Here is a 72,089-nt window from a genome sequence, read left to right as displayed (position 1 = left end):
ACAAAACCCGGTATCATCATAGATGTGGTGGGCTCCTACTTCTATGAAAAAAAATCATGACAGAAAATGGGCTTTTCATCCTGGGCGGGCCGGAGACGCAGCTGCATGACATTCTTTGGGCCGTCCATGACGGAAAATACCATGGTAGAAGCGAGGGCGAGGAAAATTTCGGGGGTTCCCGGTTATGGTGGGAGGTCGGGGCCGAGCGATGCGCGCTTCTCTCGTACACGTACGGGCGTGTGTGCGAGGCGTTGGCTCTAACTAAACCCGAGCGAGGCGTTGGGCTCTAACTGAACCCGAGCGATTGCACTGCAGGCTACACGTTACTGAACCCGAGCGATCGATCGATGGCTGTTAACTGAACCTGATCGAGCGATTCCTTCGCTACTGCTGCTAACTGAAGCCGATCGATGCTGCCTCTAGATGAACAGTGAGTGTTGCGGGGGGGGGGGGGGGGGGGGGGGGGGGGGGGGGGGGGGGGGGGGGTTGGATGAATAGTTCCCGGTGGGGGTGGATGAACAGGACCCCGTGGTGTTGCCTCTAGATGAATAGGACCCCGATCGATCGAGCCGGGTGGGGCTGGATGAACAGGACCCCGTGGAGGGCTGGATGAACAGGACCACCCCGTCGAGGGCTGGATGAACAGTAGATGGTGGAGGGCAGGATGAACAGTAGCCTGTGGAGGGGTGGTTGAACAGGAGCCCGTGGAGAGGGCTGGTTGAACAGTAGCCGGTGGAGTAGCGCGCGGTGGAGGCTGGATGAACATGAGCCCGTGGATGAACAGTCGTAGGTGGAGGCTGGAGGAGGTGGACGGTGGATGAACAGTAGCTCGTGGAGGCTGGAGGGGGTCGACGGTGGAGATGAACAATATCCCGTGGAGTCCCGTTTTGCAGTACGCCACACCCCTCCCGATGAACAAGACCCCCATTTCGACCGTAGCGCTCCAATACAAGTACGTTTCCTCCGTTTTGCGGTATGCCACACCCCTCCCGATGAACAGGACCCCCGTTTCGACCGTAGGAGGTCCGCTCCCTCCATTTTGCGGTATGCCCGACCCCTCCCGATCAACAAGACCCCGTTCCGAATGTAGGACGTCCATTTCGTCCGTTGTGTGGTACGCCAGGCCTCGTTTCCATCGCCTGTTCCGTCCAAGCCCTCCCGATGAACACGACCACACATTCCGTTCCGACCCAACCGGTTGGCTCCCATGCGCTCCGTTGCCTCCCGATGAACACGACGCATTCCGTTGCCTCCCCATGAACACGAGCATTCCGTTGCCTCCCCATGAACACGACGCATTCCGTTGCCTCCCCATGAACACGACGACGACGCTATTTCTCCGTTCTGACCCAGCCATGTACACGAGCCCTGGCCATGCGTATGCGCGAGTAGGCGTTCGAGACCCCGCCCGTATGTACACATACGTGGCCGTATTTTATTTCTTGCACCCTGGCCGATGTACGTACGTGTACATGCTACGTGCGCGCCTCTACTACGACATGTGCGCACCTCTACATCGACCAGTATGTACGTACACATTCGCAACCGGAATGACAATGCTACGGACGCTTCGACTAGGTGGGTCCCGACTGTCAGGCACTTCCTTGCCTGCGAAGATGTAGCTGGTGGGTCCCAGCAGTCAGTGGGCGAATCGTTTTTTTTGCCCGGAGGCACTTCCTTGCGTGCGAAGATGTAGCTGGTGGGTCCCAGCAGTCAAGGGGAATTTTTTTTCACGAAATACAGTGGCCCGTCCAGTGGGTCCCAGCTGTCAGGTGGAGGAATCATTATTTTCCGCATAATAAGGAGGCACTTCCTTGCTGCGGCCATGGACACAGCTGTCAGCCTCTCCACATACAGTCCACTTCAGATGCATGTCGGTCGTTGACCACGCTGACCACGCCACGCCGAGAGCACCAGGGCGGTGGACGACGGCGAGGCCTAGGAAGGGAATGACACGGAGGCGTGGAAGACTCGGCCGTTGTTTTTGTTTCCCACGTGGAGGGGAGTACGACTGTACGAGGGTTTACTGGTTCGTCTACCGTCGCCGGAGAATAACAGCAGGTGTGGGTGAGTAGAGGGATGGCTAGGCCAGCGATGGGAGTATGGTGGGGTGGTGAGGCCTGCGCGGCAGCACAGCCGGCCGCGGGGAGGAGGGAGCAGGCAGTCCCGCCGGCGCTTGTTTGAGTGGCTGGAGCAGGAAGAGCAGAGATTGAAGAAGCACGACGGCTGTTGGATGGACATCCAACAGTATAAAGGCCATCTCTGGAAAGCCTCAAATATGTGGAAAACAGCATACAACCCATCTGCCATTATTTCTAATAATTTACAGCCCATTTCCTAATTCTTAAGGTTTTTAGGGAGCCCATATTCTTTTTGTTAGCATTACAGCCCATATTGTGGCAACGGTTAAAAAACTATACGAAATTTTGCATCTTTTGGTGCGGTCCGAACTGTTTTTAATCCCGAAATTTCGATTCACATTCAAACTGATTTTGAAAATAAATGTATATCAATATAAAATCCAACAAATTCTCCACGCACAAAAAATTAATGTAATTTAAAATCTTGAAATGAAAAAAAGATATTTGAAACTAATTGCCGGTTTGATGTGTTTTAAAAATGTACAACCCATTTCTCATTACTGATGGGCCATTTTCTCGGCCAACCGAATGAAATCTCTCCTCATCTTGAAAGATTTGCAGCCCAACGGGCCTGACAAAGCGACTTAGTTGGCAAATCACAAAAAAACTGGGCTGTGGCCGTGGACCCAGCTGTCAGCCTCACCACGTATAGTACTCTTCTGATGGAAGTCGTTCCTTGACCATGTTGACCACGCCGCACGGAGAGCACCATGGCGGTGGACGACGGCGAGGCCTAGGAAGGGGACGCCACGGCAGTGGAAGCCCGAGCGGAGAGGACTACGAGGGTTCACTGGTTCGGCTGCGGTGTGAGGCTGCCGTCGCCGTAGGTCCTTGTCAGCGGTCGGAATAGTAGGGGGCGGTGAGGCCTCTGCAGCAGCACAGCGGGCCACGGGAGGCAGGAGCATGCGGCACGACCGGCGCTGCTTTGGCGGCTAGAGCAAGAACACCAGAGGTTGAAGAAGCACTACAGCCGTTGGATGGACATCGTACGGTCACTGGAGCTAGAATCGTTCATATTGACTAAGTTGACAAAGCCCTTCGTCCCTGTCAACTTAGTAGGCTCACAAGTCAGCCTCCCTGCAAGGTGGGTCCCAGCTAGTCGGGGGAGTATTCATTTTTTTGAGCGTAATAAGGGGGCACTTCCGGTGGGTCCGAGCTGATTGCGGGGGGGGGGACGTTTTTTTTTTGCAAAATACGGTGGCCCGTACGGTGGGTCCCAGCAGTCAGGGGGAAACGATTTTTTCGCAAAATACTGGTGGCCCGTCAGGTGGTTCCCCGCTGTCAGGTGGAGGAATAATTATTTTGCACGTAATAAGGAGGCGCTTCCTTGCTGCGGCCGTGGACCCAGCTGTCAGCCTCTCCACATACAGTGCATGTCCGATGGAAGCCGTTCCTTGACCACGTTGACCACGCCGCGCCGAGAGCACCAGGGCGGTGGACGACGGCGAGGCCTAGGAAGGGGATGACGCGGAGCCGCGGAAGACGTGGCAGTGGATGCCCACGCGTAGAGGAGTACGAGGGTTCACTGGTTCACTGCGGTGTGAGTCTATCATCACCGCGGAATAATAGGGGGTGTGGGCGAGTAGAGGGATGGCCTGGCCAGCAATGGGAGTACTAGGGGGCGGTGAGGCCTCCGCCGCATCGCAGCCGGCCACAGGAGGCAGGAGCACGAGGCACGACCGGCGCTGGTTTGGGCGGCTGGAGCAAGAAGACCCGAGGTTGAAGAAGCACTACAGCCGTTGGATGGACATCGTACGGTCACTGGAGCTAGAATCGTGCATATTAACTAAGTTGACAAAGCCCTCCATCCCCGTCAACTTAGTAGGCCCACAAGTCAGCCTGCCACTAAGGTGGGTCCCAGCTAGTAGGGGGTATTCATTTTTTTGTGCGTAATAAGGAGGCACTTCCGATAGGTCCGAGCTGGCAGCAGGGGGAACGTTTTTTTCGCGAAATATGGTGGCCCGTCGGGTGGGTCCCAGCAGTCAGGGGCAAATGTTTATTTTGCGATATACTGGTGGGCGTCCGGTGGGTCCCTGCTGTGAGGTGGAGGAATAATTATTTTCCGCGTAATAAGGAGGCACTTCCTTGCGGCTGCCGTGGACCCAGCTGTCAGCCTCTCCACGTATAGTATTCTTCCGATGGAATTCGGTCGTTGACCACATTGACCACGCCACGCCGACAGCACCACGGCGGTGGACGATGGCGTGGCTTAGTAAGGGGACGATGCGGAGCCGGGGAAGACGCGGCAGTGGATGCGCACGCGGAGAGGAGTACGAGGGCTCACTGGTTCGGCTGCGCTGCCGTCGCCGCAGAATAACAGGGGGTGTGGGTGAGTGGAGTGGAGGGATGGCCTGGTCAGCGATGGGAGTAGTATGGGGGCAGTGAGGCCTCCGCGGTAGCACAGCCGGCCACGGGAGGCAGGAGCAGGCGGCACGACCGGCGCTGTTTTGGGCGGCTGGAGCAAGAAGACCAGAGGTTGAAGAAGCACTATGGCCGTTGGATGGACATCGTACGGTCAGTGAGCTAGAATCGTGCATATTGACTAAGTTGACAAAGCCCTTCGTCCCTGTCAACTTAGTAGGCCCACTATACTGGTACCCAGCTAGCAGGGGGAGTATTCATTTTTTTGTGTGTAATAAGGAGGCACTTCCTTGCATGCGAAGATATAGCTGGTGGGTCCGAGCTGTCAGCGGTGCTAACATTTTTTTCGCAAAATACAGAGGCCGTTTCGGTGGGTCCCAGATGTCAGGTGGAGGAAATCATTATTTTGCGCGTAATAAGGAGGCATTTCCTTGCGTGCGGCCTTGGACCCAGCTGTCAGCCTCTCCACGTACAGTCCGCTTCAGATGCATGTCGGTCGTTGACCATGCTGACCACACCACGCCGAGAGCACCAGGGCGGTGGACGACGGCGAGGCCTAGGAAGGGAACGACACGGAGGCTGGGAAGACTCGGCCATTGTTTTTGTTTCCCACACGGAGGGGAGTACGACTGTACGAGGGTTTACTGGTTCGTCTGCCGTCGCCGTAGAATAACAGCAGGTGTGGGTGAGTAGAGGGATGGCTAGGCCAGCGACGGGAGTATGGTGGGGCGGTGAGGCCTGCGCGGCAGCACAGCCGGCCGCGGGGAGGAGGGAGCAGGCAGTTCCGCCGGCGCTTGTTTGAGCGGCTAGAGTAGGAAGAGCAGAGATTGAAGAAGCACGACGGTCGTTGGATGGACATCAAACAAGATATAGGCCATCTGTGGAAAGCCTCAAATATGTGGAAAACAGCATATAGCCCATCTGCCATTATTTCAAATAATTTACAGCCCATTTGCTAATTCTTACGGGTTTTTATGGAGCCCATATTCTTTACGTTAGCATTACAACCCATATTGTGGCCACGGTTAAAAAATTATACGAAATTTTGCATATGTCGGTGCGGTCTGAACTGTTTTTAATCCCAAAATTTCGAGTCATATTCAGACTGATTTTAAAAATAAACGTATATCAATATAAAATCCAATAAATTGTCCACGCATAAAAATTAATGCAATTTAAAATCTCGAAATGAGAAAAAGATATTTGAAAATAATTGCCGGTTTGATGTGTTTTAAAAATGTACAGCCCATTTCTCATTACTGATAGGCCATTTTCTCGGCCAGCCGAATGAAGTTCTCCTCGTCTTGAAAGATTTGCAGCCCAGCAGGCCTGATAAAGCGACTTACTTGACAAATCACAAAATAACTGGGCTAGCCATTTTCAGAAAGAAAAAAAATACTACTGGGCTGGTCTGTGTTTAACATAAAAGAAAAGGCTGTCTAGACAGGCCAGAGTGTCCCGCACAGCCCAGATGACACCCTGCTTCCGTCTCAAAAACAAATTAGATAAATGCCACTCCAATTATGGTGATTCATAAAAATGCCACTGCAATTTCCAAACTTTGAAAAATGCCATTGCAATTTTTGCAAACTTTGAAAAACGCCACTGCAGTTTGCAAACTTTGAAAAACGCCACTCCAGACTTCGAAAGATGCCACTAGAAATGGCATGAAATGGCATTTTTCAAAGTTCGAAAATTGCAGTGGCATTTCTCGGATACACCAGATTTGGAGTGGCATTTATCAAATTAACCCAAAACAAAAATAACTAGGCGAGCTGCTGGGTCCCTGGTGTCAGCCGCTCATTGTGCAATTCTCTTGTTTATTGACTACATTGACAATGGTGTGGGACCCGGATGTCAGAAATCCACTAGGAGGAGCCATTTTTTTATTGGCTTGAAATAAGAGGCACTTGCTTGCGTACTGCCATGACCTTGGTGGGTCCATGCTGTCATCCTCTCCACGTACAATACCAGTTAGTCGTGCTTCAAAACTGATCGGCACGCCATTAAAAAAACAAAGGTCGATAACTAATGCAGCACCTCGGGCCAACGCGGCCAGTTCGCACTTTGCACGAGAAATTACACACCATGCTTCGTTGACATGTGGTCCCGTTCCAACATATCAGTGAGACGACGGCGAGTAGTAGGAGTATTTCCGAACGGACGTGTAGGCCGGGGCGCCTCTTCATGAACCGTGGCAAACTCGCAACCGTCCACCGACTCTTCGCCTTTCCCTCTCTAGTTGGAACTGCTGTCGCACGCTCTTCCTCTCCCTCCTCCATTTTCCTTCAGCCCTTCACCTTCTCTTCTGCCATTGTTCGATCGTCTTCTCCATGGAGGGAACAGGCTGGAAACGACCCCGTTATTCTTGCCCTGATCTGAAAGATGACGTGGTGGAGGAACTCATTGATCGGTGCGACGTCATCACCTCGGTTAGCATGGCAGGTTTGTTCAAGCCCATTCTCGACTCAACTAATAACATCATTACAAAGAACCCAAGAGTCAAGGAGCGGTTTGATCTCCCCTATCTTCTTCGCCGTGACCCTGATGACTGGCGCCGGCACGACAGAGGCCTCGCCCTGTGCCAGTTGATGCCGCTTGATAATGATACGTATGATGTTAAGATGCCATCGCTTGAGGGCAAGGCTTGGGCGGGCGCAAATGGAGATTGGGTTGTTTAGATTGGGTCCAACTGCGAGTGGGAACTTGTGAATGTGTACACTCGTCACCGGGTTCCACTTCCAAAAATCTCAGCACACTGCCCAGAGGTTGAGCACACCGGTAATGTACGCATGTTCAAATATGATCATGGTGATTGTCTTCTACGGAAGATAGCAATTTGTCGAGTTCCCAACCGCTCTTGGAATTACAACAACTATCAAGTTGTTGCTATCTTTGACAAGCTTGTTGCCGTCCTTCGTGGTTCGACTAGATGGATATTGCTCAAAAATCAGTTTCTGTACACGGATGAGTACTGTGATGCAATTCAATACGAGGGCCTTGTGTTTGCTGCCACCACTCGTGGCACTGTTTCTGCATGGCATCCTAATAGTTTCGGTACGTTTGCCTTCCACCGTAATTATAACTATTTCATCCACATGCATGCGGGTTAGCAAGTGTCCCTTTACTAATTAACCTTCTTCTTGTGTTTCCAAGGTCCTGTGAACATCCCACCACCTATACTTGAAAATTTTTATAACCAAGGGGGAGATGCCGATGGTGATGATCACGAGAATGAGGACGAGCAGCGCCCATATACTCTGTGGCGCCTGGCAACTAATTCCGATGGATCACCTCTTCTTGTGTGTATACAGCCCACTGATGATGTTACCGCTAAGGAAGCAGGTGTCTCCCATGGTCGCACTCTACGGACCTATTCCAACACCCGTTGCATGGTATTCGAGATGGATACTAGTGTGCTAGCGCCAACTCCTTCTCCCTGGCATAGAATTGATAGTATTGGAGAAAACTCGCTCTTCCTTGGACAAAAATATCCGATGATGGTGAAAGGCGATCCAACTGCTGTTGACACATTTATGAGAAGCAACTGTGTCTATACCTCGGACATTTGGGTGGTTCCCTACCCTAGTACTGATATAGTAGGCCGCTTCAGCCTGGATGATCGGTCATGCGTGTGTCTCCAGATCGACAACGAATGGCCCGTCCCAGAGAATCACTTGTGGTTCAAAGCAAGCGTTTCCAATGCCGCGGAATGGTTGAGTTGAAGTTCATTTCATGGCTTGTTATTTGTTGCGTGGTGAAAACTTTAGTATTTATAATGTATCCTCATTGTCGATGTGGGTTGATGACATGTTGTATGTAATAAAATGATATGCGTGTGATAAACTTACTAAATTTATGAATGGCTTTCGAGTCGCTTCTTTGAGTGAGTGGTGCCACGAGGCAATTTTTTTTTCCGAATACATAATTGTACGTGCACTGCAACAGGTTATCGGATGAGGCCAATCAACAATAGTAGTACACTATTTGTACTAGCTTCACATGCTTCGCGCGTCGGGCGGGTGTTTTTACTGTAGCCATATGTTAATGTGTTCGCTTTACGTAACCAGCACCTCGAATCCTCGATACTCGTACTATATAGTAGGAGTAAGTAGTAGGAGTAGTAGGGTGGCATAGGCCAGAACAAGCATTCACGTCCAGGAGTACGGCACACGCCACCACCACGACATCCATCTGACACCATATTATTTCTTAGAGTCCGTGCTAGAGCAATCTCTTCAACCTCGTCATTTCTCTAACTTCAGCCATCGCGCGGCGGGCGAGGTGGGGGTTTGCCGATAGTCGGTTTCCTTAACTGCGGTCTCACTTGTAAGGCCAACTCCAACACACGACCCCAAACGCACCTCCGTTTTGCACGAACTCCAACGATAATTTTGACTAGAAAAGCAAGACCAAAGAAAACAAGAACCACAAGAATACATTTTACTACTCCTGTAAGTTGGATTAGTGCCTTCTCGATGCATTCATTGTTGATCTGCGGAGCCTCGATCTTGCGTGCTTCTTTCTTCTTCGAGTGTAAAGAAGTAGACATTGCTTCCTCGCATCTAGTCTCATGTCTAGCCTCTATTCTAGTAGGAGTATCAACAAGTGCACTAATCTCATCCGAGAGCAGAACCGAAGATTTGGTCGGGTTCTTCCTCCTTTTGCCGACACGTGGGACATCCAGCATCCAGGTTGTGTCATGAAAGAAAATAGAGTGGTAGTTGAAGCCACGAGATCTGCATCTTGGGTTAAACTGTAAATAGAATCTTACTACTCTTGAGTAACTCCAAAAGCGTCCACCGAAGATCTTTATTGGATTTATTTTTCATCACCAGCACGTCGAGGTGAAAGATGTGCAGGTTTAGTGGGTCCTCTTGCGTTTTCACTGACATGTGGGGCCGCATGTGAGTAAACAGACGATGGGCTCCGCGCGTCCGCTGGCTGGCTGAGAAGGGAGATAGAGGAGGGCTGAGCACGGACTGTAGGAAATTTTTTCTACGTACCTCGATGTAGGCTCGATATAGTGGGGTGGCATGGGCCATAACTAGCATTCATGTCTAGCAGTACAACACAGGCCACCCACACGAGTCCCATCGGACACCAAATTTCTTGGAGTCCGTGCTACAGCCATCTCTTCTCCCTCCTGTTTTCTCAGCCATCGCGCGGTGGGTGGGGTGGGGGTTTGCTGATAGTCGGTTTGCTCAACTGCGGTCCCACTTGTAAGTGAAAATGCAACACCGCACGCATTCCCGCTTGAGCGATGTGCTGGACCAACCGTGTGGGGGTGCGACGTGAACACGGCAGGCTTTTCCTTTTGAACTCGTAACTTGTAAAATTTGGTTCTGCTCCATGGCGCGACCGATAGATAGAAAATAACGATTTTGCCTAGAGTAATGAGAAGTTTGGTTCTGGCGCCGTTCATGCATGGAGTACGTACGAAAATTCTGAAGTTGATGCGAAAGGTAAGATAATTACTGCAGTATCATATACTACTACATGGATTTGACAGGAAGATAAAAATACATACAGATCCATCAACGTTCAACGACATCCTCACGCCCTAGTGCGCTGGGTCACCAACCAACGTGTGAGGAGCAGCAGCGTTGGCGGCGAGCTCAACGTGCTTCTGAACAGTGCCATCCAAGGTTGCCCTGCGCTCCAAGAAGGCCAGCGTCCTATCGTCCTCCTCTTGCATGTGGTAGTCCTTGTGGACGATTTGCACGTAGACGTGGGTGATTATGTCGATGGTGTCTTGCTGCGCCAGGCGCTGCGCGGCGAGCGCGACCTCAAGGTGGACATTCTCCGGCGCGACGGCGGGCAGTCGCAGGGCCACCAGTGTGTCGAAGAGGTTGTTACCATAGTGGCCGTTGAGGGTGGCGGGCATCGCAGAGCCTGGGCGCGTCGGCTAGACGCTTACGTCAAAGTCATCCGCAAGCTTCTTGACGATGGTGAACTTGTTGAGGAAACCGACGAGGACCTCGTCGAACAAGGAGACGAAGCTGTCGTCCAAGCGGCCCCTCGCCCTGGCGGCCTCGAGCAATACTACCTGGAGACGTTCCTCGGTACCGGGCCGCAGGCCGGCATCGTGGACCATCTGGCACAGCCGGCTGATGCTCGCGCTCATCGCCTCCATGGGTCCAGCGTAGCTTCTAGTCAACTGATCTTGCGATTCGAGTGATCACTCAGCCCTAGGTTAGCGTGCATAGGATTTTGTACTACACCTCGGCCCTCTACTGCACCTGCCTTTGGTTGTATGATAGGTGGGCCAGCCACCCCCTGGGGCCACGTGTCGTTCACCGAAAGGCAGTTCCTCACAGTGAATATCCGTTGGTCAAATTATTACGTGCTGCTCCTCATAGTGAAGTGACAAGACCCTGCGCTGGAGATGACACCTGAGTACAGGCGCCGTGTTCGGCATACCATAGTCAGCCTCACCATCTGCAGTCACTATCATCATGGATGTAGAGCTAGCCTGCTTACAACTAGCCCTGTTCAACATAATTTCCCGTGCGTAGATGCTCGTGCATTGCACGGAACACCAAGATTGGGGGTGGACGGCTCCGACAGCGGCCATCGCGCCAGATTTTTCCACGGCCTTCTACTCCTAGATGTGGTGGGGAGGAGATGAGGCTGATTGTGAGAGACAAGGAGTTGTTTGTAAATAGGGAACAAGTGCAGGCATCTTTTTGCAAAAATGGAGAAGCTTGGTTTGTATGCCTCAGATCTAGATCCGACGGCTATTGGTGAAAGATGGGAGGCACAACATCATCACCAACTCAGGACCTGTTTGATTCGCAAGATTTTGAAAACGCAGGAATAGGACACAGCAATATTACAAGTTTGAAACTGATATTACAAATGTTAGGAGTAATGCTGCACCTACGAAGAGGGAATTACTAGGAAGTTTACGTAAGAACTTTCGTTACTTTAGGTGGATGCAGCATTATCGTACAAACTAAAATCCACTGCCCTGACAAGTCACTAATGGGCAAATAAGTTTTCGAGTCTCTGGCCACTTGATGTTTCAAAAACAAATTTAGCTTCTGCAAAGAAATGAGCTCCACCATGTACCCGCGCGGGTGTGGCTGGGCACGAAGCGTGAGTACGTGCACGGTGCACCTATTCTCTTCTTGTATATGTACACCACCTACGTGGGGTTGTGTGAGAGAGATACAAACCTAGAGAGATATAGTGTGTGGGTTCTTGAGAGTTTTTTTGTGGGGGGAGGGGGTCAATCAAAATATTTAACATATGCAATGTGTGTGAAATAGAGTCCTGGATATAACATATATATAGAGGGGCCGATCCACGAGAAGAGAGTGGAGGTACCATCAGCTTGAGGTGTCCATAGAATCGAAGAGAGGGATGATGTGTGTGTGTGCGTGCGCGATCAATAAAGAGTGCCATCAAATTTGTGTGTGCCCACGTCAAAGATATAGAGTGGCTGGCCTACTGGAACGTGAGATGGGACATGTGCAGTTTGTCTCTGTGGCATGGATACCTAACTGCAACGCTTGACTATCGGTGTGTGGTGGGGGAAGAGGGAGGCCCAATTAACTATAGAGGTACAATGGCTGGTATATGTGTGGAGGAGGAGAGAGGCCTGCCTCATGTATTAAGGAGATCGATCTGCCTCATGTATTAAGGGAGATCGATCGGCATCCATGCATATGTGCAGGAGATGAATAAGGTTGGGAGAGAGAAAGAGCTAGAGTGTTGGAGGGGGTGGTAGTGGAGTTGCTTCTAACAAATGGTGGGATAGGCTTGCTAGACAAACGGAGGGCACGCCGGCAATATCAATAAGATGGGAGATGGCTTCTTGTTGTCTGTGCACGTGCGTGTGAGAGACGGGTCAGGAGGCATGCACGAATGATGAGGGGGGACGATGTGGCTGTGGTAAGCAGACGTAACTACATAGGAAGATCAATCACTCTTTGTAAGAGAAAGGAGAGACATAACTTGTGAGGTACGTCGATCGATGGGGGGTAGCTAAAGTCGATCTAGGTATATGTTGGGAGATCGATCGATATACATGCATGTGTTTGTTAGAAGAAAATGTGGCACGAGGAGAAGGATAGTAAGAGAGGGATGCATGTAGGAGGTGGTACGAGAGGCATACTATATCGAGGGGGAGGAGTGTGCGAGTACGAGAACGATGAAAAGAGTGGTGGGAGTGAGGCATGGACGGTGACAAGAGAAGAGGGGAAGCTTGTGTTTGTGCTAGGCACACCGGGCTAGAGAGGCATATCGATCGATGTGTGCCATAAAGAAGGAGTTGGGGGCCTACACACACCGTGGGTGAATGACCTAAAGTGAAAAGAAGAATTTGCGCGATGGAGCTAGAGAATGCTGAGGGAGGGTGAGAGGGATGTGGGAGTGTGCATGCACAAGAGAAAGCTAGTGCTAGCTACAAAGATAAGAGGGTTGTGTGGGTGTAAAAGACGAATAGAGATCATATATACTTCATTATAAAAAGCGAATTCGGATATTTGAAGAATTTACCAGTATTTCAAACCGATGGATGTGTGAATATATATAACGGTGATACACATGGTGTGGTTATGAACATGGTATACTACATTTAATATATTTTATCTCTACTCTTATAAAAAACGGAGTTGTTGATGATGGTGTGCCCGCCATCCTGCATTATAGGCCGTCTGATTTATATCTGGCGGATAGCAAGGAAACTATGATGATTGTAGATTCTTATTGAAATAGAGAAACGAATTCAAATTTAGTTCGAATTGCAGCGGTAGTATAGAGATTTGGAATGCACTAAAATGTTGGTATGAGTAGGTTACATGCATTATACAGCAAGCGAAAAAATTTAATCGGACATAACATGGATTCATACTCCCTCCTTCCATCTATATAGGGCGTAATGAGATTTTTAAGACCGCCTTTGACTATTGACAAGATTAATAGAACATGACATGCACAATGTGAAAATTATATCATTGAAAGAACCTTTCACAGATGAATTTAACGGTGTGCTTTGTGTAAGTTGCATGTCATATATCATTGCTCTAATATTTGGTCAAAGTTAGCATCAAAAAACGCATTAGGCCCTATATAGATGGAAGGAGGGAGTAGCTTTGAATAGCATTTGTATAGTAAAACGGGGCAAGACTCTCTCTTTGTGTGGTGTGAATAGTTTTATTTTTTTGTTTTCTTTTTGGTTGAGGGAAGTGCGAATTGATTTGGTGCGTACAAGTACAATATTACTACACGTTACGCTTGTCCCTAAAATTTAACCCGCGTCTTGTTATATCCCGAAAATTCAGATATCGTGCTCCCAAAACTGGTGCCTTCACAACCCGCACCTTGCTATCCCGAAATTACAACGCGCACGAAAACTCCGTCCAGCTGCCAAATCCCGACACGGGAAATCCCCCTTCTAACCGTGAGCCGAAAGGGCCGCTAGTTCAAATCGGTGGGGGTACTTTTGTAACACACCCTACATTTTGGACAAGCGCGTTCCTAAGTCATGCTTCACCCCCTCCCATCGCCCCCTTTTCGCCATTCGAAATCCTAGGCCGCCATATCCTCTCTGCTCTAGCCGCGAAACCCCACCCCCCTCCGTTCGCCACATCACCGCTGCCCAGCTGAAGCCTCTTCCCCGACGACGTCGTCCACCACAACAGCTCGACGTCCCTCATCCACCTCCCCGGATGAGGATCCGTCGTCCATATCGCTGTCTCGCCAGTTCAGCCGCCCCGTCCTCCACCTCCAAGGAGCTGCTCCGACAATCACCTCGTCTATCGCAGCTGCTCCATCCCCACAGCGCCGCCTGAACCTGCTCCACCGGAACCGCAACATCCTCACCGACTCCTCGGACGAAGCCGAGGCCTACTCGGCACCACTAAAGAGGTTGTACACTCATCGCATCGCACCTTCTCCTTAACTCGACCTCCCGGCGCCGACGGTGCTCCATCCCGCACCCCCATGGAGCGGCTACCATGAAGCCGGCGCCGCGGGTGACATCTCCACGGCGGCTCTCCTCCAGTGCGAGGCCCCTTCGGCGGCGGCGTCCATACCAGTCGGATCTGCTGCTGCTGCTCCGGCTCTCGCTTGATCGCTCGCTCGCCCAGCTGCTGCTGCTGCTGCTCTCCCCCTCGCTCGTGCGGCTGCTCTGCTCCGATTAAGCCACACTTCAGTCAACTGAATCGACTTTTGGGTCAGTCGATTTTCAGGGGTTGAGGGGGCTCACTGGAGTTAAGGAAGAACCACCCGCAGTAGGGACGGGGGCTCGCCGGAGAGGTACCCCACTATCTATCTTAGGGTTCAGGGTAGGGGTGGGGGAGGCGGGGGGCCTAGAGGGCTGGCCGCGGCGGCGGTGGCGAGTTGTTTTGGGGCGGCGCTGGGGCCAGCGGTTCGGCCGGTGGTGGTTGGCGGCTCAGGGGTGTGCAGGTTGAAGATGAACTGCAGGCCCTCCCTAAACTACATGTCAAGTGCCTCTCTGCTACCATTGCGTTCAGTTTCGACAGTAGCATTCAGATTCAAGAGTAAATTTCAGTTTCGACAGTTAAGTTTAGAGTCAACAGTTTTTACCTCATCTGTTGTAGTCAGGTGGTTTTTGGTGATGTTAATTTTACATCCATTTTACATCATCTATTGGAGATGCTATTAGAATCCCACTTGAGATTGACGATGTCTGTCTTGTGCTGCTTCAGCCTTGACGTCTTACGGCTCACCGGAGCTGCTCCAACGACAGAACGATCCATCACAACAGAGCAGTGCCCTGGACGCCGTCTACAGATTCCTCAGATCTTCCTCCACACCTCCGACAGCCACCTCTGCCTCAACTTCTTCAGTGACCAACCCAATGATGCTGAGGTCGACACGGCTACGGCAAAGAGGTTGTATGCTTGTTGCATCACTTATTACTATACATTCACTTCGATCCATTAGGGCTATTTTGGTTCAACGGGAAAACATCGATCCACTGGTTGTTACCATCACTCTAAATTTCTGCATGCTCTCCTTACATAATCTCACCATATTTTTTCGTATGCATGTCAGATATTGTACACAGTCATGCTGAACATGTAGAGAAAAAGAGAAGAGTTTTGCGCGGCAATACAATGTCATGCAGACATCGCTCCATGGTGGGTTCAATGGCAAACCCTCCCCAGCCGTCTCCAGATTGTAATCCAGAGGAAGATATCTGTTCTGAGGCGGATTCGCACGCCGCTGACCACTCCTATTTACCCCCAAGGTGTTTGCTCTACCTTGGCATGATGATGTTAGTCATATCATGCATATGTTGCCTTGCAGTGCCTACTTTTGACATCATATATGTCATCAGCTTAGTTTAGACATGTTCTGTAATGCCACCTGTTTAGTTTCTATATCATATATGGGAATTATGCAGTCTCATGTCTTTTAGCCAGCCATAATATATGTGAAATGTGCAATGCCATCCTGTTTAACCAGGCATCTTATATTTGAATGATATCTTGCCCATCCTTTTCTTCATTACATTTCCATTTGTCGACAATGTCTGTACATTAAACTACTCTTCCTGTGAATCATCCATTTGGGTGGGAGATGGAAAAATCTGGAGTGAAAACAAGGCCTTCAGAGCAGACAATGCTACCTGTCGAAGCAGATCTCTTGTTGGGTCCCGATATCTCCTCAGAGATGGATTCAGAGACAGATGACCAGTCCTATGCCCCCACTGAGGTGTATGCTCTAACTTGGCATGGTTATACTACTCATATGATGCATATGGTGTCTTGCCTTGCATAGTTTAGACATCATATACACAATATTCAACACCATGTTCTTAGTTCAGACATCATATTGAATGCCCTCTGTTTAGCATATAAATCACATATGTGAATTAAGTGATGCGATCCTGATTACTTAGATAACATGTAGGTGAATTATGTCATGTGATCCTGTTTAGTTATTCATCATATCTTTGAATTATGTTATGCTATGCTATCCAGTTTAGATAGACATCATATATGTGAAATTATGTCATGCTATCCGTTTTAGTTAAACAATATACATGTCAACTATTTCATGCCCTCTTTTTTCCACACTATCTATTGCATGTGTCTCTCATACAATGTCTGTACATTCAACTATGTTTCCTGTCTACCAGCCATTTGAATTGGAGCGGGTGATGCCAGTATCTAGCAGACTAGAAACACAATCTTCAAATAAAACAGTGCTACCTCTTGGTGGAGATAGAACCCCGGTTGTACATGCACAAGAGCCAGCCCTACCACACATAACCCAATCTCTCGCAGATTGTACCCCTACTACGATGGACAGAGAACCAGCTTCACCCAATCTAACCCCAACCCCATCCGATAGTAACCCAGTTCCCAAACAAGAGCAGTTAGTAAGGCAGCTCCAGTGCCCAAAGGTCCAGTACTATCATGGCGAACCCCAACTCCACCAGTTAGTACGCCTATTCCTGTGGAGGAAGCACAACCAGCTAGTCGTAGTTTAGCATCTATCGCATTTGATGTTGTTAAATCGTATGTGCGTATCTTCCCATCTTGGAAATATTATACTAAAGATGAAGGAAAATGCCAGTTGCAGGTGTTTGTCTAGGAGTTATGTGTAAGTAAAGTTATTCATGGCAATTACTTTGCTTCGTCCCATACATCCTACCTCCATGATGGTTATAATACAACAAATTTTCCCATTTTTCTCTATAGAGAAGAACCGATTTGGAAACTCAGGATGAGGTAACATGTGCTAATACCTCTGCTATCTTCATGAATTCTTGGTGGCAGTATCGGAATTACCTGAAGAAAACGTACTTCACCGGCAAAGAAACTCATCAAATTCCCTTACGTTCTCCTAAGACACATTTACTGGATGATGACTGGGAACGCCTTGTTCTGTACTGGTCCCGAACCAAGAATGTGGTAAGGTCTATGAGCTCATTTTCTATTTTTAATTATTATATTCTTGCGTCTTACTATACTCTGTTCATGTAGAACAAGTGCCTAAACCTGAAGAACAACTGTTCTAATTTAAGATTCCATTGCTACCATAGGACATATATATATGTTTGTTTGATGCTTTTATTATGTACTAGTACTTGGCAATAGAAGACTTGGTAGTTTAGTCCTGTCCACCTTACTAATGAACTGGTTCACCGAAATGAGTTTCATATACTAGTACATGCTAAACTCGTTATGTGTCTGCTTGTATCTTCTTTTAGAATGCTGATAGAATATTGGGGAAGAGTGCCTTATTAAGCAACGGTAAAGGAAGTAATGTAGATAAGGTTCAGGATAGTGACACTTCCTGTCTTGGTTTAGTGTTGGAGTTACTGGCCACTACCGCTTGCACAAGCTATTCAAACTCACTGTCTGAATCAGTTCGGTTTCTTGAGTCTCAACTACAAGCTAAAAGACATCGTTCAGCTGTGCTGCGACAAGAAGCGGAAGGACTGCGGAAGTCCCTGGAGCATTCAGATGCATACTTTCTGGTGTAACAGCAAGCGTTGGAGGATTTTAGCGCCAAACAGGACAAAGCTAATCAGCTTGCTAAGCTTATTGCCAGCATGGTGGATACCCAGGATAACGTTTCTTGAGCTCTTCTGAAGTTGTTTCAGTTATGCTCTTGTTTTGCTGCCACGTTTATTTGCACTGGTGGCCAATTTTGACGGCCAGTGTATATGATATGCTGCTTTGTTCCCTATATTTGCACTGGTGGCGAACTTTGATGCCTAGTGGATGTAATATGTGTAATAGACGTGATAGCCTAGTGTTAGTTGCTTGCTTATTTATTTCCTTGTTTTCTTGTTTATTTGTTTGCTTGTAGTCATTGCAGTTCTTTTTCCGTAGTTAACTAGTGGCTGCAATAACCTATTTTTTAAAACTAGGCCACAATAACCATGGGCTAATATTCACTATAGTGACACTGGGCCTCCTACGGGCTGTAGAAACAGTGGGCCTTCTACGGGCCGTAGAAACTGTAGGCCTTCTACGGGTCATAGAAACAATGGGCCTTCTACGGGTCGTATCATCAATGGGCCATATACGGGCCGTATGATCGATTGGCCAAACATGGGCCAATAATAGGCCGCATTATGGCCGTAAACGGGCTAGAGTTGGAATCATCCGTTCATGGGCCGACCGTAACGGGCCATCGATAATAGGTCGTATTTGATGACGCTATGAAAATGGCCCAACTGTAACCACGGGCTGAATTTGGCCCACAAGCAGAAAATGACAGTAACGGGCCGTAAGTAAACGAATGCTAGAAATGAGCCCAAGAATAAATGGGCTCTGAGAAGGCCGAAAGATAACATGGGCTAGAAACGGCCCAACGGAATAACGGGCCGTTAATGGGTATAAAGTGATACACTGTTCATTATGGGCCAGTTTCACCACGGGCCGTTAATAGGCCAAGAGTTACATAGGGCCTCATATGGGCCGAAAGACGTCATGGGCCATACATGGGCCAGAAGTGAAAACGGGCTGGAATCATATTGGATGGCCCAGATGACGCTACTGGGCCTAATTCGGATAGGGCGTAACGGGCCTTGGGTTAGCGGGCTGTAAATGGGCTATATGCGAACAGGCCGTTAATAGGCTTTCCATCGGCCGACCCGCCACCTTTTGACCAAGTCAAACGGGCTGGCCTTTTCACAGGAATGGGCCTCTGTTGGGCCATGCCACGTGTCGACGTATCATAGGCGCCTATCTGACCCACTGACGCGCTGACACGTGTTTCGTCCGGCCAATAAGAATTTTACACGTGGAAATTTCCCTTTGGTCGGGGCTGTTAATGGGTTATCGGATCCAAAACCCGACCCGATAGCTTAACGGTGTTCCGTTACGGTGGATGCCACGTGTCAGTCCCCCTTGAAAAAAGCACTTCTGTGACGCGCGATTTATCGTCATGGAAGTGGACACTTCCGTGATGATAATTTTGGTAATGTCATGGAACACTTCTACGACAGCACATGTATGACTATCTTGATTCTGTCATAAATTTGTCATGGATGTACATGCATGACAAAAAAGCGACCTACTGTGACAAACACGTATCATCATGGAAGTGTATTTTTTTTGTAGTGACATAACCCCCTTCATTATATTCTATTCCACCCGTAGTGCTATATCCATGGCTCACGCTCATGTATGCTACCTCTTTTAGCACTGTGTTGTTTTTCCCCGAAGAGGAAGGGATGATGCAGCAAAGTAGCATAAGTATTTCCCTCAGTTTTTGAGAACCAAGGTATCAATCCAGTAGGAGGCTATGTGCGAGTCCCTCACACCTGCACAAAACAAATAAATCCTCGCAACCAACGCAAATAGGGGTTGTCAATCCCTATAGGGCCACTTACGAGAGTGAGATCTGATAGATATGATAAGATAATATTTTTGGTATTTTTATGATAAAGATGCAAAGTAAAATAAAGGCAAAGTAAATAACTAAGTAGTAGGAGATTTATATGATAAAGATAGACCCAGGAGCCATAGGTTTCACTAGTGGCTTCTCTCGAGAGCATAAGTATTCTATGGTGGGTGAACAAATTACTGTTGAGCAATTGACAGAATTGAGCATCGTTATGAGAATATCTAGGTTGGATTATGTTTATAGGCATCACGTCCAAGACAAGTAGACCAACTCCTGCCTGCATCTACTACTATTACTCCACTCATCGACCGCTATCCAGCATGCATCTAGAGTATTAAGTTAGAAACAAAGTAACACCTTAATCAAGATGACATGATGTAGAGGTATAGACTAATGCAATATGAAGAAAACCCCATCTTGTTATCCTTGATGGCAATAGTACAATACATGCCTTGCCTTGCTGCCCTTACTGTCACCGGGAAAGGACACCGCAAGATTGATCCCAAAGCTAAGCACTTCTCCCATTGCAAGAAAGATCAATCTAGTAGGCCAAACCAAACTGATAATTTGAAGAGACTTGCAAAGATAACCAACCATACATAAAAGAATTCAGAGAAGATTCAAATATTATTCATAGATAGACTTGATCATAAACCCACAATTCATCAGTCTCAACAAACACACCGCAAAAACAAGATTACATCGAATAGATCTCCACAAGAGAGGGGGAGAACATTGTATTGAGATCCAAAAAGAGAGATGGAGCCATCTAGCTACTAACTATGGACCCGTAAGTCTGAAGTAAACTACTCACACTTCATCGGAGAGGCTATGGTGTTGATGTAGAAGCGCTTCGTGATCGATGCCCCCTCCGGCGGAGCTCCGGAACAGGCCCCAAGATGGGATCTTGTGGATACAGAAAGTTACGGTGGTGGAATTAGGGTTTTGGCTCCTGTTCTGATCGTTTGGGGGTACGTGTATATATATAGGAGGAAGAAGTACGTTGGTGGAGCAACAGGGGGCCCACGAGGGTGGAGGGCGCACCTAGGGGGGGGGGGCAGGCGCGCCCCCCTACCTCGTGGCCTCCTGTTAGTTGGCTTGACGTAGGGTCCAAGTCTCATGAGTTGTATTCGGTGAGAAAATCACGTTCCCGAAGGTTCCATGTCATTTGGACTCCATTTGATATTCCTTTTCTTCGAAACCCTAAAACAGGCAAAAAACAACAATTCTGGGCTGGGCCTCCGGTTAATAGGTTAGTCCCAAAAATAATATAAAAGTGGTTAATAAAGCCCAATAATGTCCAAAACAGTAGATATTATAGCATTGAGCAATCAAAAATTATAGATACGTTGGATATGTATCAATGTACTCCATGAAAGTTGAAAAAAGTTTGAGATTACTAAAGTATGAAACAATTGCTTGGCTTGTCATCAGGGTTGTGCATGATGAGAGCACTCTTGTGTGACGAAAATGGAGCATGACCAAACTATATGATTTTGTAGGGATGAACTTTCTTTGGCCATGTTATTTTGAGAAGACATGATTGCTTAGTCAGTTTGCTTGAAGTATTATTATTTTTATGTCAATATTAAACTTTTATCTTGAATCTTTCAGATCTGAACATTCATGCCACAATAAATAAAATTACATTGAGAAATATGTTAGGTAGCATTCCACATCAAAAATTCTGTTTTTATCTTTTACCTACTCGAGGACAAGCATTAATTAAGCTTGGGGATGCTTGATACGTCTCCAATGTATCTATAATTTTTGATTGCTCCATGCTATTATATATTCTGTTTTGGATGTTTATTGGGCTTATTTATACACTTTTATATTATTTTTGGGACTAAACTATTAACCGGAGGCCTAGCCCAAATTGCAGTTTTTTTGCCTATTTCAGTGTTTCACAGAAAAAGAATATCAAACAGAGTCCAAACGGAATGAAACCTTCGGGAGCGTGATTTTTTGAACAAACGTGATCTAGAGGACTTGGAGTGGACGTCAAGCAACCAACAAGGAGGCCACGAGGCAGGGGGCACGCCTACCCCCCTGGTGCGCCTCCATCCTCGTGGCTCCACCGACCTACTTCTTCCTCCTATATATACCAACGTACCTTGAAAACATCGAGGAGCACCACGAAAACCTAATTCCACTGCCGCAACCATCTATACCCGTGAGATCCCATCTTGGGGCCTTTTCCGGCGCTCCACCGGAGTGGGCATTGATCACGGAGGGCTTCTACATCAACACCATAGCCTCTCCGATGATGTGTGAGTAGTTTACCTCAGACCTTCGGGTCCATAGTTATTAGCTAGATGGCTTCTTCTCTCTCTTCAGATCTCAATACAAAGTTCTCCTCGATTCTCTTGGAGATCTATTCGATGTAATCTTCTTTTGCAGTGTGTATGTCGAGATCCGATGAATTGTGGGTTTATGATCAAGATTATCTATGAACAATATTTGAATCTTCTCTGAATTCTTTTATGTATGATTGGTTATCTTTGGAAGTCTCTTTGAATTATCAGTTTCGTTTCGCCTACTAGATTGATCTTTCTTGCAATGGGAGAAGTGCTTAGCTTTGGGTTCAATCTTGCGGTGCTTGATCTCAGTGATAGTAGGGGAAACGACATGTATTGTATTGTTGCCATCGAGGATAAAAAGATGGGGTTTATATCATATTGCATGAGTTTATCCCTCTACATCATGTCATCTTTCTTAAAGCCTTACTCCGTTCTTATGAACTTAATACTCTAGATGCATGCTGGATAGTGGTCGATGTGTGGAGTAATAGTAGTAAATGCAAGTAGGAGTCGATCTACTTGTCACGGACGTGATGCCTATATACATGATCTTACCTACATATTCTCATAACTATGCTCAATTCGATCAATTGCTCGATAGTAATTCGTTCACCCACCGTAATACTTATGCTATCTTGAGAGAAGTCACTAGTGAAACCTATGGCCTCCGGGTCTATTTTCCATTATACAAGTTTCCAATCTATTTTATTTTGCAATCTTTACTTTCAATCTATATAATAAAAATACCAAAAATATTTATCTTATTATAATCATCTCTATCAGATCACATTCTTGCAAGTGGCTGTGAAGGGATTGACAACCCCTTTATCGCGTTGGTTGCGAGGTTCTTATTTGTTTGTGTAGGTACGAGGTGACTCACGCGTGGTCTCCTACTGGATTGATACCTTGGTTCTCAAAAACCGAGGGAAATACTTACGCTGCTTTGCTGCATCACCCTTTCCTCTTCAAGGGAAAACCAAAGCATGCTCAAGAGGTAGCATGCGGGGCTGTGGAAAGAGCGGGATTGAGAGATCAACGCAGGGGGTATTATCCAGGTTCGGGCCGCAAGTGATGTGTAATACCCTACTCCTGCTGGTTTATGTTTATCTGGTGTTCTTGGACTAGCTACAAAGCATGCAGGGTCCAAAAAATCCAAATCCTCTCTCAGTACGCCGCGGGGCTCCTTTTATAGTCGAAGGGGCACTACTAGGAAAAGGCCTACTAGTGGCGGACTTGTTTTGCCTACTAATGGCGCACTACCGATGCACCACTAGCATCACGCCATTAGTATACGCCATTAGTATCCCACAGGTGCGCCATTAGTATCTGGTATACTAATGGCGCACCACATAGAAGTGCGCCGTTAGTAACAATGTTTTAAAAAGATCATTTTTTAAAAAAATTCATTTTTTTTCGTTTTTTTCTTAATCTCGGGTCAATATGCTTAATCTCAGGTCAAATCACACTCTGTGGTCAAACTTCCCAAAAGGTCACCCATCCTCAAACTACTCCAGCCCAAGCATGCTTAACTTCGCAGTTCTATCCAATCCCAGCACCAGCTCACTTCACAAGCACTTGTTGATATATCTATCATATCAATCCTATTAAACCTTGTTGATGTCTACGACTTTGTTCATGTTCATGAGTATGATGAAATTTTGAAAAAATATTTCAAACTTCCCGGTCATATTACATATCATATTTTGAAAAAAATTCCAATATTTTCTGTTACTAGTGGCGCACCTAGCAAATGGTGCGCCACTAGTAAGTCTGAATTTTTATTCATTTTCCCCTCTCTAGATCTTAAAATCCCCGTATCTTTCGTTCTATTAGGGTTTTGGGGATTTTGAAGATGTTGAACAAGGTTCCCGCCGTTCAATTCGGATGTAACTTTTCGAGTAGATGATTTTTCATATAAAAACTTTTTAATCCGAGTTCGTGTGCAAAAGTTATGCCCATTTTACTAAATTCCAAAGATATTTTGCAAATAAAGTCGAAATTCATATTTGTAAATTTTCCCAACAACTAGACCACATATCACATGGGAAACTTATTTTCTTTTATTTTTTTTGACATTTCCATAATTTTATTTTATTTTTTAGGGGGGGGGGGGGGGGGGGGGGGGGGGGGGGGGGGGTGCATTTAGCACCAGGGTTACTAATGGCGCACCACACATCAGGTGCGCCATTAGTAACCCTGGTGCTAAATATATTAATAATGGCGCACCTGGTGTGTGGTGTACTGAGGGAGTCCTGGATTAGGGCGTCTCCGGACAGCCGGACTATATCCTTTGGCCGGACTGTTGGACTATGAAGATACAAGATTGAAGACTTCGTCTCGTGTCCGGATGGGACTCTACTTGGCGTGGAAGGCAAGCTAGGCAATACGGATATGGATATCTCCTCCTTTGTAACCAACCTTGTGTAACCCTAACCCTCTTTGGTGTCTATATAAACCGGAGGGTTTTAGTCCGTAGGACACAACAACTACAACAGACAATCATACCATAGGCTAGCTTCTAGGGTTTAGCCTCTCTGATCTCGTGGTAGATCTACTCTTGTACTACCCATATCATCAATATTAATCAAGTAGGACATAGGGTTTTACCTCCATCAAGAGGGCCCGAACCTGGGTAAAACATCGTGTCCCCTGCCTCCTGTTACCATCTGCCTTAGACGCATAGTTCGGGACCCCCTACCCGAGATCCGCCGGTTTTGACACCGACATTGGTGCTTTCATTGAGAGTTCCTCTGTGACATCGCCGTTAGGCTTGATGGCTCCTATTATCATCGATAGCGATGCGGTCCAGGGTGAGACTTTTCTCCCCAGACAGATCTTCATGTTCGGCGGTTTTGTACTGCGGGCCAATTCGCTTGGCCATCTGGAGCAGATTGAAAGTTACGCCCCTGGCCACCAGGTCAGGTATGGAAGCTTAAACTACACGGCCGATATCCGCGGAGACTTGATCTTCAACGGATTCGAGCCTCTACCTTGCGCGTCACGCGGTCACGATGAGTACGATTTAGCTCTACCATCGGACAGTGTTAAGATCGCACCGGCAGCCGCTTCGACCCTCAATTCGGAGCCAGTTGCGCCTTCTGCGGACGGGTGGATGGACCCCTCCGCGGAATCCTTACCCTTAGCGGCGATCGAGCCGAACATCGACCTTACCTTGCACGAGAGCCGTGTTGTTAAACTACCGGATCCTTCTCCGGCCACGGACTCCGAGCCGCCTGCGCCCGTTCCTATCGAACCCGATTGGGCGCCGATCATGGAGTTTACCTCCGCGGATATTTTTCAGCACTCGCCATTTGGCGACACACTAGACTCGTTAAGGTCTCTCTCCTTGTCAGGAGGATCCTGGCCGAACTATGTCCGGCAGGACTGGGATGCGGACGACGAAGAACTTCGCGGCCCACCCACCACCCACTTAGTAGCCACTGTCGATGACTTAACCGACATGCTCGACTTCGAATCCGAAGACATCGACGGTATGGACGACGATACGGGAGACGAAGAGGAACCACTGCCCATAGGGCACTGGATGCCGACTTCACCACATGAGGTATACATGGTGAACACACCAAAAGAAAACGACGACGAGGAACGGAAGGACGCAACGAAGGGTTGTCCCCTCGAGAAGCAGTCAAAGCGGCGGCGTAAGCGCCGCCCCAAATCCCGCCTCGGTAGAAACAACGATCATACAGACACAGCATTAGAGCAGGGTGAACCATTGCCGGACGACGGCAACACAGAGAATCAAACTGAACAACCTGATTCTGTCAAAGATAATAGTCCGGATGACATAAACACCGGACAGACACCCGGAGCAACAGAATGCCCATCAAAGGCTTGTTGCCACCGCGAGGAGTCTAAAAAAGCAGAAGCAAAGGCTCAAGGCTGCGCAAGACACACTCCAAATCAGATGGAGCAAAGTACTCAACACAGCAGCGAAGTATGGCGGTAATCGCCCCACCAAGAGCTACCCGAAGCGGAAGTTGCTACCTGAATTTGATGAGGAGGCCTTAGATCCCCCACAACCAAAAATTAAAACGGCCACCTAGCCAGATAGACGACCTCACGTCCAACATAGAGCGGCAAGCAATGCCGCACATAAGCCAATACGCGATCCATGCGACGGCGCGCATCAAAAGGACGGCGCAACCAGATCCATCTATGGACCACACAGACGCGCTCCAGCATACGATGCAACACAACAAACATCCGAACACTTCGGTACACCCAAATACAGGGGTGCCGCACACCCCCTATGTTTCACCAACGAGGTACTTGACGATGAATTTCCAGAGGGATTCAAACCCGTAAACATAGAGGCATACGACGGAACAACAGACCCTGGGGTCTAGATTGAGGACTATATCCTCCATATCCATATGGCTCGAGGAGATGATCTACACGCCATTAAGTATTGACCCCTCAAACTCAAAGGGACAGCTCGGCACTGGCTTAAAAGCCTCCTCGAAAGCTCCACTGGAAGCTGGGAAGAGCTCGAAGACACTTTTCGGGCAAATTTTCAAGGGACTTATGTCCGACCTCCGGACACGGACGATTTGAGTCATATAACTCAACAGCCCGGAGAGTCAGCCCGAAAGCTTTGGAACAGGTTTCTTACTAAAAAGAACCAAATAGTCGACTGTCCGGACACCGAAGCCTTGGCATCTTTTAAGCATAGTGTCCGTGACGAATGGCTTGCCAGACACCTCGGCCAAGAAAGCCCGAGAACAATGGCAGCATTAACAAGCCTCATGACCTGCTTTTGCGCGGGTGAGGATAGCTGGCTAGCCAGATGCAGCACCAGCGACCCCAGTACATCCGAAGTTAAAGATGGAAATGGGAAATCACGGCGCAACAATAATAACAAACGCCGGAATAAAGAAGACAGCACGAAGAGCACGGTAGTAAACGCTGGATTCAAAAGCTCTCGGCCGAGTCAGCAAAAGCCGCCCTCTAAAGGCGCCAGAGACGAACTGTCCAGCCTAACAAAATTCTGGACCAAGTATGTCAGATCCATAGCACCCCCGGTAAACCTGCTAATCATACCCACAAAGAATGTTGGGTCTTCAAGCAGTCCGGCAAGCTCAACACCATACACAAGGGGGAGGATACACCAAGCGGAGACGAGGATGAGCCTCTCAAGCAAGACACTGGGGAGCAAAAGAAATTTCCACCAGAAGTCAAAACAGTAAACGTGTTACACGTGACAAAGAGGAAAAACAAAGCGGCACTCCCAGATAAATATGCCCAAGGGCCTATCACCGCGGAGTCCTGCCACTGGTCGTTTCAACCGATCACTTTTGACCATCGGGATTACTCAGCAAGTATCCGGCGTGCAGGATGGGCCGCCCTGGTATTAGACCCAATAATTGACGGATACCACTTTGCAAGAGTCCTGATGGACGGTGGTAGAAGTTTAAACCTTATATACTAGGATACAATCAGCAAAATGGGGATAGACCCAGCGAAAATTTGCCACAGCAACACTACCCTTAAAGGAGTAACGCGAGGCCCAGGGGCTCATTGCATGGGCTCCCTGCTACTAGAGGTTATATTCGGCTTCCCTGGTAACTTCCGTAGAGAAAATTTAACATTCCACATTGCTCCGTTCCAAAGTGGCTTCCAAGCACTACTTGGACGCGAAGCTTAATGCAATACCGCATTACGCTTAAGATGCCCAGTCCATGTGGCATCATTACAGTTAATGGAAATATTAAGCGATCCTTGCGCGCCGAAGAGAGTGTGACTGCCTTGGAAGCCGCACACTAAAAAGGGCCTCACCAGCTAAAGCATTTGATAGGTCGTCAAGACCACGGACACAGTTAGACGAGTCTGGCGCAGCTATATGTAACTCACACAGGTTTGATAAGCCACACCACTATTACAAATACAAGGGGCTTAACGCGCGCAGACAAGTGGCAATTTTTTACTCATCTTGAATTATACATGGTTTCCTCAAACCTATCTTTTCGCATGACAACTTTTCACCTAAGTTTCTCTCTCTTACAGATGACCGTCATGCTACACCCGTCCAGGATACGGCACAACGGAGACATAGGCACAGGCGTGCAACAGGGACCCGCTCCAAGGATTCTTTTTAGATTAAGACTATGCGTAAACCTTTTTTACTGTCTCTTGTTGATATACATCCCTCGGATTCTCAAATACAATCGAGAAGGATTCTGACATCTTGGCATGTGGCCATGTCAGAATAAAATGCCTGTACCTGGACACAAGGGGCTTCTTACAAAGGGCACTATTTAGGCCCGGTTTATACCATAAACACCGAATACCTTAGGGAGTGTTCGGCGTCGCGAGTTCGGCCTTATATGCATCAGCTCTGAATCATGTCTTTGGTCAAATGTTGGGTTTGCCTGGCTCCTATGTTTTGGTACCTTATGTTTCACTCTATCGGCTAAGGTAGCACTAGGAGAACTACTGCGATTGTGCCTCGGGTCATCCGGACGAGCACCTTAGTAGAGAAATCCGAAAACTGACTGTCATGATATAGCGTGAGACTGGTCAACGACTCGATGACCTATCGGAATGTTAGAATTCCTCTGCCTTAACAAAGGGTCGTTTCCCGGCCAGGCATGTATGCACCCCGAATTCGGGAGAGTGCGGAGCCAACAGGGGCTATATAGTAGCCCCACCGTCAAACTCCTATGGCTAAGTTAAAGTGTTAAAGCATTATAGTCCGGTTGCCTCATTCGCCGCGCTATCACCTCCTTAATAGGACAAAGACGTTGGGTTAAGTGTGAACAGGCGTCTTCTACGAACACCTCCGCATTATATGCGTGGGGGCTGAAGCTGACGACTGCAATCTTTCAGGTTATACACATGTATACATAAACGGCCACACATGAGGCACCATATTACTTTCAGGCAAAAGTATAAACACAGCCTTAATAAATTTCATAAAAACATTGTGTTTACAATGGGAATACATGTCACTCAAACATAATATTCTTCGAGCACTGGGCCTCTATCAAACGAGCACCCTCGAGAACCTCTTCAAAATAGTGCTCGGCAGCCACTCGGCCTACGGCCGAACCCTGTGCCGCAACAGTGGTAGCATCCATCTCCGCCCAGTATGCTTTAACACGGGCAAGGGCCATCCGCGAGCCTTCTATGCACGCCGGCATCTTCGTCGCATTAATGCGCGCACCGCACCAAGGAACTGCTGCACTAAGCTGAAATAGCTGTTTGGCTTCGGCTTTTCCGGCCACAGCTGATCCATGACAGACCTCATGGCAAGTCCGAACAACCTATTTAGTTCGGCCATTCGGCTAGCTGATCAGTCAATGGAAGCGGACGCTCTAGAACGTTGAATTGCGATCAGAACAGCTTGTCCACTTCACGATCTATTTGACCTTGAAAGTATTTGGCCGCATCGGCAGGGCTCGCCGCCAAGTCCATATATGCGTCTGCCGAGCTCCACAGCCGATCCAGAGGGGCATACCACGGATCCCCGAACTTCCTCTGTAGCAGAAAGGGCTACCCAGCCGCAATATCCCCGGCTTCGTGCAGCTCCTCCTTCTTCGCCCTCATAGCACAGCGAGTGTCTTTGGTCACCATCGTGGCCTTTTCAAGGTCCGCTGCCTTCACTCAGTTCTCTTTTTCAAGGAACTGGCAACGGTCGGCAGTGTCTTTCAATTTTACGGCCATCTTGGCCATCTTCTCTTTGCTTTCACAATGTGCGGCCTTCTCGGCTCTTAACTCTTCGGCTGCCTTCAAAGCAGCCGCATTACTAATTCTTGCTTGTTCCTTGGCTCGGGCAAGTTCCCCCGAAGGGTCTCCACGGTGGCAGCTCCATCTGCAGTCAAGACATATTAAAGATACTGGCATCATGCTGCTCTTATTATGTGACATTCACCAGCAAAACATTACTTACCCTGTGACTCGTCAAGCCGCTTGTGAACAAGCTCAATGTCGCCGTCTACCGCATCTAGTTGCCGCTTTAGTTCAGCAAACTCATGAGTCCGGCTAGCCACCGGAGCTCCCACTACCTGCACATTAAAGCGGTATTGTTATTGCCTGGGACTACAATCCTCTGTTTCCCGCCGTCCTCAGCGACAACTAGAGTCTCAGGGGCTACTATCTACACAGGGCACACCTAAAAATGTGCGGTACCATCACAAATGTACATCATTTTACGTACCTCAAAGCCCGTCAGTAGACTCATGAAGGCATCATGCAACCCGCTTTCGGCGGATGAGATCCTTTCCATCACCATACCCATCAATGTACGGTGTTCTTCTGAGATGGCCGCACGCTCCAACAGCTCTCTCAGTACGTCCGACCGCATACCAGTCGATGCCGGACTCTTCTGTTTGCTCTCTTCGAGAGCCGGACACTGGAAACTTCGGGTGACTATAGGATTATCTTCTGGCCTCAACGGATCCGGAGAGGCCCTCCATGACGACACTTCAAGGTTGCTCGCTTCTTGAGCGGAGGAGTCTGGGGGAGGCGTTTCGCTCTCCATCATCTCCGGAAGAAGATCCCCCGAAGACGAGCTCTGCTGAGAAGGGCAAAGATCTGAACTGCAAGATAAATACTTCGGTTATTTTCCTCAGAGGTAAGGTATTATATATTCACTATTAAAGTACTTTTTAATTACTTACAGCTCGTTAGAGGGCTGATCCCCGCGCGGACTTTGTGTGGCAAGAGCACCCTCCAAGGCAGGACCCTCTGGTGGAGATTTCTTCTCCCGTTTGGAAACCTTGGTTTCCGGATCTTCAGAGGTAGTCCTCTTCCTTCCTCGGGTGAGAGAATGTCCGATTTCTCCCCTCGGTTATCCTCCCCCACGGAGGCGCTCGTTCCCTCGGTCGGAATAGGTAGCGGTGGAGGCCCGCTTTCGCCCTCATTATTCCCCCCTTTGTCTTCCTTTGAGGGCTCCGGGCAAGGTGCTAGCTCGAGCATCTTTTCTAGTACTGGATTTTCCAAACCCTTAGGAAGGGGGGCCGAACACCGAATCATCTTCGTCTTTGTTATCCAGTCCTGGTCAAAGAGCGACTTCTTAGAATGATGTCGTGGTAAATAAAAGATGGTGTGTTCGACTAAAGGATTACTTACTTGGTCGGCGGTGCGGTTGCTACTCAGGCCCACGTCCTCGGTAGTATCCGGACACTCTATTTGGGGTCCGAAGAATGATTTGTACATCTCCTCGTGCGTCAGGCCGAGGAAATTCTTAATAGTACGCGGCCCTTCTGGGTTGAACTCCCACATGCGGAGGGGCCGGCGTTTGCTAGGCTGGACTCGACGAACCAGCATTACTTGCGCCACCATAATCAAACTGAAATCTCCTTCGAAGAGATTTTGGATGTGGCTTTGTAGTACAGGCACGTCCTTGGCAGGACCCCAGCTCAGCCCTCTGCTAATCCATGACATCAGTTGTGGTGGAGGGCCTGAGCGGAAAGCAGGGGCAGCCACCCACTTGGCACTTCTGGGAGCTGTGATGTAAAACCACTCCTGTTGCCATAATCCGGGCACCTCTGGAAAGGAACCTTTGGGCCACGGAGCTCCTGCTATCTTGCTTATTAATGCGCCTCCGCACGCTGCATACTGCCCCTCGACCATCTTTGGCCTCACGTCAAAGGTCTTGAGCCACAGGCCGAAGTGAGGGGTAATGTGGAGGAAGGCCTCACACACAACAATGAATGTCAAGATGTGGAGAAAGGAGTCCAGGGCTAGATCGTGGAAATCTAGCCCGTAATAAAACATCAGCCCCCTAACGAAGGGATCCAGAGTGAGGCTTAGTCCTCGGAGGAAGTGGGAGATGAACACAGCGTCTTCATTGGGTTCAGGAGTAGGGACGATCTGCCCTCGGGCAGGAAGCCGATGCGAAACCTCGGCAGTCAGGTATCTGGCCTCCCTCAACTTCTTGATGTCTTCTTCCGTAATAGAGGAGGGCATCCATCGGCCTTGAAAGCTAGATCCGGACATGATTGAAGGTTCGGAGCACCTGACCTAGGCTTTGGGTGTTAGAACTTGAGGCGGGGGAAGGATTCAATTGAGCACGGGAGGGAAAAAAGTAAAAGCCTTGTCCCTTTATAAAGAGGGTGAATATCAAGCGTCCTCTCCGTAGCCGTTTGGGACTTGCCTATAATCTAGGAGTCCTAGACACGGTTGGGTTACCCACTCCCGTATTGATGAGAATCCCGTAATAAGGGGACACGATCTCTGCTTCGACGAGACGTGTCAAAAAACTGCCTCACGTTATGTGCGGGGCTAGTTGAAGGAAACGGTTCGAATAATCACCGGGCCATGGCATAATGTCATGTTGCCAAAACAAGTCAGCAAATTAGATTTGCGGAAATATTATTCCCTCTACGGTGGTATGTGGAACTTATTTTGCAGGGTCAGACACTATCCTTGTATTCAAATTCTTCTATGATGTATTCGGAGGAGGAACCCTCCTTGCAATGCCGAAGACAATACTGCGTGCCGGACTCATCGTCATTGAAAGCCTGGTTCAGGGGCTACTGAGGGAGTCCTGGATTAGGGGGTCTCCGGACAGCCGGACTATATCCTTTGGCCGGACTGTTGGACTATGAAGATACAAGATTGAAGACTTCGTCTCGTGTCCGGATGGGACTCTACTTGGCGTGGAAGGCAAGCTAGGAAATATGGATATGGATATCTCCTCCTTTGTAACCGACCTTGTGTAACCCTAACCCTCTCTGGTGTCTATATAAACCAGAGGGTTTTAGTCCGTAGGACACAACAACTACAACAGACAATCATACCATAGCCTAGCTTCTAGGGTTTAGCCTCTCTGATCTCGTGGTAGATCTACTCTTGTACTACCCATATCAACAATATTAGTTAAGCAGGACGTAGGGTTTTACCTCCATCAAGAGGGCCCGAACCTGGGTAAAACATCGCGTCCCCTGCCTCCTGTTACCATCCGCCTTAGACGCACAGTTCGGGACCCCCTACCCGAGATCCGCCGGTTTTGACACCGACATGCACCATTAGTAGTTTTGAAAAAAAATATTTTTTTAGTAATGGTGCACTAGTGGACACTGCGCCATTACTAGTTCACGGTGGACGGTGCACCATGGGACAATGCACGGTGGGTGTGGTGCGCCAGTATTATGTCAACTAGTAATGGCGCACTATCCCATAGTGCGCCATTACTAACAATTTTTTTTTCAAAACTACTAATGGCGCACCACATACACAGTGCGCCATTAGTGTCCATATCATCTATAGCCCTTTTCCTAGTAGTGGGGCCGCCACAGTGGCATATAGGAGGTGGAAAGCTATACGGTGGTCGAGTCTATCTCCTGGAACCGTAGGAAAAACACATTTAATGTGTTACCAACATGCCCTTCGTGCTTTATCGGGGACGACAAGGAATCTCGTCCCAGCTGTCGCCGCCTCGCCTAGCTTCGATGTGCGTCTGAACTGACGAGGCGTGTAGCGCCATGCTGTCTGGCTGGCTGCTGAGTTGATGTGGTGGAAGAGTCTTCATGAAGATCTGCATGCCACCACGTAGGTGCTTGCTGAGTTGGCCTAGAGGCCACACGTCGCCACGCAGGTGCTCGCCTAGCTGGTGGGCTGGCAGCTACATGGGAACGGTGGTGGAGTCTTGGCAAATGTGGGACTGGCTGCGGCCCCGCGGATGTCTTCGTCAAGGGTCTTGCCGGGGCCTCGGCAAGGGTCTTACCGTGGCGTTGTGGGCGTCCCCCGGCAAGACCCTTGCTAGGGGTGGGGGGTCTCGTGGGTATCCTCAACAAGGATCTTGCCGAGGATTGTCGTCTTCTGGTTATCATCTAGTCATGCATGTTCTTGGTCTTCACAAAGATCTTCAGGCCACCTTGGAGGTGTCTCCCGAGCCTTGGTTCCAAAGTGGTTGATGGTGTTGGAACTCTTGGGCTGAAGGGTGGCGGCTCTGCGGGTGTTGGGCAAGTTGCCCAGGGAAGGTTCTTGCCAGGGCTATTGAGGCTGCCCCGGCAAGGGGAGTTCACCTCGCCCTTCTACTCTTCATGTTGATGGCTTGGAGTTGCTCCGGTTGTCTTGTGGCTTTGCTTCCTTCCTCTGCCCCGCTAGGTGTGGCCGTAGGCGCGGCTCCGACTGCCCCCGCACAAGTAAAGGGGTATAAAATAGGACCCCTCCTTTTGTGCACCGACAGTACCACCGGGTACAAAGCGCGCTACTTGCATGGCTTAGCAGTAACATTTGTTAGCACTGGCCGCGCTGCTGTTACGTGGACTGTTGGGGAACGTAGTAATTTCAAAAATTTCCTACGCACACGCAAAATCATGGTGATGCATAGCAACGAGAAGGGAGAGTGTGATCTACGTACCCTTGTAGATCGACAGCGGAAGCGTTAGCACAACACGGTTGATGTAGTCGTACGTCTTCACGGCCCGACCGATCAAGCACCGAAACTACGGCACCTCCGAGTTCTAGCACACGTTCAGCTCGATGACGATCCCCGGACTCCGATCCAGCAAAGTGTCGGGGAAGAGTTCCGTCAGCACGACGGCGTGGTGACGATCTTGTTGTTCTACCGTCGCAGGGCTTCGCCTAAGCACCGCTACAATATTATCGAGGATTATGGTGGAGGGGGGCACCGCACACGGCTAAGAGAACGATCACGAAGATCAACTTGTGTGTCTAGAGGTGCCCCCTGCCCCCGTATATAAAGGAGCAAGGGGGAGGAGGCCGGCCCTAGGAAAGGCGCGCCAGGTGTGGAGTCCTACTAGGACTCCCTAGTCCTAGTAGGATTCCACCTCCCATATGGAATAGGAAAAGAGGAAGGGAAAAGGAGAAGGAAGGAAGGGGGCGCCCCCCTTCTCTAGTCCAATTCGGACCAGACTAAGGGGAGGGGTGCGGCCACCCTTGAGGCCCTTTTCCTTCTTTCCCGTATGGCCCAATAAGGCCCAATACGTATTCCCGTAACTCTCCCGTACTCCAAAAAATACCCGAATCACTCGGAACCTTTTCGATGTCCGAATATAGTCGTCCAATATATCGATCTTTACGTCTCGACCATTTCGAGACTCCTCGTCATGTCCCCGTTCTCATCCGGGACTCCTAACTCCTTCGGTACATCAAAACTCATAAACTCATAGTATAACTGTCATCGAAACCTTAAGCGTGCAGACCCTACGGGTTCGAGAACAATGTAGACATGACCGAGACACGTCTCCGGTCAATAACCAATAGCGGAACCTGGATGCTCATATTGGCTCCCACATATTCTATGAAGATCTTTATCGGTCAGACCGCATAACAACATACGTTGTTCCCTTTGTCATCGGTATGTTACTTGCCCGAGATTCGATCGTCGGTATCTCAATACCTAGTTCAATCTCGTTACCGGCAAGTCTCTTTACTCGTTCCGTAATACATCATCCTACAACTAACTCATTAGTTGCAATGCTTGCAAGGCTTAAGTGATGTGCATTACCGAGAGGGCCCAGAGATACCTCTCCGACAATCGGAGTGACAAATCCTAATCTCGAAATACGCCAACCCAACATGTATCTTTGGAGACACCTGTAGAGCTCCTTTATAATCACCCAGTTACGTTGTGAGGTTTGGTAGCACACAAAGTGTTCCTCCGGCAAATGGGAGTTGCATAATCTCATAGTCATAGGAACATGTATAAGTCATGAAGAAAGCAATAGCAACGTACTAAACGATCGAGTGCTAAGCTAATGGAATGGGTCAAGTCAATCACATCATTCTTCTAATGATGTGATCCCGTTAATCAAATAACAACTCTTTTGTTCATGGTTAGGAAACATAACCATCTTCGATTAACGAGCTAGTCTAGTAGAGGCATAGTAGTGACACTCTGTTTGTCTATGTATTCACACATGTATTATGTTTCCGGTTAATAAAATTCTAGCATGAATAATAAATATTTATCATGATATAAGGAAATAAATAATAACTTTATTATTGCCTCTAGGGCATATTTCCTTCAGTCTCCCACTTGCACTAGAGTCAATAATTTAGTTCACATCGCCATGTGATTCAACACTAATAGTTCACATCACCATGTGATTAACACCCATAGTTCACATTGTCATGTGACCTATACCCAAAGGGTTTACTAGAGTCAGTAATCTAGTTCACATCGTTTATGTGATTAACACCCAAAGAGTACTAAGGTGTGATCATGTTTTGCTTGTGAGATAATTTTAGTCAATGGGTCTGTCACATACAGATCCGTAAGTATTTTGCGAATTCTATGTCTACAATGCTCTGCACGGAGCTACAATAGCTAATTGCTCCCACTTTCAATATGTATCTAGATCGAGACTTAGAGTCATCCAGATCTGTGTCAAAACTTGCATCGACGTAACTTTTTACGACGAACCTTTTTGTCACCTCCATAATTGAGAAATATTTCCTTATTCCACTAAGGATAATTTTGACCGTTGTCCAGTGATCTACTCTTAGATCACTATTGTACTCCCTTGCTTAACACAGTGTAGGGTATACAATAGATCTGGTACACAGCATGGCATACTTTATAGAACCTATGGCTGAGGCATAGGGAATGACTTTCATTCTCTTTCTATCTTCTGCCGTGGTCGGGCTTTGAGTCTTACTCAATTTCACACCTTGTAACACAGCCAAGAACTCTTTCTTTGACTATTCCAATTTTTGAACTACTTCAAAATATTGTCAAGGTATGTACTCATTGAAAAAAAACTTATCAAGCATCTTGATCTATCTCTATAGATCTTGATGCTTAATATGTAAGCAGCTTCACCAAGGTCTTTCTTTGAAAAACTTCTTTCAAAACACTCCTTTATGCTTTGCAGAATAATTCTACATTATTTCCGATCTACAATATGTCATTCACATATACTTATCAGAAATGTTGTAATGCTCCCACTCACTTTCTTGTAAATACAGGCTTCACCGCAAGTCTGTATAAAACTATATGCTTTGATCATCTCATCAAAGCGCATATTCCAACTCCGAGATGCTTGCACCAGTCCATAGATGGATCGCTGGAGCTTGCACATTTTGTTAGCACCTTTAGGATTGACAAAACCTTCTGGTTGTATCATATACAACTCTTCTTTAATAAATCCATTAAGGAATGCAGTTTTGTTTATCCATTTGCCAGATTTCATAAAAATGCGGCAATTGCTAACATGATTTGGACAGACTTAAGCATCGCTACGAGTGAGAAAATTTCATCGTAGTCAACACCTTGAACTTTGTCAAAAAACCTTTTTGACAAGTCTAGCTTTGTAGATAGTAACACTACTATCAGCGTCCGTCTTCCTCTTGAAGATCCATTTATTTTCTATGGCTTGCCGATCATCGGGCAAATCTATCAAAGTCCATACTTTGTTCTCATACATGGATCATATCTCAGATTTCATGGCCTCAAACCATTTCGTGGAATCTGGGCTCATCATCGCTTCCTCATAGTTCGCAAGTTCGTCATGGTCTAGTAACATGACTCCCAGAACAGGATTACCGTACCACTCTGGTGCGGATCTCACTCTGGTTTACCTACGAGATTCAGTAGTAACTTGATCTGAAGTTACATGATCATCATCATTAGCTTCCTCACTAATTGGTGTAGTAGTCACAAGAACAGATTTCTGTGATGAACTACTTTCCAATAAGGGAGAAGGTACAATTACCTTATCAAGTTTTCTACTTTCCTCCCACTCTCTTCTTTCGAGAGAAACTCCTTCTCTAGAAAGGATCCATTCTTAGCAACGAATGTCTTGCCTTCGGATCTGTGATAGAAGGTGTACCCAACAGTCTTCTTTGGGTATCCTATGAAGACATATTTCTCCGATTTGGGTTTGAGCTTATCAGGATGAAACTTTTTCACATAAGCATCACAACCCAAAACTTTAAGAAATGACACCTTTGGTTTCTTGCCAAACCATAATTCAGATTGTGTCGTCTCAACGGATTTAGATGGTGCCCTTTTTAACGTGAATGCAGCTGTCTCTAATGCATAACCCCAAAACGATAGTGGTAGATTGGTAAGAGACATCATAGATTGCACTATATCCAATAAAGTACGGTTATGACGATCGGACACACCATTATGCTGTGGTGTTCCAGGTGGCATGAGTTTGTCAAACTATTCCACAATGTTTTAATTGAAGACCAAACTCGTAACTCAAATATTTGTCTCCGCGATCAGATCGTAGAAACTTTTTTTTCTTGTCACGATGATTTTCCACTTCACCCTGGAATTATTTGAACTTTTCAAATGTTTCAGACTTATGTTTCATCAAGTAGATATACTCATATCTGCTCAAATCATCTGTGAAGATCAGAAAATAATGATACCTATCGCGAGCCTCAGTATTCATCGGACCACATACATCAGTATGTATGATTTCCAACAAATCTGTTGCTCGCTCCATTGTTCCGAAGAACAGAGTCTTAGTCATCTTGCCCATGAGGCATGGTTCACAAGCATCAATTGATTCATAATCAAGTGATTCCAAAAGCCCATCAACATGGAGTTTCTTCATGCGCTTTACACCAATATGACCTAAATGGCAGTGCCACAAATAAGTTGCACTATCATTATTAATTTTGCATCTTTTGGTTTCAATATTATGAATATGTCTATCACTACGATCGAGATCCAACGAACTATTTTCATTGGGTGTGTAACCATATAAGGTTTTATTCATGTAAATAGAACAACAATTTATTCTCTTAAATGAATAACCGTATAAACATGATCAAATCATATTCATGCTCAACGCAAACACCAAATAACACTTATTTAGGTTCAACACTAATCTCGAAATTATAGGGAGTGTGCGATGATGATCATATCAATCTTGGAACCACTTCCAAGACACATCGTCACTTCACCCTTAACTAGTCTCTGTTTATTCTGCAACTCCCGTTTCGAGTTACTAATCTTAGCAACTGAACTAGTATCAAATACTGAGGGGTTGCTATAAACACTAGTAAAGTACACATCAATAACATGTATATCAAATATACTTATGTTCACTTTGCCATCCTTCTTATCCGCCAATCACTTGGGGTAGTTCCTCTTCCAGTGACCAGTCCCTTTGCAGTAGAAGCACTTAGTCTCAGGCTTAGGACCAGACTTGGGCTTCTTCACTTGAGCAACAAATTGCTTGCTGTTCTTCTTGAAGTTCCCCTTCTTCCCTCTGCCCTTTTCTTGAAACTAGTGGTCTTGTCTACCATCAACACTTGATGTTTTTCTCGATTTATACCTTCGTCAATTTCAGCATTACGAAGAGCTTGGGAATCGTTTCCGTTATCCCTTGCATATTATAGTTCATCACGAAGTTCTACTAACTTGGTGGTGGTGACTAGAGAATTCTGTCAATCACTATCTTATCTGGAAGATTAACTCCCACTTGATTCAAGTGATTGTAGTACCCAGACAATCTGAGCACATGCTCACTAGTTGAGCGATTCTCCTCCATCTTTTAGCTATAGAACTTGTTGGAGACTTCATATCTCTCAACTCGGGTATTTGCTTGAAATATTAACTTCAACTCCTGGAACATCTCATATGGTCCATGATGTTCAAAACGTCTTTGAAGTCCCGATTCTAAGCCATTAATCATGGTGCACTAAACTATCAAGTAGTCATCATATTGAGCTAGCCAAACGTTCATAACATCTGCATCTGCTCCTGCAATAGGTCTGTCACCTAGCGGTGCATCAAGGACAAAATTCTTCTGTGCAGCAATGAGGATAAACCTCAGATCACGGATCCAATCCGCATCATTGCTACTAACATCTTTCAACACAATTTTCTCTAGGAACATATCAAAATAAACACAGGGAAGCAACAACGCGAGCTATTAATCTACAACATAATTTGCAAAATACTACCAGGACTAAGTTCATGATAAATTTAAGTTCAATTAATCATATTACTTAAGAACTCCCACTTAGATAGACATCCCTCTAATCCTCTAAGTGATCACGTGATCCAAATCAACTAATCCATGTCCGATCATCACGTGAGATGGAGCAGTTTCATTGGTGAACATCACTATGTTGATCATATCTACTATATGATTCACGCTCGACCTTTCGGTCTCCGTGTTCCGAGGCCATATCTGTATATGCTTGGCTCGTCAAGTATAACCTGAGTATTCCGTGTGTGCAACTGTTTTGCACCCGTTGTATTTGAACGTAGAGCCTATCACACCCGATCATCACGTGGTGTCTCAGCATGAAGAACTTTCGCAACGGTGCATACTCAGGGAGAACAATTCTTGATAATTAGTGAGAGATCATCTTAAAATGCTACCGTCAAACTAAGCAAAAATAAGATGTATAAAAGATAAACATCATATGATATCAAAATATGTGACATGATATGGCCATCATCATCTTGCTCCTTTGATCTCCATCTCCAAAGTACTGTCATGATCTATATCGTCACCGGCATGACACCATGATCTCCATCATCTTGATCTATATCAATGTGTCGTCACGTGGTCGTCTCGCCAACAATTGCTCTTGCAACTATTGCTATCGCATAGCGATAAAGTAAAACAATTATTGGACGCTTGCATATTATGCAATAGAGAGACAACCATAAGGATTTTGCCAGTTGCTGATAACTTCAACAAAACATGATCATCTCATACAACAACTTATATCTCATCACGTCTTGACCATATCACATCACAACATGCCCTGCAAAAACAAGTTAGACGTCCTCTACTTTGTTGTTGCAAGTTTTGCGTGGCTGCTACGGGCTTAGCAAGAACCGTTCTTACCTACGCATCAAAAACCACAACGATAGTTTGTCAAGTTGGTGCTGTTTTAACCATCGCAAGGACCGGGCGTAGCCACACTCGGTTCAACTAAAGTTGGAGAAACTGACACCCGCCAGCCACCTGTGTGCAAAGCACGTCGGTAGAACCAGTGTCGCGTAAGCGTACGCGTAATGTCGGTCCGGGCCGCTTCATCCAACAATACCGCGGAACCAAAGTATGACATGCTGGTAAGCAGTATGACTTATATCGCCCACAACTCACTTGTGTTCTACTCGTGCACAACATCAACGCATAAAACCTAGGCTCGGATGCCACTGTTGGGGAACGTAGTAATTTCAAAAATTTCCTACACACACGCAAGATCATGGTGATGCATAGCAACGAGAGGGGAGAGTGTGATCTACGTACCCTTGTAGATCGACAGCGGAAGCGTTAGCACAACACGATTGATGTAGTTGTACGTCTTCACGGCCCGACCGATCAAGCACCGAAACTATGACACCTCCGAGTTCTAGCACACGTTTAGCTCGATGACGATCCCTGAACTCCGATCCAGCAAAGTGTCGGGGAAGAGTTCCGTCAGCACGACGGCGTGGTGACGATCTTGATGTTCTACCGTCGCAGGGCTTCGCCTAAGCACCGCTACAATATTATCGAGGATTATGGTGGAGGGGGGCACCGCACACGGCTAAGAGAACGATCACGAAGATCAACTTGTGTGTCTAGAGGTGCCCCCCTGCCCCCGTATATAAAGGAGCAAGGGGGGAGGAGGCTGGCCCTAGGAGAGGCGCGCCAGGTGTGGAGTCCTACTAGGACTCCCTAGTCCTAGTAGGATTCCACCTCCCATATGGAATAGGAAAAGAGGAAGGGAAAAGGAGAAGGAAGGAAGGGGGCGCCCCCCTTCCCTAGTCCAATTCGGACCAGACTAAGGGGAGGGGTGCGGCCACCCTTGAGGCCCTTTTCCTTCTTTCCCGTATGGCCCAATAAGGCCCAATACGTATTCCCGTAACTCTTCGGTACTCCAAAAAATACCCAAATCACTCGGAACCTTTCCGATGTCCGAATATAGTCGTCCAATATATCGATCTTTACGTCTCGACCATTTCGAGACTCCTCGTCATGTCCCCGATCTCATCCGGGACTCCGAACTCCTTCGGTACATCAAAACTCATAAACTCATAATATAACTGTCATCGAAACCTTAAGCATGCGGATCCTACGGGTTCGAGAACAATGTAGACATGACCGAGACACGTCTCCGGTCAATAACCAATAGCGAAACCTGGATGCTCATATTGGCTCCCACATATTCTAAGAAGATCTTTATCGGTCAGACCGCATAACAACATACGTTTTCCCTTTGTCATCGGTATGTTACTTGCCCGAGATTCGATCGTCGGTATCTCAATACCTAGTTCAATCTCGTTATCGGCAAGTCTCTTTACTCGTTCCGTAATACATCATCCTACAACTAACTCATTAGTTGCAATGCTTGCAAGGCTTGAGTGATGTGCATTACCGAGAGGGCCCAGAGATACCTCTCCGACAATCGGAGTGACAAATCCTTATCTCGAAATACGCCAACCCAACATGTACCTTTGGAGACACCTGTAGAGCTCCTTTATAATCACCTAGTTACGTTGTGACGTTTGGTAGCACACAAAGTGTTCCTCCGGCAAACGGGAGTTGCATAATCTCATAGTCTTAGGAACGTGTATAAGTCATGAAGAAAGCAATAGCAACGTACTAAACGATGGAGTGCTAAGCTAACAGAATTGGTCAAGTCAATCACATCATTCTTCTAATGATGTGATCCCATTAATCAAATAACAACTCTTTTGTTCATGGTTAGGAAACATAACCATCTTCGATTAACGAGCTAGTCTAGTAGAGGCATACTAGTGACACTGTGTTTGTCTATGTATTCACACATGTGTTATGTTTTCGGTTAATACAATTCTAGCATGAATAATAAACATTTATCATGATATAAGTTAATAAATAATAACTTTATTATTGCCTCTAGGGCATATTTCCTTCATGGACCGTATGGACAAAATGGAAGCCCACTTAGCTGTAGCGCGGTCTGTCCATTGGCGCTACAACTAGTGGGCTTAGCAGTAGTGCCAGCCCGTACGCTGCACTAATACTACACCAAAAGAAAACCCCGCGCGCCCCCTGCACTCTCAATTCGATCGAACCCCTCTGCTCGACGCCGCCACCATGCGCGACCTCCTGTCACCGCAAGTAATGCTCGTCCCCCATCCGCTGCTCGTCCCCCTCTAGCCGCCCCGATCTGTCGCCGCTCGCGCCCTCTTGCCGGCGGCCTACCCACTCCCCCTACTGCCCTACTATCCCGGCCACCCCCCAACTCCGCCGCCTCCCCCGCTCTGGTTGGCTCGGATCCTCACTGTCCGATGACAAGAGAGACATTGAGAGCCCCGCTGCTCTAGTGTAGTATATTGTAGGCTATCAATGCTCATAGTAGTTGGAGAGGAACCCTAACCGCGAAAGACAATGACGTGGCCGATGGTTTAAAAGTTTGTTGACAGATCCAAGCTTTTAGGGATTATAGCTAGCTATTCTCACCGGAACACTACAAATTTAAGCTAGCTACTCTCGATTGCTCCTCCTACCGATGCTCTGCTTTGGTTGTGGTTTTTGTGTTCCTCACAGTAGTTGTTTTTTGATGTTATACTAAAGTTGGTGTACCACTATTTTTTGATTGGGTTAATTCTAGCATCTCTAGATCCTATTGTTAGTATCACAGATAAACCTGGATATATTCAGTTTTCCTTGGGTTGAGATATCTTGTGGTTCAATTTTGGTTAGGTGGCATAACACCATTACCAGATTTAATCACATAGGATCCTCGATCATTGAATCTGTTGCTAACCTCATATCATCCTATAATTTACTAGATTTTAGGATTATAATTGTCCATCATATGGCAGTTCTTGTTCTATGTAATGTCCTCACACTGTAGAATCTAATAAGTTTTGAAATTTTGTGAAGTTTTTTATATGCACAAGATAAACAACAAAGATTGAAAATGGTAGCATGGTAGTTCTTGTTATATGTAATGTCTCACACTGCAGTTCTCATTAGCCTTTGTGACTAGATATTTCTGTCGCTTGTACGACCTATTGCAACTTGGAAGTGCTGACAGTTTTTATGTAAATATAAAAGCTAGACGGAAGCATGTGCATGCTGTTAATTTTAGTTAATAACCTGAATATTCTGTTTTCCGATTAAGATCGATGCATTGAGAACTTTATGTTACTATTTTTCTTTCTTGTGAAGTGGATCGTTCATCCTTGGTAATATTGCGTTAGGAAAATGTCGTGACCACCACCATCACCATGTCGACTGTGCAAGTTAGGGTGCGCCAGCAGCCTTGCAACTGGCACGTTGTTCGGCATCTACTTCCAGGCAAGTTTTCTTCAAGCTGTGGTAACAATTTATATAAAACTTGTAACTACTATTTTGTTTTTAGTGTTATTGGCATTAATGCATTGTGTATATATCATTTTGCTTTTTTACACAGATCGTCCCATGCAATGTGAGGTTGAAATTCAACAAGCTGGCCGGAGACACTGTGACATTTGAGGCTCCACCCCCCCTACAGTATGGAGGTCAAGAAAGGATGAAATATGTCACAGACTTGAGGAGATGGATGGGTCCGTTTCCTCGCCCACATGGGTATCACTGGTGGTGAGTTGATCAGCTTCTCCTTCAGAGCAGAAAGACCCAAGCTAGCTATCATTTATGTCATAACAGAGGAAGATGATGAAGATGATGATGGCCCACTTGTTGAAGCCATCTATGCTAAAAGAATGAGCCTGAGTGAGGAGGAGGTGTGCAACCTGTGGGACATAATTCCGCCACGTGCTGACTTTGTCAGGGTGCCATTCGTGACCCGCCTGACAAGTACCATGGTTGATCGGCATGTCATGGTATGTTATACTTACTGTAGTAATTTAATGATATGCTTTATTGTTATACTTACAAATGCAAATTATTCGATGATATGCTTAGTGAATCCGATGATATGCTTAGTGTAGAGTCCAATGATATGCTGTGTGGAAGCTAGCCGATGATATGCTTTAGTGTAGATTCCAATGATATATATGCTTAATGTACAATCCGATCGATGATATGCTTTAGTGTAGCTAGAGTGCCATGGTACATATGCTTAATTAGAGTAGAATCCAAGGAACCTGTTAATAGTGTAGATAATCCATACTTATTAGTAGAATTCATGCTTAGTAGAAATGTAGTACTATGTCTTTTGATAGTGTAGAAATCTATACTTAGTAAATATATTTGCAAGAGTATGTGCGAGGCCACATATTAATTAATATGTTTTTCTTATTCAGAAATTTCCAAAGAGCCTATCTATGAGTTGTGGTATCGATCCTGATGAAGAAGGCTCTGCTGGAATATGCCTTACCGCAAGGGGCTCCGTCACCACCTATGCGTACGGCGTGGACACGGACGGTCGCACACACTTAAGCTAGGTTGGGTGGAAGAACTTCCTCGTTGGCAAGAATCTTCGTGTTGGACAGGGCATCCTAATTACTATCAGGAACACCCACCGCCAAGGCTTGAGGATGATGATCGTCATTGATATCATCTAGAACTATATATGTGTGTGTGGCTGTATGACTACCTAGTAGACTGCTATATATGTGTGTGGCTGTATGACTACCTAGTAGACTCCTTATCAACTATTATTATATGCTACTGTATGAACCATATATGTGTATGAGGATGCATGACTATATATATATATATTATGAGTATCTGGTGTTGTGGTTAATGATATTGTTATCTGGTATATGTGAAATTGCAGTTTATTGAAACGGGTATTGTTCTACAACAATGCAAAGCAGCAAAAAAATTGAAAGATACAGCAGCATCGCGAGGTCAGGAAAAGCGCTACAGCTACTTAATAGTAGCACGCGAGAGAAGAGCGCTACTGATATAGTTACTAGTAGTAGCACTGGGTTAGACCGCGCACTACTACCAGTTAGCTGTAGCACCGTACTAGTAGCGCTGCTACCCGCGCTACTGATAATAGTAAAACCGCGCTACTACTAGGGTTTTCCCTAGTAGTGAATGGATCCACCCGGATCCCAAGGTACATAAAAGCCAATTTTAATTAGCAATGATTTATAATTTAGTAGTGATCACAAAGCAACATATATCATGTAATGACAAAGTCTAAATCTCTTCCTATGTATTGGCATGTCATACAAGAATAATTCATGTACATCAAGTAAAGGCCAATACATAGCATAAGTAGTTTCTTGCAATTTTATCATGTTGGAAACATAGAGAGGTGGAGATGTAGTTCCTCCCTCATAATAATTGCAAGTCGGAGCTGCAAACCACAAGTACAGGGAATCGCAACAGTTTTCGAGGGTAGAGTATTCAACACAAATTTATAGATTCGACACAAGTGGAGCCAAAGAATATTTGAAGGTATTAGCAGATGAGTTGTCAATTCAACCACACCTAAAGATTAATTATCTATAGAAAAGTGATCAATAGCAAAGTAGTATGATAGTTTTGATAATAGTAGCAGCAGCAACGATAACGGTAATAGTGATAGCAGTAATTTCGTAGCAAGTGTAAAAGTGATGATAGTAGTAGTAATTTAGCAAGAACAATATAGGATAAATTCGTAGGTATTGGATCGGTGACTTGTTGGATGATATTCATCATGAGACAGTTATAACCTAGGGCAATACGGCACTATCTCCAGTTCGTCAATATAATGTAGGCATGTATTCCGTAAATAGTCATACATGCTTATGGAAAGAACATGCATGGCATCTTTTGTCCTACCTTCGTAGCAGGGTCCATATTGGAAACTAAGGGATATTAAGGCCTCCTTTTAATAGAGAACCGGAACAAAGCATTAAAACATAGTGAATACATGAACTCCTCAAACTACGGTCATCACCGGGAGTGGTCCCGGTTACTGTCACTCCGGGGTTGCCGGATCATAACACGTAGTAGGTGACTATAACTTGCAAGATCGGATCTAGAACATGGATATAATGGTGATAACATAAACGGTTCAGATCTGAAATCATGGCACCCGGGCCCAAAGTGACAAGCATTAAGAATGGCAAAGTCATAGCAACATCAATCTTAGAACATAGTGGATACTAGGGATCAAGCCCTAACAAAACTAACTCGATTGCATGATGTATCTCATCCAACTCCTCACCGAATAGCAAGCCTGCGAAGGAATCACTCACTCCTGGTGGGGAGCATCATGGAATTGGTGATGGAGAAGGGTTGGTGATGACGAAGAACGAAGATCCCCCTCCGCGGAGCCCCAAACGGACTCCAGATCTAGCCCCCCAATGAAGAATAGGAGGTGACGAAGGCTCCGTCTCATGGATCATGATAATTCTTTCTCCCTGATTTTTTTCTGGAAAAATAGGATTTTATAGCGTCGATTTCAGGGTTTGTGGGGCCACCAGGTGGGGACAACCCACCTGGGCACGCCAGGAGAGGGGGCGCGCCCTAGTGGGTTGTGCCCACCTAGGTGCCCCTCTCCGGTAGATTTTGGATCCAGAAATTCTTATTTATTTTATAAAAAAATCCTCGCTAATAAGTTTCATTCCATTCCGAGAACTTTTATTTCTGCTGAAAACAGCGTCAGTCCGGGGTTAGTTTCATTCAAATCATGCAAATTATAGTCCAAAACAAGAGGAAACGCATTAGGAAAAGTAGATACGTTGGAGACATATCAACTCCCCCAAGCTTAAACCTTTGCTTGTCCTCAAGAAATTATGTTGATAAACTGAAAGTGAGAACAAAAAAAATTTACGAACTCTTTTGCTCTTGTTTGCATAAATAAGCTTAAACAACGCCCAGGTTTTTAGCCAACATTATAACTAACCATGTCGACAATAACTCTTAAAGATTATATTGACTGATATCAATGACATAATCAGCTAGCAAGCAATAATAAGGTATCTCAAACGGAAACATGTTGTCAAAACAACTATGATATAATATGACAATAGTAGTATCTCTCTAGCCCCTTCTAAGACCGCAAAACATAAATTCAGAGCACCTCCAAAGTTCAATCAGTGACTAAACATTGTAATTCATGGTAGAAAATATCCAGTCATGATGCACCCAACATTAGCTATACACAATGCATAAGTCATGACAGCTTTGATCTCAGGTTCTAGCGCTTGTTTTAGAAGGTGATGACACAACATAAAAGGAAATAGATAGTCCCTTCGTAGAGGGAAGTAGTGATTTGCAGAGGTGCCAGAGCTCAAGTTTTTAAAATAGAGGTAAATGATATCCTGAGACATGCACCCTTCTCATTTACTTCACGACCATCAGTTATCAATATCTTCCATGCTAAGCACGCTAGTGGCGGTTCCCAAGCGATAAAAGTAAAGGTTTTGGCTCCATTGGGAGTTTTTGTTTGATTATCTGTATGCTTTTTCTGTTCGCAGTTTGGGACTGGGCATCTCTATTACCGCCCTTTTCTCGTGCGATGGTGAGTGAATAAACACTCGACCTGAGAATAACCCGCTTAGCATGGAAGATACGGACCACCTCCTGTCGTTCCATGAACAATCCATGCACACAAAAATGATATTTATTTAGAAGTTTTTAGAGGTGGCACATGAAAATTTACTTAGGATGGCATGATAATACTCCATATAGGTAAGTATGGTGGACTCATCTGGAATAACTTTGGGTTCAAGGTTTTTGATGTACAAGCAGAATTCCCACTTAGTACAGGCGAAGGCTAGCAATTAGATTGAGAAGTGGCAAGCTAGAGAGCAACAACGGTCATAAACATGCATTATGCATAAGTAACATTGGACACTACGATGAGTAGGATACGAACACCATGAACATAAATATCATAAAGGCTTTGTTGGATTTGATTCAACTACATGCATGAACATGTGCATATCATCATACTACATTTAGAGGAGGATACCATATCATCATACTACATCACAATCATTTTAACGCAATTTTGATATCCAAGAGAAATCATTATCCACTCCTAGCTGTTGGGGAACGTAGTAATTTCAAAAAAATTCCTACGCACACGCAAGATCATGGTGATGCATAGCAACGAGAGGGGAGAGTGTGATCTACGTACCCTAGTAGATCGACAACGGAAGCGTTTGGTTGATGTAGTCATACGTCTCCACGGCCCGATCGATCAAGCACCGAAAGTACGGCACCTCCGAGTTCTAGCACACGTTCAGCTCGATGACGATCCCCGGACTCCGATCCAGCAAAGTGTCAGGGAAGAGTTCCGTCAGCACGACGGCGTGGTGACGATCTTGATGTACTACCATTGCAGGGCTTCGCCTAAGCACCGCTACAATATTATCGAGGACTATGGTGGAGGGGGGCACCACACACAGCTAAGAATATGATCACGCAGATCAACTTGTGTGTCTAGGGGTGCCCCCCTGCCCCCGTATATAAAGGAGCAAGGGGAGGAGGCCGGCCGGCCCCTATAGGCGCGCCAGGAGGAGTCCTCCTCCTAGTAGGAGTAGGACTCCTACTAGGAGGGGGAAAGAAGTGGGGAAGGAGAGGGAAAGGGGGGGCGCCGCCCCCCTCTCCTAGTCCAATTCAGACCAGGGGGGAGGAGGCACGCAGCCCACCTCTGGCTGCCCCTCTCTCTCTCCACTAAGGCCCATATGGCCCATTACTTCTCCCGGGGGTGTTCCGGTAACCCTCCGGCTCTCCGGTTTTCTCCGAAATCACCCGGAACACTTCCGCTGTCCAAATATAGCCGTCCAATATGTCAATCTTTATGTCTCGACCATTTCGAGACTCCTCGTCATGTCTGTGATCACATCCGGGACTCCGAACTAATTTCGGTACATCAAAACTCATAAACTCATAATATAACTGTCATCGAAACCTTAAGCGTGCGGACCCTACGGGTTCGAGAACAATGTAGACATGACCGAGACATGTCTCCGGTCAATAACCAATAGAGGAACCTGGATGCTCATATTGGCTCCTACATATTCTACAAAGATCTTTATCGGTCAGACCGCAAAACAACATACGTTGTTCCCTTTGTCATCGGTATGTTACTTGCCCGAGATTCGATCGTCGGTATCTCAATACCTAGTTCAATCTCGTTACCGGCAAGTCTCTTTACTCGTTTCGTAATACATCATCTCGCAACTAACTCATTAGTTGCAATGTTTGCATGGCTTATGTGATGTGCATTACCGAGAGGGCCCAGAGATACCTCTCCGACAATCGGAGTGACAAATCCTAATCTCGAAATACGCCAACCCAACATGTACCTTTGGAGACACCTGTAGAGCACCTTTATAATCACCCATTTACGTTGTGACGTTTGGTAGCACACAAAGTGTTCCTCCGGCAAACGGGAGTTGCATAATCTCATAGTCATAGGAACACGTATAAGTCATGAAGAAAGCAATAGCAACATACTAAACGATCGGGTGCTAAGCTAATGGAATGGGTCATGTCAATCAGATCATTCACCTAATGATGTGATCTCGTTAATCAAATAACAACTCCTTGTTCATGGTTAGGAAACATAACCATCTTTCATTAATGAGCTAGTCGAGTAGAGGCATACTAGTGACACTCTGTTTGTCTATGTATTCACACATGTATTATGTTTCCGGTTAATACAATTCTAGCATGAATAATACACATTTATCATGATATAAGGAAATAAATAATAACTTTATTATTGCCTCTAGGGCATATTTCCTTCAGTCTCCCACTTGCACTAGAGTCAATAATCTAGATTACATAGTAATGATTCTAACACCCATAGAGCCTTGGTGCTGATCATGTTTTGCTCGTGGAAGAGGCTTAGTCAATGGGTCTGCAACACTCAGATCCGTATGTATCTTGCAAATCTCTATGTCTCCCACCTGGACTAGATCCCGGATGGAATTGAAGCATCTCTTGATGTGCTTGGTTCTCTTGTGAAATCTGGATTCCTTTGCCAAGGCAATTGCACCAGTATTGTCACAAAAGATTTTCATTGGACCCGATGCACTAGGTATGACACCTAGATCGGATATGAACTCCTTCATCCAGACTCCTTCATTTGCTGCTTCCGAAGCAGCTATGTACTCCGCTTCACATGTAGATCCCGCTACAACGCTTTGTTTAGAACTGCACCAACTGACAGCTCCACCGTTTAATGTAAACACGTATCCGGTTTGCGATTTAGAGTCGTCCGAATTAGTGTCAAAGCTTGCATCAACGTAACCTTTTACGATGAGCTCTTTGTCACCTCCATATATGAGAAACATATCCTTAGTCCTTTTCATGTATTTTAGGATGTTCTTGACCGCTGTCCAGTGATCCACTCCTGGATTACTTCGGTACCTCCCTGCCAGACTTATAGCAAGGCACACATCAGGTCTGGTACATAGCATTGCATACATGATAGAGCCTATGGCTGAAGCATAGGGAACATCTTTCATATTCTCTTTATCTTCTGCAGTGGTCGGGCATTGAGTCTTACTCAACTTCACACCTTGTAACACAGGCAAGAACCCTTTCTTTGCTTGATCCATTTTGAACTTCTTCAAAACTTTGTCAAGGTATGTGGTTTGTGAAAGTCCAATTAAGCGTCTTGATCTATCTCTATAGATCTTAATGCCTAATATGTAAGCAGCTTCACCGAGGTCTATCATTGAAAAACTCTTATTCAAGTATCCCTTTATGCTATCCAGAAATTCTATATCATTTCCAATTAGTAATATGTCATCCACATATAATATCAGAAATGCTACAGAGCTCCCACTCACTTTCTTGTAAATACAGGCTTCTCCAAAAGTCTGTACAAAACCAAATGCTTTGATCACACTATCAAAGCGTTTATTCCAACTCCGAGAGGCTTGCACCAGTCCATAAATGGATCGCTGGAGCTTGCACACTTTGTTAGCTCCCTTTGGATCGACAAAATCTTCTGGTTGCATCATATACAACTCTTCTTCCAGAAATCCATTCAGGAATGCAGTTTTGACATCCATCTGCCAAATTTCATAATCATAAAATGCGGCAATTGCTAACGTGATTCGGACAGACTTAAGCATCGCTACGGGTGAGAAGGTCTCATCGTAGTCAATCCCTTGAACTTGCCGAAAACCTTTTGCGACAAGTCGAGCTTTGTAGACAGTAATATTACCGTCAGCGTCAGTCTTCTTCTTGAAGATCCATTTATTCTCAATTGCTTGCCGATCATCGGGCAAGTCAACCAAAGTCCATACTTTGTTCTCATACATGGATCCCATCTCAGATTTCATGGCTTCAAGCCATTTTGCGGAATCTGGGCTCACCATCGCTTCTTCATAGTTCGTGGGTTCATCATGACCTAGTAGCATGACTTCCAGAACAGGATTAGCGTACCACTCTGGCGCGGATCTCACTCTCGTTGATCTACGAGGTTCAGTAGTATCTTGTTCTGAAGTTTCATGATCATCATCATTAGCTTCCTCACTAACTGGTGTAGGTGTCACTGAAACAGTTTTCTGTGATGCACTACTTTCCAATAAGGGAGCAGGTACAGTTACCTCGTCAAGTTCTACTTTCCTCCCACTCACTTCTTTCGAGAGAAACTCCTTCTCCAGAAAGTTTCCGAACTTAGCAACAAAAAGTCTTGCCTTCGGATCTGTGATAGAAGGTGTATCCAATAGTCTCCTTTGGATATCCTATGAAGACACATTTCTCCGATTTGGGTTCGAGCTTATCAGGTTGAAGCATTTTCACATAAGCATCGCAGCCCCAAACTTTCAGAAACGACAACTTTGGTTTCTTGCCAAACCACAGTTCATAAGGTGTCGTCTCAACGGATTTTGATGGTGCCCTATTTAACGTGAATGCGGCCGTCTCTAGAGCGTGTCCCCAAAACGATAGCGGTAAATCAGTAAGAGACATCGTAGATCGCACCATATCTAGTAAAGTACGATTACGACGTTCGGACACACCATTACGCTGTGGTGTTCCGGGTAGCGTGAGTTGCGAAACTATTCCACAGTTTTTCAAATGTACACCAAACTCGTAACTCAAATATTCTCCTCCATGATCAGATCGTAGAAACTTTATTTTCTTGTTACGATGATTTTCAACTTCACTCTGAAATTCTTTGAACTTTTCAAACGTTTCAGACTTATGTTTCATTAAGTAGATATACCCATATCTGCTTAAGTCATCTGTGAAGGTGAGAAAATAACGATATCCGCCACGAGCCTCAATATTAATCGGACCACATACATCTGTATGTATGATTTCCAATAAATCTGTTGCTCTCTCCATAGTACCGGAGAACGGTGTTTTAGTCATCTTGCCCATGAGGCATGGTTCACAAGTACCAAGTGATTCATAATCAAGTGGTTCCAAAAGTCCATCAGTATGGAGTTTCTTCATGCGCTTTACACCGATATGACCTAAACGGCAGTGCCACAAATAAGTTGCACTATCATTATCAACTCTGCATCTTTTGGCTTCAACACTATGAATATGTGTGTCACTACTATCGAGATTCAATAAAAATATACCACTCTTTAAGGGTGCATGATCATAAAAGATATTACTCATATAAATAGAACAACCATTATTCTCAGATTTAAATGAATAACTGTCTCGCATCAAACAAGATCCAGATATAATGTTCATGCTTAACGCTGGCACCAAATAACAATTATTTAGGTCTAATATTAATCCCGGAGGTAGATGTAGAGGTAGCGTGCCGACTGCGATCACATCGACTTTGGAACCATTTCCCACTCGCATCGTTACCTCGTCCTTAGCCAATCTTCGCTTAATCCATAGTCCCTGTTTCAAGTTGCAAATATTAGCAACAGAACCAGTATCAAATACCCAGGTGCTACTGCGAGCATTAGTAAGGTATACATCAATAACATGTATATCACATATACCTTTGTTCACCTTGCCATCCTTCTTATCCGCCAAATACTTGGGGCAGTTCCGCTTCCAGTGACCAGTCTGCTTGCAGTAGAAGCACTCAGTTTCAGGCTTAGGTCCAGGTTTGGGTTTCTTCTCTTGAGTAGCAACTTGCTTGCCGTTCTTTTTGAAGTTCCCCTTCTTCTTCTCTTTGCCATTTTTCTTGAAACTAGTGGTCTTGTTGACCATCAACACTTGATGCTCCATCTTGATTTCTACCTCTGTAGCTTTTAGCATTGCGAAGAGCTCGGGAATAGTCTTATTCATCCCTTGCATATTATAGTTCATCACGAAGCTCTTTTAGCTTGGTGGTAGTGATTGGAGAATTCTGTCAATGACGCAATCATCTGGAAGATTAACTCCCAATTGAATCAAGTGAGTAGAAGCACTCAGTTTCAGGCTTAGGTCCAGGTTTGGGTTTCTTCTCTTGAGTAGCAACTTGCTTGCCATTCTTTTTGAAGTTCCCCTTCTTCTTCCCTTTGCCATTTTTCTTGAAACTAGTGGTCTTGTTGACCATCAACACTTGATGCTCCTTCTTGATTTCTACCTCTGCAGCTTTTAGCATTGCGAAGAGCTCGGGAATAGTCTTATTCATCCCTTGCATATTATAGTTCATCATGAAGCTCTTTTAGCTTGGTGGTAGTGATTGGAGAATTCTGTCAATGACGCAATCATCTGGAAGATTAACTCCCAATTGAATCAAGTGATTATTATACCCAGACATTTTGAGTATATGCTCACTGACAGAACTGTTCTGCTCCATCTTGCAGCTATAGAACTTATTGGAGACTTCATATCTCTCAATCCGGGCATTTGCTTGAAATATTAACTTCAACTCCTGGAACATCTCATATGCTCCATGACGTTCAAAACGTCGTCGAAGTCCCGATTCTAAGACGTAAAGCATGGCACACTGAACTATCGAGTAGTCATCAGCTTTGCTCTGCCAGACGTTCATAACATCTGGTGTTGCTCCAGCAGCAGGCCTGGCACCCAGCGGTGCTTCCAGGACGTAATTCTTCTATGCAGCAATGAGGATAATCCTCAAGTTACGGACCCAGTCCGTGTAATTGCTACCATCATCTTTCAACTTTGCTTTCTCAAGGAACGCATTAAAATTCAACGGAACAACAGCACGAGCCATCTATCTGCAATCAAGCATAAACAAGCAAGATACTATCAGGTACTAAGTTTCATGATAAATTTAGGTTCAATTAATTTACTTAAAGAACTCCCACTTAGATAGACATCCCTCTAATCCTCTAAGTGATTACGTGATCCAAATCAACTAAACCATATCCGATCATCACGTGAGATGGAGTAGTTTCATTGGTTAACATCACTATGTTGATCATATCTAGTATATGATTCACGCTCGACCTTTCGGTCTCCGTGTTCCGAGGCCATATCTATATATGCTTGGCTCGTCAAGTATAACCTGAGTATTCCGCGTGTGCAACTGTTTTGCACCCGTTGTATTTGAACATAGAGCCTATCACACTCGATCATCACGTGGTGTCTCAGCACGAAGAACTTTCGCAACGGTGCATACTCAGGGAGAACACTTCTTGATAATTATCGAGAGATCATCTTATAATGCTACCGTCAATCAAAGCAAGATAAGATGCATAAAAGATAAACATCACATGCAATCAATATAAGTGATATGATATGGCCATCATCATCTTGTGCTTGTGATCTCCATCGAAGCATCGTCGTGATCACCATCGTCACCGGCGCGACACCTTGATCTCCATCGTAGCGTCGTTGTCGTCACGCCAATCTTATGCTTCCACGACTATCGCTACCGCTTAGTGATAAAGTAAAGCATTACAGCGCGATTGCATTGCATACAATAAAGCGACAACCATATGGCTCCTGCCAGTTGCCGATAACTCGGTTACAAAACATGATCATCTCATACAATAAAATTTAGCATCATGTCTTGACCATATCACATCACAACATGCCCTGCAAAAACAAGTTAGACGTCCTCTACTTTGTTGTTGCAAGTTTTACGTGGCTGCTACGGGCTTAAGCAAGAACCAATCTTACCTACGCAACGATAGTTTGTCAAGTTGGTGCTGTTTTAACCTTCGCAAGGACCGGGCGTAGCCACACTCGGTTCAACTAAAGTTGGAGAAACTGTCACCCGCATGCCACCTATGTGCAAAGCACGTCGGGAGAACCGTTCTCGCGTAAGCGTACGCGTAATGTCGGTCCAGGCCGCTTCGTCCAACAATACCGCCGAACCAAAGTATGACATGCTGGTAAGCAGTATGACTTATATCGCCCACAACTCACTTGTGTTCTACTCGTGCAAATAACATCAACATATAAAACCTAGGCTCGGATGACACTGTTGGGGAACGTAGTAATTTCAAAAAATTTCCTACGCACACGCAAGATCATGGTGATGCATAGCAACGAGAGGGGAGAGTGTGATCTACGTACCCTTGTAGATCGACAACGGAAGCGTTTGGTTGATGTAGTCGTACGTCTCCACGCCCGACCGATCAAGCACCGAAACTACGGCACCTCCGAGTTCTAGCACACGTTCAGCTCGATAACGATCCCGGACTCCGATCCAGCAAAGTGTCGGGGATGAGTTCCGTCAGCACGACAGCGTGGTGACGATCTTGATGTACTACCGTCGCAGGGCTTCGCCTAAGCACCGCTACAATATTATCGAGGACTATGGTGGAGGGGGGCACCGCACACGGCTAAGAATATGATCACGCGGATCAACTTGTGTGTCTAGGGGTGCCCCCCTACCCCCGTATATAAAGGAGCAAGGGGAGGAGGCCGGCCGGCCCCTATAGGCGCGCCAGGCGGAGTCCTCCTCCTAGTAGGAGTAGGACTCCTACTAGGAGGGGGAAAGAAGTGGGGAGGGAGAGGGAAAGGGGGGGCGCCGCCCCCCTCTCCTAGTCCAATTCGGACCAGGGGGGAGGAGGCACGCAGCCCACCTCTGGCTGCCCCTCTCTCTCTCCACTAAGGCCCATATGGCCCATTACTTCTCCCGGGGGGGTTCCAGTAACCCTCCGGCTCTCCGGTTTTCTCCGAAATCACCCGGAACACTTCCGGTGTCCGAATATAGCCGTCCAATATATCAATCTTTATGTCTCGACCATTTCGAGACTCCTCGTCATGTCCGTGATCACATCCGGGACTCCGAACTAACTTTGGTACATCAAAACTCATAAACTCATAATATAACTGTCATCGAAACCTTAAGCGTGCGGACCCTACGGGTTCGAGAACAATGTAGACATGACCGAGACATGTCTCCGGTCAATAACCAATAGTGGAACCTGCATGCTCATATTGGCTCCTACATATTCTACAAAGATCTTTATCGGTCAGACCGCAAAACAACGTACGTTGTTCCCTTTGTCATCGGTATGTTACTTGCCCGAGATTCGATCGTCGGTATCTCAATACCTAGTTCAATATCGTTACCGGCAAGTCTCTTTACTCATTTCGTAATACATCATCTGCAACTAACTCATTAGTTGCAATGCTTGCAAGGCTTATGTAATGTGCATTACCGAGAGGGCCCAGAGATACTTCTCCGACAATCGGAGTGACAAATCCTAATCTCGAAATACGCCAACCCAACATGTACCTTTGGAGACACCTGTAGAGCACCTTTATAATCACCCATTTACATTGTGACGTTTGGTAGCACACAAAGTGTTCCTCCGGCAAACGGGAGTTGCATAATCTCATAGTCATAGGAACACATATAAGTCATGAAGAAAGCAATAGCAACATACTAAACGATCGGGTGCTAAGCTAATGGAATGGGTCATGTCAATCAGATCATTCACCTAATGATGTGATCTCGTTAATCAAATAACAACTCCTTGTTCATGGTTAGGAAACATAACCATCTTTGATTAACGAGCTAGTCAAGTAGAGGCATACTAGTGACACTCTGTTTGTCTATGTATTCACACATGTATTATGTTTCCGGTTAATACAATTCTAGCATGAATAATAAACATTTATCATGATATAAGGAAATAAATAATAACTTTATTATTGCCTCTAGGGCATATTTCCTTCACTAGCTACTTATGCATGGCATGAAAAACTATAATCTCTAATTGTCATTGCAAACATGTTTAATCATAATGGGCTAAATCATGGGTACTAGATTAAACATATTTACACAAACAGAACAAGTCGAGTTCATACCAGTTTCTCTCGGCCACGGCTAGTTCATCGAATGTCGTCATTATCGCCTTTCACTTGCACGACCAAACGATATGAAAATGATAATAGTGCAAGAGTGCCATGTACTAAGCTGGAATCTGAAAACATTTTATTCGACAGGAGAAGACAAGGTAAAATGGGCTCTTTATTAGATAAACAGTTATTCATATGAGAGCCATTCAACATTTTTATCGTGGTCTTTTCCTTGGTACAACTCGAATAAAAGGAAAATAAATTCAGAGAAACACACTGAAATATTTTTGGTGTTTTTGGTTTTCTTGAACAAGCAAATAAAAGGAAAAGGAAAAATGAGAAAAACTATTTACACACGAAAGCCCTCAACAAGCATAAGAAGAATATGAAAATCTTTTTGGGTTTTCTTTTTACTACTACAACTAAGCATGCGTAGAAAGTAAACTAACTACAACTTTTTTTTGGTTTTTCTGATGGTTTTCAAACACATAAGAAGAAAGCAAGAAGAATAAAATTAAGCATGGATAATACAATGAAAAAGTGTGAACACTGACAAATGGAATAAATGGACATGAATGTAATGTCGGTGAGAAACACGTACTGCCCCAAGCTTAGGCTTTTGGCCTAACTTGGTAATCAGTCAGAATCCTGGATAGTAGTTGGGGTACTGAGGAGCGGGCATCCACTGATCCCACTGTTGAGGCTCTTCCTCCTCTGTAGTAGCCTGAGCATTCTGGTAGGCGATGATGTACGCAGGCATAATCCTCTATCCACCCCTGGCAACAGGATCAAAGAAAGCAGGAGCAGGCAATGGAATAATATCACGAGTGATGACGCTGAACACCAGATTATATGGAACAAGGATGTTAGGGGATTCGATACACTACAAGGATACCCCTTACAAAGCATCACAAATTGGACAACATTTTGACTATACGTTGTAAGTTTAATTATAGATACGCATATAAATGGTGCAGCATATGTGTTGCAGATTGACATACATATATGGATAAAAATAAACATAGGAAAGGAGAGAGAGTCGCGTGAGAAACAGAGTCTCCGATTCCCCGTCTCTCCCAAATCACCGCCACCAACCGTGAACTGTCTCGTCTCCCTCCTCCACCCCACCTCACCGCCGGCCCTTCCCCCCAACCTCCCACCTCTAAACCCCGATGGCTACCGGATCCGCCGCACCCCCACGTACCCATCCCTCTAGCGTCCAATCTCACTCTTCACGCGGCTCCTCGTTGCGCCACCTACGGTTGCTAATTCAGGCGATGTTCGGCCAATCCCGCCACTACGAAGCACATCCCGAGGTCCTCTCGCACCGCGGCACCCTCCCATCCGCTAGATCCGGCACTTGCGGCCACCAAAGCCCACCCTTGACCCTCCCCCCATGGCTAGGGTTTCGGGCTTCGGCTCCGGTGTTGGTGGCCATGTCGTCCTCGTCTCATCCAGTGAGTGCATCCCCTCCTCTCCCCTTGCTTCGTCCTTTCTCTCTTCCCCTTCCTCTAATATCTGCACTTGTCTTCTCCTATAGACGTGCAGGGTGGAACGGCCACTGGATAGCCTTGCTGCTACTTGGGACGAAGCAGCAATGGAGCCTACTCCTCCTAGGTGAGTTGGTCCACTCCTCCTCTCTGTTCCGGTTTGTGGCACATCAGGAGCCATTTTGGTTCTGGTGGTGTTAGGGTTTGCCACTGTTTGGGCTCAAGTGCCTGCTGCTGATGTCAATTTGGATATGTTTTGCTGCTAAAGTGTTAATTGATGCTTCGATCGAACTGCAAGGTTAACCCCACGTACTACCAGGTAGTGTGTTATCTAGTGCTCTATGTGCATCAATAAAATGCATTCACTATTCATGCTTCTTTAATTGGTTCATAAAAGCAGGAAAATGCACTTGAGAATCACTCTAACTGTTATGTCCCTCGAGACTTCAGATGCTGATTGTTGTAGTATTGACATTGATAACTGTAGGCGGTTCTGTAAGAGGAGTCATTGGAATCGTTTTTCTGCTAGAGGAGCCAGTCCCGAATCAACATCAGAACATTTCAAAGTTATTCATTTGAGGTGATGTTTACTTCTTCCATACCTGCCTTTTCTGTAGTATATGTCCACATAAAGGAAACCAAAATGCAGTTTTCAAATACTGATATGTTATATTTTTATTGATCAGCACCAAATAATTTACAGTGGTAACTATTCCAATATCTGTGCGAAAATTTGTGTGGTTAATTGTATTAGAAGATGCTAATACCAGGAGAATTTCGTTTAGCAAAGATAGACGTACACATTCTAAATTCAGATAGTTAAGAAGGGTCCTAAGCCATAGAATGCATAAGTAAGTTATCAAATACTCCCTCTATATCATAATATTTGTAGTTTGGGAATAGTTGCAAATCATGAATATTAAGAGCATCATATTAGCTTAGAGTGTACGTAGAGTACTTTTCAGATTAACGTGTTGGTGTTGTCTCTCTCAAAAAGGCTGACAGTTGATGCCAGCGATTTCTTCTTCTTTAGTGAATCATGTTTTTCTAAGTGAGTATTTAAAGGAAACCTCAAAGACTTTATATCTCTATGGATTTGATAACCTCACGCCACTGGCCAGGGTTGTTGGGCATAGGTTGTGTAACTGAATCTCTTTTGCTGCACGTTTGTATGCCTATTGCATGTGTAGCAAAATGTCGCCTATCCCCTTCACCACTCACGGTTACCAAAAAATATTCTTGTTTAAGCATTCTTTTCTTAAAATAATTCAATTTTATAGATTTCTTTGACAATATCTTCATTTAATCCATGTATATCACAATCGTTAAGTCAAAGTTATAGCTACACACACGCAGACGCAGCACACGCACATGCACACGCACACGTGCGCGCGCACACACACATTACTTAGATTGAATCATTTTCTTACCACGAGTTTGTGGTGAATTACTTATAATCTGGACGATATCCAATGTTATATCTAGATGGTATACAGGGGCTAATACTTCATTTCAGAAATCACTATGGTTAGAATCAGTGGTCATCTGATGGAAGATGCTTCAACTTTTCAGTGTACAGACGCAAGAGGAAGGAGCTTGCAGGTTTCATAGCAGAGAATTAATCCATGACACTGCGAATGCTAAGATATAAAGCTCAATCACATTATCAGAACAACTAGTTAGTATCATACTTGTCATTATATTATTTCTGCGGACATCATATTGGCTTTTATTCTAACTTGGAACATCTGACCTATTTCAGGTCCTACGACTCTGCAATTATATTGTGAATTTATCTGTTTCACAATTAGATTGTGAATATATCTTTGACTTCGTCCTGGTGTTCTTTCATCAGGTAAATTTATTTTTTGTATTTTTCATTAACCCTTTTTCATTGTGTTCATCGCTACCATCATTTGATAACATGGGTATGTACTTGGTCTATACAGTTCACTGAAAGAGTGACTTTGGAAAATTCTGAGCCTTTGGAATAGTATAGTTTTTCATACCTACTGTTGTTTTCGTGAACAATAAGAACACTATAAATGAGAATGGGCTTTGCTGGCACATTGTTTCACTTTGGCTGGCAGCTGCACATCTGGGCATGGGAGCTATTTTTATGTGTTCTCTTTGAAACCTTTCTGTGTTGTGATAAATTCTTTGCACAAATACCTAATATTATTAATACCAATTTTATGTGTTGTTTGATTTTTTTGGTTTGGAAGCAAACTCTGAAGCATGATGAATATCCAAACTATATACATGTCCATAGTGAACTTTAGCCATGTATCATGGCTTTACCTTGCCCCTTTCAAGTATTTTGTTGTTTGGTAGATTGATGAAATGGGCATTAGAGAATGCATATGATTCGTTTACCAGTACATGTATGTTATGTTCTTACACAATTTAGAAAGACTTCTTTGTTCAATAAGGAGGACATAGGAAGAAATTTATAGTCTTTTTAGTAACATACTAACATACAATATCATAAGTAGATTCTCAAATTTATGATGTATATTTTGTTCCAATAAATTTTAGAATACAATATATGATAATATAGTACCTTTATAGTTATAGAAAAATAACTTGCCCATGCAAGAAAAACAAAGATGGCACAGCTTTCAACCTTTATATGTGACTAATATCCCGCCTCTATCACTACTTGCATCATGTCAATGCATTTTGTGTTAACACTTTATTTTGTTATTTTCTTTGTAGATTCAAAAGATGTACAGATGATTACATGAGTGTGTGGCAAGTATACAATGATGATGATAATGTTCCGGTTCAAGTTTTAGTTGTAGGGATGTTGTTATTGTTGGATGATGTTCCTTGGTCAAGTTTTAGTTTAACTTGTAGGGATGTTGATGGATGCATGCAGTTTAAGTTTCGTTGTCAAGAAAATATTAAGATTATGCATCACAATTGGATGATGTTCCTCCTGTAATATCCACTATTGTAATCCAACAATTTATCCAATATATGATATATTTTTTCTCTTGTGAGTATATTCTTTTTCCTTAGTCGATATATACATAATTATCATCATCATGCGAACCGTTAATTTAATTGCTCGCAATATATACATAAAATAATATTATTCATATTATATATATACCATCACCTGAAGCGTTGCAAATTCTTTGTTGCAAGCAATGAGATTTGGAATCATGTACATTATTCACCAACATAAAAAAGTGTTGTAGAAGTCGGTTTTATGTGTTGTTCTCTTGCAACGGTCCCAATTACCAACGGTGGTATAAGCGTTGCATTATGCGCTAGCAACACTGGATAAGGCTACACATGCCAAACCGTTGGTAAAGACACTGGCAACGCATATATGGACTTTTTAGATACGGGAAAAAGCGTTGCTATATGGGGGGTCTTGTTGTAGTGATATCAATAAAATGGTGGTGATCCATGGCTGCGTGGTCTAGGTAAACTTTGGTCAGAGGGTAGTCATGATGGCGTATCTCAACATTAAAGTGAGCCGCCAAACGAGTAGCAAAAATCCCACCATGTATTTTACCCTTGGATTTATTAATGTGGAGGCGATGAGCCACAATAGCTCCCAAGCTATAAGTGTTGCCGCCCTCCAGTGCACGACCTCAAACAGCAAAGTCTGGTGCACTGAGCGCACCCACTTTTTCCCTAGCAAGCAAACACTTAGCGATAAATAAAGTAAAATAATGCATTGCAGGAAAGTGTATGCTAGTGGCAATGGCGGCCGACACCGCCCTGTCATCTCCCACGGTCAAAGTGCGATGAAAGGTCTCAAACACCGTCGGCCTAGGCTCGGCTAAGCTCCCATCAGAAGGGATCATGCATATGTTACAAAATTCAGTAAGTGGTATCTAATAGTTTTCAGCATATAAATCAAAACTCACTTCAGGAGGATTATTCCTAGGAAGGAAAGTAAAACTTTGAACAAAGATATTTGTGAGGATTTGATGCTATTCACACTCATCTGCGATGAAGTCGGTGAGGCTGGCATTAGCAGCATATTGTGTGAACTCCTGAAGGATTCTAGCCTCTTCCAGGAATGGGGTGTGCGGCCATTCACACGGCCGTACTTCCACCAACCTCCGAGGATGGAGATCACTATCAGACGAATCCCCAATAACACCCTTGGAGTTCTTCCTAGAGCCAAACTTCCTAAAGATATTCATGGTTTTCCTCTGAACATAAATTCTGAAATTTATTAGCCCACAAAATTTTCTCAACAAAACTTCACAAAAAGGATACCAACTACTCACAGAGATACATAGAGGCCATAGCAAGCATTCAAACTACTTAGAACTCTAAGAATTCAACATGCAAGCTCATCTACAATAGCACCAAGAGTAGCTAATTATTCAAAATATAAACCACTAAAATAAAAACTAATTGGACAAACAGTGGAGTCACATACCAAGCAACAACCCCCGAAATAGTTTCAGAAATGGAGCTTCGAGCAAAGAGATCGAAATCCGCGGGTTTGAGAGCAAGAACATGGGAGAGAGAGAGCAATGGAGAATTTTTCTTGGAGGTAGGTGATGATGTGGTGTAAAGAGGTAAGTGAGGGGCCCACGTGGGGACCACAACCCACCAGGGCACGCCTGGGGGTCCTGGTGTGCCCAGGTGGATTGTGCCCACCTGGTGCACCTCCCTCTGATATTATTTGCACCAGAAATTCAGAAATATTCAAAAAAAATTGTATTCAAGTTTTAGGTCATTCTGAGAACTTCTATTTTTGGGTCTTTTTTTCTTGCACGGGAAAATCAGAAAATAGACAAAACATGGCATTTTATTTTATTTAACTAATAAAAACAGAAAACTAAAAATAGGGACAGAAGGTAGTGCTTACTAAATTCATCAACTTCATACCGCTCAAAAAATGATCCATTAATAAGGTTGATCAAGTCTTATTAACAACCACTTTCGATTAGCATGAAACTGAAGAACTTTCGTAAATCACTAAGTTACCTCAACGGGGATATGAATGTTCCCAACAACAAGCATTTCATATTTCTTTTCGGCAGTAGGTAGAGATATTTGAAAGCTTCCAATAGTGATTGTCAAAGATTTTTCAATAACATTAATACCATTCACTTGGAATTGTTTCTTCAGAAAGTGCACCGTATGCTCATTACCATTGATATGAAAAGTGACCTTGCTTTTTTTTGTAATCAATAATAGCCCCTGCAGTATTCAAGAAGGTTCTACCACGGATAATTGACATGTTGTCTTCCTCGGGCATCTCAAGTATAACAAAGTCAGTCAAAATAGTAACATGAGAAAAAACAATGGGCACATCCTCACAAATACCGATAGGTACGGTAATAGGTGTGAGTTTATTTAAATCAAGTCTTTTATATAAAGAGCAAGGCATAACACTAACACCAGCTCCAAAATCACACAAAGCAGTTTTCACATAATCCTTTTTGATGGAGCAAGGTATAGTTGGTATTCTCGGATTCCAAGTTTTTTAGGTACTCCATCTTAAAAAGTATAATTAGCAAGCATAGTGGAGATTTTAGCTTCCGTTATTTTTCTCTTATTTTTTATGATGTCTTTCATATACTTTGCATAAGGAGGCATCTTCAAGATATCAGTCAAACGAGTACGCAAAAAGACTGGCCTCAGCATTTCAGCAAAGCGTTAAAATTCTTCATCATCATTCTTTTTAGTTGACTAGGGTGGAAAAGGCATAGGTTCTTGAACCCACTGTTCTCTTTCTTTACCGTGTTTTCAAGCTATGAAGTCTGTTTTATCATACCTTTTATTCTTAGGTTGTGGGTTATCAAGATCAACATGTGGTTCTATCTCAACATCATTGTCTGGTTCTTTATTATTTGGTTGAGTATTTTCATGAACATCAGCATTATCTTTTTCATTATCACTAGGTGAGTGTTCATTACCAGACTGACTTCAGCATCAGAGATAGAAGTTCCATTATCATTATCAGGAGGTTTTTCTATTTCAGGTTCACTAGGAGCATGCAAAGTCCTATCATTTTTCTTCTTCTATTTCTTTCTAGAAGGACTAGGTGCGTCAGTATTAACTCTTTTTGAATCTTGTTCAATTCTTTTAGGATGTCCCTAAGGATAAAGTGGTTCTTGCGTCATTTTACCACCTCTAGTTGCAACTCTAACAACAAAGTCATGTGTATTATTATTCATGTCATCAAGCAACTCTCTTTGAGATTTATCAACTTGTTGTAACTGAGTTTGAACCATAGAAGCATGCTTTCCAACACCTCTAACATCATTTGAGATTCTAAATAACAAGTCACTCAAGCGAGCAATCATATCAGAATTGTATTTCAATTGTTTAATAACATTTGCATTGAAGTGATCTTGTTTTCTTATGTAGTTTTCAAACTCATAAAGGCATTGGCTAGGGTGCATATTGTGAGGATTGCCATTATCATTAAGCTTCATAAGAGAATTTACCTCTACCACCTTAGGAAGGGTGGTGTATTAAGCCCATGTATTTCTTCAATAGGGGGTAAATTTCTAACATCCTCGACTTTAATACCTTTTTCTTCAGGACTAAGATATAATATACCACTCTTCTTCGGAGTGGGTTTAGCCGGTGGTTCAGGAAGAGTCCAATCATCATAATTTTTCAATATATTATTCAATAATTCTTCAGCTTGTCCAACAGTTCTTTCCCTGAAAACACAACCAGCACAACTATCTAGGAAATCCCTAGAAGCATAGGTTAGTCCATTATAGAAGATATCAAGTATTTCATTTTTCTTAAGAGGATGATTAGGCAAAGCATTATGTAATTGGCAAAGCCTCCCCCAAGCTTGTGGGAGACTCTCTTCTTTAGTTTGAACAAAATTAAATATTTCCTGCAAGGCAGCTTGTTTCTTATGAGCAGGGAGATATTTTTCAAAGAAGTAATATATCATACTCTGGGGACTACGCACACACAACCAGGAGCAAGAGTATTGTACCAAGCTTTAGCATCACCCTTTAATGAGAAAGGAAATAATTTGAGAATAAAGTAATAGTGAGTTTTCTCATCATGAGTAAAAAGGGTGGCTATGTCATTCAACTTAGTAAGATGTGCCACAACAGTTTCAGTTTCATAATCATGGAAAGGATCGGAATCAACCGAAGTAATTAACTCTGGATTGACAGAGAATTCATAATCCTTATCATCAATAAAGATAGGTGAAGTAGCAAACTTAGGATCACATTTCATTCTAGCATTCAGAGATTTCTCTTTATACTTGCATAATAATTTCTCTAGATCATCTCTATCTCTGCAAGCAGGAATATCTCTAGTTGTCTCCTCATTCATAATATAAACTTCCGGTACCTTAGGCAATTCATATCTAGGAGGGCTAGTTCTAGAAGGTTTTCAGGAGATTCACTTTCAAGCTCATCGTCAGATTTAACAACATCATGTTGTATTACTCTAGCAATTTGTTTATCAAGAAATTCACCAAGTGGTACATCATCATTATCAAGCAAGGTACTAGAATCATCATAAGCATTATCCATAGCAGAAGTAGCATCATCAATAACTTGCGACATATCAGAATTAATATCATGTGGTGGCGTTGCAAGTTTACTTATAACAGAAGGTGAATCTAAAGCAGAACTGGATGTCAGTTCCTTACCTCCCCTCATCTTTGAGGGAAAAATCTTAGTCTTAGCATCTGATACGTCTCCAACGTATCTATAATTTTTTATTGTTCCATGCTATTATATTATATGTTTTGGATGTTTAATGGGCTTTAATATACCTTTTTATATTATTTTTGGGACTAACCTACTAACCAAAGGCCAAGTGCAAATTGCTGTTTTCTGCCTATTTCAATGTTTCGTAGAAAAGGAATATCAAACAGAAAAAAAACGGAATGAAACCTTCGGGAGAGTTATTTTTGGAACAAACGCAATCTAGGAGACTAGGAGTGGACGTCAAGGAAGAAACGAGGCGGCCACGAGGTAGGAGGGCGCGCCCCCCCACCCTTGTCGGCCCCTCGTGGCTCCGCCGACCTACTTCTTTCACCTATATATATACTCATATCCCCCGAAAACATCCGAGAGCACCACGAAACCCTATTTCCACCGCCGCAACCTTCTCTACCCGTGAGATCCCATCTTGGGGCCTTTTCCGGCGCTCCGCGGGAGGGGAATCGATCACGGAGGGCTTCGACATCAACACCATAGCCTCTCCGATGATGTGTGAGTAGATTACCACAGACCTTTGGGTACATAATTATTAGCTAGATGGCTTCTTCTCTGTCTTTGGATCTCAATACAAAGTTCTCCTCGATTCTCTTGGAGATCTATTCGATGTAATTCTTTTTGCGGTGTGTTTGTCGAGATCCGATGAATTTTGGGTCTATTATCAAGATTATCTATCTACAATATTTGATTTTTCTCTAAATTCTTTTATGCTTGATTTAATATCTTTGCAAGTCTCTTTGATTTATCAGTTTGGTTTGGCCTACTAGATTGATCTTTCTTGCAATGGGAGAAATGCTTAGCTTTGGATTCAATCTTGTGGTGTCCTTTCCCAGTGACAGTAGGGGCAGCAAGACACATATTGTATTGTTCCCATTGAGGATAAAAAGATGGGGTTTATGTCATATTGCTTGAGTTTATCCCTCGACATCATGTCATCTTGCATAATGCGTTACTCTGTCCTTATGAACTTAATACTCTAGATGCATACTGGATAGCGGTCGATGTGTGGAGTAATAGTAGTAGATGCAGAATCGTTTCGGTATACTTGTCGCGGACGTGATGCCTATATACATGATCATGCCTAGATATTCTCATAACTATGCACTTTTCTATCAATTGCTCGACAGTAATTTGTTCACCCACCATAGAATTTGATATCTGGGGAGAAGCCACTAGTGAAACCTATGGCCCCCAGGTCTATTTTCCATCATATTATTTTCATATCTACTTGCTATTTCTATCTTTTTTTATTTTGCAATCTTTATTTTCCAATCTATACAATAAAAATACCAAAAATATCTATCTTATTATCTCTATCAGATCTCACTATCATAAGTGACTGTGATGGGATTGATAACCCCTTTATCGCGTTGGTTGCGATTTTCTTGTTTGTTTGTGCAGGTACTTGGGACTTGCGTGTTACCTCCTACTAGATTGATACCTTGGTTCTAAAAAAACTGAGGGAAATACTTACGCTACTTTGTTGCATCACCGTTTCCTCTTCAAGGGAAATCCAACGCATGCTCAAGAGGTACCAAGAAGGATTTCTGACGCTGTTGCTGGGGAGGTTGCACCAAGTCAAGTCAAGATTTGATCTCCCGTCAACAAGACATTTCTGGCGCCATTGCCGGGGACATCTACGCACAAGTCAAGACATACCAAGTACCCACCACAAACTCTTATCCCTCGCATTACATTATTTGCCATTTGCCTCTCGTTTTTCTCTCCCCCACTTCTAAAACGATTATTGAAAACCTTTGCCTTTTGTTTGCTTTCTTCCCATATGTATCTTTATTTGTGTTTCCATGTTCCTTCCATTTGCTTGCATCTTTGCTTGCTAAAAATCTATTGATATGGATCCACTTAGAGTGTTCTACTTGGATCATCTTCGATCCTTATGCGCTCGTGCTGAAACCCTAACTATCCTAGTTGATGGGAAATCTTTAGATGAGCATGCTCATTTTGTGCGTCATCGTTTGTCTGAAAAGGGGAAGCTCTTATGGTATCAAATAAATAGTTTGCTATGCTATGATTGGAATCTTTGTGAAATTTATGACTTTACCTTTTGCTCTAAGAACCCTAAAAAATACCTTCCCTACCTATGTGAGTTTAATGATAATGAAATCTTATCTTCTTATGGAAAGGGTGTTTATAGTTACTATGATATCAAACAAATTGAAGAATTTATCGTTTTTAAGGGTGCTCATGAAGTTGCTTCTTTGATTGAAAAGTATGATATTACTCTCTACAAATCTGAAAATTCCGACATACTTAAGTATTGCTATGAAAACTATGCTCACAATGCCTATGTTAAGGAATTTATTGAGAGAATGACCGTTGCTTTGGAAGAAAATAATGATATGCACGAATCTGTAGATAATTATGATTCTGATGATTTGATTGAAATATCCCTTGATGAACATGATGCTTGCTATTCTTATAGCCATGATGCCAATATTTATGGAGATGAATTTGCTTATGTTAAACACGAGATTATTGCTATTGCACCCATACTTGATAGTTCCTTGAATCAAAAGAATGATTGCAATTATTTTACTATAAATTCTATTAATGTCAATTGTGCTAATAATATGCAAAACCCTAAGCTTGGGGATGCTAGTTTTGCTATGACTACTATTTTTTGTAATGATCATGATTGGGGTGATTCTTCTTTTGATCTTGAAAATTTATTTAAGCCCCATGACAAATATGAGATTGATAATAGTGTTTGCAATAATATTGAAAGTGGGTTTGGAAGAGTGTCAACATTAGATCCCACATATTTGGAGAATGTTCAATCTTATGGTATTTTTGATAAAAGTGGGTTCTAGAGGTCATGACTTTAGTTAGTGATAATCCCACTATTTTGGAAGAGTGTCAACTTCGTATGCATGTGGATCGTGTTGAGAATATGTTATGTGATAGCTATTTTGTTGAATTTGCATATGATCCTACAAGTAATTATTATGAGAGAGGAAAATATGGTTGTTGAAATTTTCATGTTACTAAATTACCTCTCGTTATGTTGAGATTGCTATTGTTTCTTTCTCCTTCCTTGCATATGCTAGTTTTTGCTTGTCTTGATAATTTGTTTGACCATATAATGCCTATGCATAGGAAGTATGTTAGACTTAGATGTGATTATTATATGTTTCATGATTTTCCCTTCGTGTTTCAATTGCTATCTTTCATGTGAGCATCATTAAAATTATAGATGCCTAGCTAGGGTCGTTAAACGATAGCGCTTGTTGGGAGGCAACCCAAATTTATTTTTGTTTCTTGATTTTTGTTCCTGTTTAGTAATAAATAATTCATCTAGCTTCTATTTAGATGTGTTTTTATGATTTTAATTAGTTTTTGTGCCAAGTAGAACCTTTGGGAAGACTTGGGGGAAGTGTTTGCGATCTTGCTATAAAGAACAGAAACTTTAGCGCTAACGAGATTTGATGCCATTTTTTACTGGAGAGTGCGATCAGGTTGATTCGTTTTGTAGATGATTGATAGACAAATTCCTCACGTCCACCAATTTTGGGGTTATAGAAGTACTCTAAACCTACAGATTACTACAGACTATTTTGTTTTTGACAGGTTCTGTTTTTCGTGTGTTGTTTGCTTATTTTGATGAATCTATGGCTAGTATCGGGCGGTATGAACCATACAGAAGTTGGAATACAGTAGGTTTAACACCAATATAAATAAAGACTGAGTTCATTACAGTACCTTGAAGTGGTGGTTTGTTTTCTTATACTAACTGAGCTCATGAGATTTTCTGTTGAGTTTTGTGTTGTGAAGTTTTCAAGTTTTGGGTAAATATTTGATGGATTTTGGAATAAGGAGTGGCAAGAGCCTAAGCTTGGGGATGCACAAGGCCCCCCAAGGTAAAATTAAAGGACAACCAAAATTCTAAGCTTGGGGATGCCCCGGAAGGCATCCCCTCTTTAGTCTTCGTCCATCAGTAACTTTACTTGAGGCTATATTTTTATTCACCACATGATATGTGTTTTGCTTGGAGCGTCTTGTATGATTTGAGTCTTTGCTTTTTAGTTTACCACAATCATCCTTGCTGTACACACCGTTTGGAGAGACACACATGGATCGGAATTTATTAGAATACTCTATGTGCTTCACTTATATCTTTTGAGCTAGATAATTTTGCTCTAGTGCTTCACTTATATATTTAAGAGCACGGTGGTGGTTTTATTTTATAGAAATTATTGATCTCTCATGCTTCACTTATATTATTTTGAGTGTCTTTTAGAACATCATGGTAATTTGCTTTGGTTATAAAATTAGTCCTAGTATGATAGGCATCCAAGATGGGTATAATAAAAACTATCATAAAAAGTGCATTGAATACTACGAAAAGATTGATACTTGATGATTGTTTTGAGATATGAAGATGGTGATATTAGAGTCATGCTAGTTGAGTAGTTGAGTAGTTGTCAATTTGGGAAACACTTGTTCTAAAGTTTGTGATTCCCGTAGCATGCACGTATGGTGAACCGTTATGTGATGAAGTCGGAGCATGATTTATTTATTGATTGTATTCCTTATGAGTGGCGGTCGAGGACGAGCGATGGTCTTTTCCTACCAATCTATCCCCCTAGGAGCATGCGTGTAGTACTTTGTTTCGATAACTAATAGATTTTTGCAATAAGTATGTGAGTTCTTTATGACTAATGTTGAGTCCATGGATTATACACACTCTCACCCTTCCACCATTGCTAGCCTCTCTAGTACCGCGCAACTTTCGCCGGTACCATACACCCACCATATACCTTCCTTAAAACAGCCACCATACCTACCTATTATGGCATTTCCATTG

Source organism: Triticum urartu, chromosome 4 (assembly GCF_003073215.2).
Source record: "Triticum urartu cultivar G1812 chromosome 4, Tu2.1, whole genome shotgun sequence".
Classification (NCBI taxonomy): Eukaryota; Viridiplantae; Streptophyta; class Magnoliopsida; order Poales; family Poaceae; genus Triticum; species Triticum urartu.
Note: the sequence above shows the minus strand (reverse complement) of the source record.